The sequence below is a fragment of the Cupressus sempervirens genome, chromosome 5 (assembly GCF_028749045.1).
Source record: "Cupressus sempervirens isolate cs-2001-9-10 chromosome 5, ASM2874904v1, whole genome shotgun sequence".
NCBI classification, from domain to species: Eukaryota; Viridiplantae; Streptophyta; class Pinopsida; order Cupressales; family Cupressaceae; genus Cupressus; species Cupressus sempervirens.
Window position 1 is genome coordinate 559,783,598 of NC_143122.1, and position 72,089 is coordinate 559,855,686.

The window sequence follows — 72,089 nt, forward strand, 5'->3', positions numbered from 1 at the left end:
CCTACTGTGTAAGGGGGAAAGTGTCATCGCACGAATCATGCTAGAGTTACCTTGGTAGTCTCTCAATAGACCCCGGCCCCCTAGTGATCCCTATGTGGCCACTAGTATCCTCTTGTACTAACAAGGCATACTACGAAATGCAAGGTCACAACCAAGCGTTCTCTCTACTCTCATCCTAGTCTGTACTAACACTTGAGGCATGGGTGAGAACATACAATTATCTTATTAGGTTCATTTTAATCCCCATTTAGTGTAAATGTTTTCACTTATTAATATAACTTACAATGAGTTACCCTGGCAACCACTTAGGGCCCAAGCCACTTCCCAACACTACATGTAGATAACCTACCCTAGGCTCAATAAAAGCACAAATCCATAATAACATAAAATCACCTCAGTCCTAAACAAGTGATTGGAAAGCATTGAAAGATAATCCACAATAAGAACATCAAATCTCCATGAGCAACTAAAAAGCATCCATTGATAATCATGACCACAACAGTTCTCTATTGGCATTTGAAGATATCAATGATAACCACAATATCCATCGATCCTCATCAAACAACCATATAGGTTTCCAAAATAAATCTCAATATCCATATCAATGATAAATCACAACATCCATCAGTTCTCAACTAGCAACCATAAGAAATCTAAAAATAAATCATAATATCCATTGGTTCTAAACAAGTAACCATAAAGGCATCTCAAAGAAAATAATATTGATTGAAGACTCCAAAATGGTCAAGTCAAACATGCCACAAAATGACATCATCAAGATCAAAACAAACACTTTAGTCCTATCAGGGCGACTAGAAAGTAATCCAAGTATAACTGATCGAGATCAACATCACCATGACATTGCAAACACATAACTCTCGAGCCTCTGGTAACAACCTAAGATTGGTCAACAGTCTAGTCAAACCCCAAACCCTAGAACATAAACAATATACATACCACCATGTAAGTTTCATGTTGGGTTTAGCTTTGAACACACAATGTCAATATACAGTAAAGTTCCAATTTTCACTTCAATGTCAGCTTTCAAATTTAAAGAGCTACATCTTACTCGATATGGTTTAACTCATTTGATTGCTCAAATAGAATACACAATTTCCCCATTCAATTTCCAAAGATAATCAAGATGAAAATACATGGTTAAGAGGTTTCAATTTTCATTTCAAAGTATATTCTAGGTAAAAGTACCCCTCGTTCACCCCAATAATTAAACCCATCTAGATATCCAAACAACCAGCATCACTACTATTCGAATTTTACTAATTTTTCTCCAAAGTCACTTAAGGATGATCATTCATTAAATCATTGATATTTCTATAAAACTACTACTTTAATAAGATAATACTATATCTTTGTTAAGCAATGTTAATCATTAATTAAATGCAATTAATCTAGTTAAATTAATTAATGATTATACAAGACTAATTTACTACCATTCATTAATAATCTACAAAATTACAATCACTCGACAAGCTTAATACAACGCCTTCCATTATTAATCAATCTTAATTAAATCTCATTTAATTAAATTAATTAATAATTGTATGAAGTATTCATATTAATCCACAATTCATGGCTCTGAATTACTTTAATAATAACTCAATTGATGATAATAAATACATATTATTATTATTATGTCTCCCGATCATAATAAAAATAATTTATATTAGATTATCGTTAATCTAAAAATATTATTATTATTTCATATAGTAAACAATATATTAACGTTCAACATATATTAATTAGCATTTTATTAATACTAAAATAAAATTATTATTAAAACATTTAATAACAATAAAGCTAACTTTTTAAAAAAAACTTTATTAAACTTTAATAAATGTTTTAAGCCCTTGCGGCTGTAATGGGAAGCCATGCGGCTTCTTCCTTGTTGTTTTAGAGTGAGCATTCATAGTAAATTGGCTCTAAGCATATACATGGAATATAGCTATTAATTAGGCTTGATATATTGTTCCTGAAAAACATACGCCTTTCTTTCATGAAGTCAAATTGGCAAGGTCAAATTTTGAAGTAATTTAATGTTTCATTATTTCAGGTCCATGAAATACGTGACCTATTTTGGGATGGAATTCATTCTTCAGGTGCCTCGTGATTGCGAGAATAGACTCTAGAACAAAAATGGAAACTTGTGAATGGTTGTATATGGGTTAATTAGTAAATAATATTGTCATTTATAAGAATATATCCAACAAGAATATGTTCCTATTGTGGCACTCTTAATATTGGTGACTGTTATGAAATTGAATATTCAGATGGCTCTATCGAGATAGTAAGATTCTAATTGCAGTTGCTTTTGCTATAAAAGCCCAAAACCAATCTACGTATAACATTTATACACAACATACATTTATTTAAAAAGTTTGACATATCTCCAAATATCATATATTTAAAATATAACTCTTTGATATACTATAGAATAGATATATATAGATCACTGCCAAAAATATTCATTTAATCTTAATTAGGACTGAAACAATGATGGGTCAAGATTGAAGCTTGAGATGGCTCAGGTCTATAATGTATACGAAGGTAGAAAAATTGTAATAAAGATGATACTCTAAAATGTTGAGCGGCAAGTTTCACATTCATCATGTCATTGATACAAACTTTTGAGAAGCAATAGCAAAGAGATTTAGAGAAACCAAGTCAAATCAATAAATTGCATTTCCATTTGACACTGTACCTGAACAAAGCTCTGTGTCACCAAGAATTATATATCCAATGTAGAGAACAAAGATTAATTGAGTTTCTAGAATGTTGCTCTTCCAAAATATGATGATACTAGTCAAATAGTCTTCTAAAAATGACTGCAATGCTTATTCTTGCCCCATTGGAACCACATCTTTCAGTGATGACTGTGCTCACCCTACTGGCCACATCTTTCAGTGATAACTGTGCTCACCCCACTGGAATTGAATCTACTAAGGATCATGTATTCAATATAAAGAATTCTTTGCTTCTCATCTCTTAACCTGTTAAAGAAAACTACCACTACCATTTTCTTAGTGTTGTATCTTAGTTGGAAGGACTCTTTCCCTGCCATTGTGGATCAGATTTCAATTTTCAGAGAATTGAAAGGCTTCTCTCACAAAAGGATAGGAATATACTAAACCAAGGCACTTAGATAAAGATTATCTCATGTTTTATATCCAAAGTATGGACAGTAATTTTAAAGATAATTTCTTAAGCATTGGAATTGTTTTAATCAAGACTCGTTCAAGCCTGAGATTTAGTCAATTTTGATGGGTGAAGTCTATCAGTTATGATTCTTGAGTTAACACTCATCAACCTACACAACATTCATTGCCAACCAAATGCGTCTCTATAAAAATGATTAGTACAGCCAATAAATGTCTCCTTATGACAAAGATCTTTTACTTGGAGTTAGATTCATAAGAACTATTAAATAAATACTATTCATTATAACTTCCCACCTATAAATATAGCATCGTTGATGAATTTTGATGTGCCCTCTATTAATGGGCTACTTTAGGGTTCAAATTTATATGTCAAATTGAAATAGGACCGATTTACGTTTTAGATCTATGTGTCGATTTATATGCGTGGTTTTGGATTACGTTTCTATAATTGGATGGTCAAACATGGAAGAATTTTTTTGTGGTCCCTAAAGCTTATCAAAGTCAGAGAATAACCTTGAGAGAACTGTTATACCATATAATAATAGTATAATTATTCTTAGCTAAGGAAGAATCTCTTTCTCACCAAATGTACATTACCAAGTTTTTACCTATTACACTCTACTGCTACCTGATGTGTCAAGTTGCAATACTGAGAAGCTTTCGAGCTTTTTGTCAGGTATATTAATGTTTTACAAACCATCTGAAGTTTCAAGATGATTGCATTAAATTATGTGCTAGAAAAAAACTAAATTCAATAGACTCGTTTCTAGTGACAATTGTTAAAGTGAAGCCAACAATGCAAATCTTCTACAGTTCAAAGCTTTTAGCATTGTTCTATGTCATGCTCTTATCATGTATTCTTTGCATGAGCTCGGTCCAAATTAATTGTGAGAGCACTAATTCTACAAGAATTGTGTTCTAGAGTAAGATGAACATAGTCCTGAATGATCTCGTAGACTACACATCATTATCAAAAGTGTTTCAATACATTTGTGTACGACTAAAGCCCATTCACTATTTTGAAATAGTTTGTTTCAATCTTTGTGTATAAGAGTATGATGTCATATCCAAGCTCGCTATATAAAATCCCTTAGATTCCTTTGCACACAGAAAGAATCAACATGCATACCAAAATTCCACCACATAAAACATTCATCAGAAGGATTATCCAAATAGTCATTTAGTAGACATGATTAAGACAAGAAAAGAGAAAGCGTCATAGAATATATGAAATAATTGCGAGTGCCTACCTAGACACGGATGGTAATTCGCTATGCCTCAAAAAATTATAGATAAGCTCCTCCTCTCTGAACCTTTTGCTTTCAGAAAATTCCTTCCTTCTCCAACATTTGCAATTCCTCCAAGAACCAAATCCCCCCAAGTGACTAGGAGTGCTTGTAAAAACATATGAGGATGTCCATACACACCAAGAGAGCCTGTATATAAAGGCCTCAAAGATGCATCTAGAATGTGTCTAGAAAGAACTAGGAGGTAAGCATGACAACTAAGCACATAACTTTCATGATAAGAAGATAAACATGATGAGGTGTCTAGAAGGTTGTAGACACCATGTGCTCAAATAATGTGCTAACTCGTAAGTGTAGACAACACATGCATAATTCAAGTGCAAACTCTAGTGTTGCCAACATGACAACTCACAAGAGTTCACATACTCCTATGTAAATAAATATTAAAATAATGCACATTAATTAATTTAATATTCACTTTACTCTTTTCAATTTAATTTATTAATTTTAAATCTCATGCACTTATCATGAAATTATTAATAAATTAATTTCTTTTCCACTTTTAAATTTATTTTTTGAAACTTAATTGATAAAATATTTATTAACTTAAATAATAATATTATTTAGCATTTATTTAAAAATGAACTCTAAATTATATTGGGTATGTGCAGGATCATGGTGCACCAAATTATGGCCTTAAGTGGCAGTGAAAAATCAGCAAATCAGGTTTATGTCAACTTGACACATAATTTTGAAGTGGTTATGGACTTTAAATCAAAAATTTGTAAGAAAATAATCTATAAGAAATTGAATTTAGTTTCTAAACTACTAGGCCTTATCAGGAGAAAAAAATAATTAATTGGTCAAAAGTTTGAATTTTAATGTAGTACTAAGAAAATTTTAGGGCGAAAATAAAAAGTAGGTGTATGTCTGACCACCTTAATCAAAATCAAATCATAATTTTTTTTAATATAATTATAGATATGAAAAGTAGACTCATGCTTGGATGTGACGCATATTTTTTGGTATTTTTATTCCAAATAAATAATTAAATATGAATTTTTTACCAAAAAAAATTTGAAAAAAAAAAATCCCGTGTCTGTCCACCTTAACTAATAGAAAATTTTACCAAATTTAAATTTATTTTTTTCTTATACTAGGTAAAGTATAGAATGTGATGCAACTTTTAGATTTAAAAAATGTTATACCATTTGAAAGTTATAGCTATTTTTCAATCAGTATATCAATCAACACTTTACAATAATCTTCATTGATAATTAACTAATAAATATTTATCAAACTTAGAATTTGACAAAAATTATATTGATGGAATCTAGAGAGCGATATTAAAAAACTCTTTTCGTTTCATTCAATTTCGATCAAAATAAAATTGTCAGATGGTTACCCGAAGTCTGAGTATCATTAAAACTCTCTTCAAACATGTCTTTTGGGTTGACTGAGTAGGCTTGGTAAATACCAAGCCTAATCGGATATCCAATCTCTAATAGGATATCCGATTTTCAAGCAGATATCCGATATGCTACAGGTGAGAAATTTCAAATCCCAATCCATTTTGAAGGAAAAATTGGATTTAAACATTATAACTTATGATTTATAAATTATTTCACTTATATTACTATGTAAAGACATATTTTAAAATATTATATATATATATATATTATGTTAATCTTATTACAATCTATAAATAAAATTTATATTATTATTATTTTTTACTAAATATAATAACATAATTTATATATATATATATAATACTTATTATATATTATTATATTAATATGTATGTTATTAATATATATATATGTGTATGTATATATATATATAACGTAATATTTTTATTAAATATAATATGTATTATATATTATTATATTAATATGTATGTTATTAATATATATGTATACTATTAATATATATGAGTCAAAGGGGGTCATAGGTCAACCATTGACTCTTTTTGACACATTAAATGACAACATATGTCCTTAGGGGTCCTAGGACCCCTAGGGACATATTATAATGGTTAATATGGGTCAAAGGGGGTCATAGTATGACCCCTTTTGACCCATTAAATGAGAACATATATCCCTACATGTCATAGGACCCCAACAGACATATTTGAATCGTTCATATAGGTCAAAGAGGGTCATAGGGTGACCTATGACCTCTTTTGACCAATTAAACGATGAAATATGTCTCTAGGGGTCCTAAGACCCCTAGGGACATATTCAAATAGGTAATATGGGTCAAAGGGGGTCATAAGTCCCTTAGACCCATTAAATGATGACATATGTCCCTAGGGGTCCTAGGACCTCTACAGATATATTCGAATGGGTAATATGGGTCAAAGGGGGTCATAAGCTGACCTATCACCCTCTTTGACCCATTAAACGATGGCATATGTCTCTAGGGGTCCTAGAACCCCTAGGGACATATTCGAATGGGTAATATGGGTCAAAGGGGGTCATAGGGTGACTTATGACCCCCTTTGACCTATTAAACGATGACATATGTCATTAGGAGACCTAGGATGCCTAAAGACATATTTGAATCATTGATATGGGTCAAAGTGGGCCACAGGGTGACCTATGACCCCCTTTGACCCATATTACCCATTCGAATATGTTCCTAGGACCCCTAGAGACATATGTCATCATTCAATGGGTCAAAGGAGGTCATAAGTCACTTTTTGACCTCCTTTGACCCATATTACCCATTTGAATACGTCCCTAGGGGTTCGAGGACCCCTAAAGACATTTGTCATCGTTTAATGGGTCAAAGAGGGTCATAGGGTGACCTATGACCCCCTTTGACCTATATGAATGATTTGAATATGTCCCTAAGGGTCCTACGACCCCTAGCGACATATGTCATCGTTTAATGGGTCAAAAGGCCCCTTTGACCCATATGACCCATTCGAATATGTCCCTAGGGGTCCTAGGACCCTTAGGGACATATGTCATCATTTAATGGGTCAAAAGAGGTCATAAGGTGACCTATGACTATCTTTGACCTATTAAACGATGGCATATGTCTCTAGGGGTCTTCGAACCTCTAGGGACATATTCAAATAGGTAATATGGGTTAAAGGGGATCAAAGGGTGACCTATGACACCCTTTGACCCACTAAATGATGACATATGTCTCTAGGGGTCCTAGGACCCCTAAGGACATATTCAAATGGGTAATATGGGTCAAAAGGAGTCACAAGCTGACCTATGACCCCTTTTGACCCATTAAGCGATGACATATGCCTCTAGGGGTCCTAGAACCCTTAGGGACATACTCGAATCGTTCATATGGATCAAAGGGGGTCATAGGGTGACCTATGACTCCCTTTCACCCATTAAATGGTGACATATATCGCTAGGGGTCTTAGGACCCGTAAGGGCATATTCAAATCATTCATATGGGTCAAAGGGGGTCATAGGGTGACCTATGACTCTCTTTGACCTATTAAATGATGAGATATGTCTCTACGGGTCTTCCGACCATTAGGAACATATTCGAATGGGTATTATGGGTCAAAGGGGGTCATAGGGTGACCTATGACCCCCTTTGACCCATTAAATGATGACATATGTCCCTAGAGGTCCTAGGACCCCTGCAGACATATTCGAATGGGTAATATGGGTCAAAGGAGGTCACAAGGTGACCTATGACCCTTTTTGACCAATTAAATGATGACAAATGTCCCTACGAGTCCTACGACCCCTAAGAACGTATTTGAATAGTTCATATGGGTCAAAAGAGGTCATAGGGTGAGTTATGACCCCCTTTGACCTATTAAACGATGACATATGTCCTTTGGAGTCTCTAGGGGTCTTAGGTCTCCTAGGGACATATTCAAATTGTTCATATGGGTCAAAGAAGGTCATAGGGTGACCTATGACAATCTTTGACCCATTAAACGATGACATATGTCTCTAGGGGTCCTCGGACCCTTAGGGACATATTCGAATTGGTAATATGGGTCAAAGGGGGTCATAGGGTGAGCTATGACCCCTTTTGACCCATTAAATGATGACATATGTCCCTAGGGGTCCTAGGACCCCTAGTGAGATATTTGAATGGGTAATATGGGTCAAAAGAGGTCACAGGGTGACTTATGACCCCCTTTGATCTATTAAACGATGACATATATCTCTAGGGGTCCTAGAACCCCTAAGGATATATTCGAATCATTCATATGAGTCAAAGGGGGTCAGCGGGTGACCTGTGATTCCCTTTCACTCATTAAAGGATGACATATGTCTCTAGGGGTCATTGAACTCCTAGGGACATATTCGAATGGGTAATATGGGTCAAAAGGGGTAAAAGGGTGACCTATGACCCCATTTGACCCATTAAACAATGACATATGTCTCTAGGGGTCCTAGGACCCCTAGGGACATATTTGAATAGGTAATATGGGTCAAAAGAGGTCACAAGGTGACCTATGACCCCCTTTGACCATTAAATGATGACATATGTCTCTAAGGGTCCTAGAACTCGAAAGGACATATTCGAATCATTTATATGAGTCAAAGGGGGTTATAGGGTGACCTATGACCCTCTTTGACCCATTAAAGCACGACATATGTCTCTAGGGGTCTTAGGACCCGTAGAGACATATGTCATCCTTTAATGGGTCAAAGGGGGTCATAGGTCACCTATCACCCTCTTTGACCTATTAAATGATGACATATGTCTCTAGGGGTCCTCAGACCCCTAGGGACATATTAGAATGGGTAATATGGGTCAAAGGGATCCTATGACCCTATTTGACCCATTAAACAATGACATATGTCCGTAGGGGTCCTAGGAGACCTAGGGACATATTCGAGTGGGTAATATGGGTCAAAAGGGGTCATAGGATGACCTATGACCCCCTTTGACCCATTAAACAATGACATATGTCTCTATGGGTCCTATAACCCCTAGGGACATTCAAATTGTTCATATGAGTCAAAAGGGGTCATAAGGTGACCTATGACCCCCTTTGACCCATTAAACGATGACATATGTCTTTAAGGGTCCTAGGATCCCTAGAGACATTCAAATCATTCATATGAGTCAAAGGGGGTCATAGGGTGACCTATGACTCTCTTTGACTCATTAAACGATGACATATGTCTCTAGCAGTCCTTGGACCCCTAGGGACATATTCAAATGGGTAATATGGGTCAAAGTGGGTCATAGGGTGACCTATGACCCCCTTTGACCCATTAAACGATGACATATATCCCTAGGGGTCATAGGACCTCTAGAGATATATTCGAATGGGTAATATGGGTCAAAGGGGGTCACAGGGTAACCTATGACCCCCTTTGACTCATTAAACAATGACATATGTCCCTAGGGGTCCTTGGAGTCTTAGGGACATATTTGAATCTTTCATATGGGTCAAAAAGGGTCATAAGGTGACCTATGACCCCGTTTGACCCATTAAAGGATTACATATATCCCTAGGGGTCCTAGGACCCTTGGGTACATATAAGAATCGTTCATATGGGTCAAAGGGGGTCATAGGGTGACCTATGACCCCTTTTGACACATTAAATGATGACATATGTCGTTAAGGGTCCTAAGACCCCTAGGGACATATTCAAATCATTTGTATGGGTCAAAGTGGGTCGTAGGTGACCCATTAAATGATGAATATGTCTCTAAGGGTCGTGGAATCCCTAGGGACATTCGAATGGGTAATATGGGTCAAAAGGGGTCAAAGGATGACCTCTGACCCATTAAATGATGACATATGTCGCTACGAGTCCTAGGGATGTATTTGAATCATTCATATGGGTTAAAAAGGGTCATAAGGTGACTTATGACCCCTTTTGACCTATTAAACAATGACATATGTCCCTTGGGGTCCTAGGACCTATAGGGATATATTCGAATCGTTCATATAGTCAAAAGGGGTCATAGGGTAACCCATGACCCTCTTTGACTCATTAAATGACGACATATGTTCTTAGGGGCCCTAGAACCCCTAAGAACATATTCAAATTGTTCATATGGGTCAAAAGGGGTCATAGGGTGACCTATGACACTCTTTGACCCATTAAATGATGACATAGGTCTCTAGGAGTCCTCAGACCTCTAGGGACATATTCGAATAGAAAATATGAGTCAAAAGAGGTCATAGGGTGACCTATGACCTTCTTTAACCCATTAAATGATGACATATGTCCTTACGGGTCTTAAGACCCCTAGGGACATATTCAAATGGGTAATATAGGTCAAAGGGGGTCATAGGTCACCCTATGACCCCCTTTGACCCATTAAACGATGACATATGACTTTACAGATCCTAGGACCCCTAAGGACATATTCGAATGGGTAATATAACTCAAAGGGGGTCATAGGGTGACCTATGACCCCCTTTGACCCATTAAAAGATGACATATGTCTTTAAGGGTCTTAGGACCCCTATGGACATATTCAAATTATTCATATGAGTCAAACGGAGTCATAGGGTGACCTATGACACTCTTTGACCCATTAAAGGACGACATATGTCTCTAAGGGTCCTAAGACCCCTAGGGACATATTTGAATCATTCATATGGGTCAAAGGGGGTCATTGGGTGACCTATGACCCTCTTTGACCCATTAAATGATGACATGTGTTTTTAGGAGTCCTCAGACCCCTAGGGACATATTTGAATGGGTAATATGGATCAAAGGGGGTCATAGGGTGACCTATGACCCCATTTGACTCAGTAAACGATGACATATGTCCCTAGGAGTTCTAGGACTCCTAGGGACATATTTGAATGGGTAATATGGGTCAAAGGGGGTCACAGGGTGACCTCTGGCCCCCTTTGACTCATTAAACGATGACATATGTTTCTAAGAGTCCTAGAACCCTTAGAGAAATATTCAAATCATTCATATGAGTCAATTTTGACCTATTAAAAGATGAAATATGTCTTTATGGGTCTTCGGACCCCTAAGGACATATTCGAATAGATAATATAGGTCAAAGGGGGTTATAGAGTGACCTATGACCGTCTTTGACCCATTAAACAATAACATATGTCCCTAGGGGTCCTAAGACCCCTAGGGACATATTTGAATAGGTAATATGAGTCAAAGGGGGTCACAAGGTGACCTATGACCCCCTTTAACCCATTAAATGATGACATATGTCTATAGGGGTCTTAGAATCCCTAAAGACATATTTGAATCATTCATATGAGTCAAAGGGGGTCATAAGGTGACTTATGACTCATTAAATGACAACATATGTCTCTAAAGGTCCTAAAACCCCCAGGGACATATTCAAATTGCTGATATGGGTCAAAGGAGGTCATAGGGTGTATGACCCTCTTTGACCTATTAAACAATGACATATGTCTCTAAGGGTCCTCGAACCCCTAGCGACATATTCGAATGGGTAATATGGGTCAAAGGGGGTCATAGGCTTATCTATGATCCCCTTTGACCCATTAAATGATGATATATGTCCCTAGGAACATATTCAAATAGGTAATATGGGTCAAAGAGGGTCACATGGTGACCTATGACCCCCTTTGACCCATTAAATGATGACATATGTCCTTAGAGGTCCTAGAACTCCTAAGGACATATTCAAATCATTCATATGAGTCAAAGAGGGTCATAACGTGACCTATGACCCCCTTTGACCCATTAAGTGATGACATATGTCTCAAGAGGTCAAGGGACCCCTAGGGACATATTCAAATCATTAATATAGGTCAAAGGGGGTCATAGGGTGACCTATGACGCTTTTTGACCCATTAAACGATGACATATGTCTCTAGGGGTCTTCGAACCCTCAGATACATATTCAAATAGATAATATGGGTCCAAGTGGGCCATAGGGTGACCTAAGACCCCCTTTGACCCATTAAATGATGACATTTGTCTCTAGCCATCCTAAGACCCCTAGGGACATATTTGAATGGGTAATATGGGTTAGAGGGGGTCACAGGGTGACCTATGACCCCCTTTGAACCATTAAAGGACGACATATGTCCCTAGGGGTCCTAGGACCCCTAGGGACATATTCAAATCATTCATATGGGTCAAAGGGGGTCATAAGGTGACCTATGACCCCCTTTGACCCATTAAAGGATGACATATGTCCCTAGGGGTCGTAAGACCCTTAGGGACATATTCAAATCGTTCATATGGGTCAAAGGGCGTCATAGGGTTACCTATGACCCCCTTTGACTCATTAAATGATGACATATGTTGCTAGGGGTTCTAGGTCCCCTAGGGACATATTCAAATTGTTCATATGGGTCAAAGGGGGTCATAGGGTGACCTATGACCCTATTTGACCCATTAAACAATGACATGTCTCTAGGGGTCCTCGAACCCCTAAGGACATATTCGAATGGGTAATATGGGTCAAAGGGGGTGATAGGGTGACCTATGACCCCCTTTGACCCATTAAACGATGACATATATCCCTAGGGGTCCTAGGACCCTTAATGACATATTCGAATGAGTAATATGGGCCAAAGGAGGTTACAAGGTGACCTATGACCTCCTTTAACCCATTAAACGATGACATATGTCCCTACGGATCCTAACACCCCTAGGGATGTATTCGAATCGTTCATATGGGTCAAAGGGGGTCATAGGCCCCTTTGACCCATTGCATGATGGCATATGTCCCTTGGGGTCCTAGGGCCCCTAGGGAAATATTCAAATCATTACACAATGACATATGTCCTTAGGGGTTCTAAGACCTATAGGGACATATTTGAATCGTTCACATGGGTCAAAGGGGGTTATAGGTTGACCTATGACCCCATTCGACCCATTACACGACTACATATGTTTGTAGGGGTCCTAGGGCCCCTAGGGATGTATTCGAATCTTTCATATGGGTCAAAGGGGGTCATAGGTTGACCTATGACTCCCTTTGACCCATTTAAAGATGACATATGTCCCTAAGAGTCCTAGGGCCCCTAGGGACATATTGAAATCATTATTATCGGTCAAAAGGGGCCATAGGTTAACGTGTGTCCCCTTTCGACCCATTTAAGAATGACATATGTCCCTAGGGGTCCTAGGGCCCATAGGGACATATTTGAATCATTCATATGGGTCAAAGGGGGTCAAAGGTTGACTTATGACCCTCTTTAACAAATTACATGACGACATATGTCCCTAGGGATTCTGGGACCCCTAGGGACGTATTTGAATCGTTCATATGAGTTGAAGGGGGTCATAGGTTTACCTATGACCCCCTTCGACCCATTTAATGGTGACATATGTCCCTAGGGGTCTTAGGGACATATCACAATCATTCTTATGGGTCAAAGAGGGTCATAGGTTGGCCTATGACCCCCTTCGACCCATTTAATGATGACATATGTCCCTAGGGGTCCTAGGGCCCCTAGGGACATATCATAATCGTTCTTATAGGTCAAAGGGTGTCATAGGTTGATCTATGACCTCCTTTGACCCATTTAAGGATGACATATGTCTCTAGGGGTCCTAGGGCCCCTAGTGACATATCAAAATTGTTCTTATGGGTCAAAGAGGGTCATAGGTTGACCTATGACCCCTTTTGACCCATTTATAGATTATAATACTAATAAGATAATATATTATTATATATTATTAACATAGCTCATAATAATAATATATTATAGATTATAATAATAATATATATTAATAACATACATACACACACATACAAATATGTGTGTGTGTGTATTACGTTATTATATTTAAGATTATATATTAATAACATATATTAATAATAGAGCTCATAATAATAATAATATATATTACGTTATTACATTTAATAAAAATTCAGAAAAAATAATAATAATATAAATTATATTTATATATTATAATAAGAATAACATAATTTATTATTATATATTAATAGATAATATGTTATATCTTTACCTTTAAACGTCATTATATATATATATATATATATATATATATATATATATATATATATGTTATATCCTATTATATATCACTATATACTAAGGAATATATTATTAACATAGTATATATATATAATATGTTATGTATATATATAATATATACTATGTATATAAAGCAATTATATACTATATAAATATAAGAACAAATATATTACCCACACACACACACACACATATATATATATATATATATATATATATATATATATATATATATATATATATATGATGCACAAAAACATTCTATAATATACTACTATATACTAAAGCAAAAAGAGCATATAAAAATTATAAACAATGTCAAAAGTGTGCACATATATATATATATATATATATATATATATATATATATATATATATATATATACCCACAAATATATAAATATAAAAATTAAATATATTTATATATAAATATATATTGATATATTTCTTAATATAAATATAAATTTAAAAATAAATACATATATGTATTTATATAAAGCAAATATAAATACATAAACATATGTATTTATATTAATAAATACATAAACATATGTATTTATATTAATAAATACATACATAAAAATATTTAATTACTATCACAAACTGTTTTTTCCTACAAAATTTCATGGGGGACATATCGGATATCCGATTTTACTGGCATCAAATTCCAACTTATTCGCTGTCCTTGCAGACCCGACATCACTTTTTGACTTTTTTTTCATGGATTTTATAAAAAGTCGCATTTTGGGGCCCAACCAATCGAAAAAAATTCAAAAATACAACCTTAGGTGCCCGATATTGTCATCCAAATGGGGAGTAGCAGTCATCAAAAGGCTAAACGCAAAAAGAAGTTATCCAATGAAGACATTGTGGCATATAGGGAAAGGGACAAAATGAGACACCGAAAAAAAACACAAGGTATGATAAATATTAGTCAATTTGATGATGAATTAGTCGAAGGTGAAATCATAGAGTCAGATAATGAATATGTATAGTTGGAGAATGAAAATGTACCTATTGAAAATAATAATGCCAAATTTGACAATTTAGAGAATAAAAATTTCGAGGACGAAATGCTACCAAGTCATAATCCAAATTGCATAATTGACCATATCAAACATGACAATGCATAGGAATCTAATGCACAAGAACCTTACATATCTCCTAATTATAATCAAAATGAAGGTTCTAGAACACCAAAATGGATAATTGAAATTAATGAAACAATTATTACCAGTTTGGAAGGGAACAAATAAGAAAGAGCCATTCGGTTATGGGCTACAAGACTATATAACATGTTCTTCGGCAACAAGACAGTGGTGGAGCAATGTCATCTTTTCATGCACTTATTAAAGATGCAAAAGATGATACCTATGCTTTCCAAATTGAAGATTTGTGTCAATAAAAAGTTGGAAAGAAATGTCATTATTATGAAGAATCTTTTTAGTGCTCTCAATAGCATTGAGAAAAATAGCAAGAAGAAGGATAACAGAGCTGCTCAAAGGGTTATTACAATCTCTTTGGTAAGTCATCATTTGAGAAAGGGTAGATATATGAGACAAAATTGTATTGATTTTAATCTAAATCGTGCTACTTTGAGAAGAGCACTTAGTCGACGAGAGAAAATTGATGATCCTCTTCAAAATGAAACATGAGCATTTGGTGGGAGACTTCCATGTATTGATAAGAAGCTATCCGATGATGTGAAGAAAGAAATTACACAGTTTTGGCACTCTAACTCACAGGTATCACCCAATGCTAAAGATGTGTTAAAGTTGAGAATTGGCATCAGAGACCGCACACCACATTCTAAACAGTATTTGGAGGTAAGTCAAACTATGTTGTTCAAACAATTTAGAGAGAGTCATCCAAGTCTTCATATATCACAAAAGGCTTTTGAATCTTTGAAGCCATTTTATTGTTTGCCACTCAAAATTTGAAATACATGTTTTGTAAATATCATGTTGAGTTTTCTATGCACCATGAACTATGACGCTCCATCCATTATACTTTGCATACTAAAGAAATGTTGGAGGATTGTGGGGCTAGTGGGCTTCCAAAATCATCAAGAGACTTGCTAGATCAATTTTTATGTCATAGAGTTGATGGTTGTTTCTTTTATAGAAATACTTTCTTAAATGAGAAGTGTTCAGAATGTGGTGGCTTATCCAAGTTTGACACATGTTTCCATGAGGGGTGCGAACAAGATCTTGGAAAGACAATAGTGAAAAAGAAGATATATGAAATGGTGAAATACACATTGAAGAGTGGGGGTGAGAGCTCTAGATGTGAATTGGTTTGAAAAGATATCAGTGTGGCTAGTTTTATTTCATATTTCAGAAAAAATCTTTTCTACAAGTATGCAAGACATAGTCATAGGTCTTAGTGGTTGGATCAACAATTTAGAATGTGTAAGGATACTTTTCCCATTGGCACTATTGTATCAAATTTTGCTATGAACTACACATTGCAACCTCAAAATGAGACACAATCTCAGTATTACAACTCCATTCAGATTGCTATTTTCATTCACATAACATATAAACATGCCCCTAATAGTGCAGAAGATAATCAGAAGATTATTAGAGAGTATCATTTTTATATGAGTGATGATAGATCTCACTCTCACGAGTTTGTACAACACTGTTTCGAGAATTATTTTGATTTCTTACATGAGCATGCAATTTCTATGGATAAACATACCATTTAGTCAGATAACTGTACAAGTCAATTCAAGAATGGTCGCATGTTTTATTGGTTGTGTAGGATGCACGTAGAGAGAGGGGTGCCTCATATTTGGAGTTTTTTTGAGTCCGGCCATGGAAAAGGGGAACATGATGGAGTAGGGGCATCTGTGAAGAGAGCTCTAGTTAAGGAGCAACTGAAGGTTTCAACAACAGAGCTTCTTGATGCTCGTAGCATTGTTGATTGGTGTAGTTTAGCATTATCATAGGGGGGGACTCTTGATTCAGTGGTATGCAAGTTCTTTTGGTTGGTTGAGGAAGGGTCCATAGCTAATAGATCAGATTGTGCTACAGTGAGAGACTCATCAAAAATGCATTCATTTCGGAGCTCTGATTCTAGTACATAGACCATTTGGACATGATAGCTAGCTTGCTTTTGTCCTAGTTATTTTCAGTGTGATTGGGATTGTGAGTCAAATGAGTGGGTGGACACATGGGCTCCACATTATCTTACTCCATTGTCTATCATACCCTCTATCAGAAATGATGAAATGGAAAGTTCACTTGAGCATAACTATCTATCGGATCTACTTCAGCCAGGACATGTCTTTGCATTAGTTGCACCACAAGAGAATGATGAAAAATCTGATTATTGGTTAGCACGTTGTGTAAGAGGTAAAAAAAAACTTGCACAACCGATCATAGATGATGATGGATTCACATATCCTACTGGTTTAGTGGTTGTCGCTGGAACATGGCTATGGACATACATGCTTAGAAAGAATGAAATTCCTACATTCGAAGACTATCGTAAGCACAAAATAATTCTCATATATTCGCATCTTATTATAGCAACAAATATAAAGTTTTTGAAGCATCAAGAAAGACCAAAAGTAAAAGAACTTTTTAATATTGCTAATGCTGATCATGAAGCCTTGTTGGAGACCCTAAAATAGAGAGAGGACCCTACTGGAACACTCAACTAGGTATATTTACTTCTTATGTTATTTTCTTCATAATGATTCAATGAACTAATGATTATCTTGTTTAATACAATAAGTTACTAATTTTTTTTATGATATTGGAATGTAGGTACATCATGAAGAGTTGGGGGGTGGCGGAGGGGGTGGATGTTTGGGAGAATTCATAAGATTTATGATGTATTATGATGTAAAATGTGAACTTTTTTTGTATATGATTTCTGTAATAACAAAAAAGACAGGTTAAATTAGTTGCACATTGTAATTTTTATTTTGGTAGGTTCTTTGTAAGGAATTATAAGAGGAAGATATTGAACAAGTTCTTGCAAATCATGTTTGCATGTGATACAAGTCTATAAGGACAATTTTAAGAGCATTTATAACTATATGAAAGATAATTGCTTGCAGATATCTTATTACAAGTTTGGCTTTTTTCTTATTTGACATAGAGGTGACATTATGATTATTAAAACTATTTTTATCAAACTAATCAAATAAGAAAAATCTATGAAATGGATGAACAATTAGAATACTTGATTTCTTAAAAAATAATTTGGAGAATGTGTCAATAAGTTTGAATACTCATTCGCAATGAGGCATTGAAAGAAAAAGTGATTTTATGATTACAATTACATGTAAGCCTTTTACTACAAGTCTAATCAATGCATTTCATTATTTTTTATGGTGTGAGGTTTCCATTGTATATTTTACTTATTATTTTTACTTTTATAATGGATACAAGACCCCATGGTGCAACTATAAGCCTTGGGCATCAATTGGTCTAATAAAGTGGATTTTTCATTATCTCTATGTTTTTTAGGTAGTCTAGGTGTTTATAACAATAGTAGGGTCCCTAGGCATTTTTGAAATCCATTTACAAGAAAATTTGCAATAAAAATTGTAACTCCTAACAAAAAAATCCTCATTATGCCCATTTTGAGGGAGGTTGTCATATTTGCATTGAATTGGGTGCATGTGGTTTTGGGTCTTACTTGTGGAAGGTAAGTCTAGAAACCTTTTGTAGTGTTTTGGGTCTTATGAGAATGTAATTTGAGCTTTGACTCTACCTTAAATTGGAAATTATGTTATGACAGGTGTTATATACTCATCTTATAGGTAAATTATGTGGAATTTATTTTTTGAAAATGAACTATGGGTCATGTGTTGATAAAACATGAAAGTTTGTGAAGGTATTTAATCCAAATGTTTATGCTAAAATGTTATTAGACATTGATACTCAATAGTCACTTACATGTACATGTAAGTTGAGGTGGGAGTTCCTTAGAAAGGTGTTAATTTATTCTATTGGGTGAGTTATGAATTGATAAAATAGAGGTGGTGAGAAAATGCTAAGATCTGCTAGTTGATGTTTGCCATCATATATATACATGCTATATGCATATGGTTTCTAGGACATGAAAGAAGCATTAATAAAATAGTACATGCAAATTGTATTAGGTCAAGAAGTGGTTCCATGGTTGAAATTATGTATGATTTTTAATTTTTCAAGTGAACCATTATGCTAGCCGTGATATGATAAAATTAGTTGTTGATTGTTAAATTACAATGTTTTACTATTTTATGAATTCGACTATCTTGACAGAGATGCATAGCAAAGGATATGAGGATTTTACTGGATAATTGACTTTTACAAGTTTATGTTCACCTTACTTTGTATCCAACCTAAATAGTTACTGGATACAAAAATCAATTGGGCTCATGATTAGCACCGAAAAAGAGGCATATCATATTCTATACTAAAATTCAAAGGAATAAACAATCTTGAAATCATAAAGTAGGGTATCTAGATGGAGAAAAAGAAAAGGAGAGAAAACCTAGATGAAAGAGTGACCAGAATTTTCACTCCTACTAGAAAAGACTTATAAAAATTCTCACCCAAAAACCATATTCATGTCCTTCATAAATAGGGAAACCTTGAAATTGTATACATGCTACACACACTCCCTAAATCCTCTCCTTGAGTTCTTAAAATTGTCATCTATTTATTCACATGACTCTCCCATTTTGGTATGAGCAAGGTCACTTTGCTCAGACATGTGAACAATTCTCATGACATCACCAGTGAAAAAGGAGAATCTCATGTACAATTCCTTGTCCTATTGGAAAAATGTGCACCTAAAATGCTATAATTCATCTTGAGAAAGTACTAAAGAGTTTATATAGAACTTCTTGGACTACTGATACTTGAGTTGAGTTGTGCAGGGAAATCCATGGAATTAAATTTGGAGAATTAGAACCAAACTTAAGTGAAAAAGTTAGCCAAGGTTGTGTATATTGAGAGACAAGACCTCATTTTTAATAGTGTCTTATTCTTACATGTATTATTGAATTAGTGTAGTTGTTAATTATTATTTGTAAATGTGTAACTCCTAGGTGGACAATGCCATGTGTGTTGTGATGTGTAATTGTGGTGCCACTTGACATATGTGATGTGTATGTATGACATGTCCACCAAAAAAACATGTGAACCCTACCTTGACCATATTATCCTATTAGACTTCCCATATGATCTCCACTTGGTTAGAGAGCCTTAGGATGGGTCAAATATCTAGAAATTTGTATGTAAACTTTAGCTGGGTTTTTGAAGGGTCATATGAGCACCTAGGGCTAAGTTAGGCCTATTTTACCAAGCCCACTTGGTATACCTATGGTAAGGGTCAATTTTAACAAGACAACCCTTAGTTGACTTGAGAGGTCTCCCTAAAGTTGGTTTTCCAAGATGGACGAAAATCAACTTTTGGAAGCATGACCTTGGTTAGACAACCTTTCATTATTGTGCAAAGACTTTTTTCCTTTATAAAACCATTTTTCTAGTTTCTAGACTTAGAAGTTGTAAGGGTTTGGCAAGAGTGACCAATGAGATCTCACACTTTCACCAAGAGGATTATAGGAAATGTGTGGATCTCTTTTAGGGGTTTTCTCCATGGTTGGAAAAATCATTGCCCACTCTCCAACTTTGGGAGACAAGCTTAGGAGTTAAAGAATTTTGGAGAATTGGAAGGGAGCTCTTCATCAACCATCTTTCCATAACTTGGACCAAGGTTGGTTCTCTTCACATGTTGTGTAACTGATGTTCTTACTGCAAAATTGGTATTGTAAATGTTGTTGCTTTCCTATAATGGGTAGTTTGGATGACATTTGTTTCTCATTATTTTTCCTTATGTGTTGTTGTGGTTTTTTTTTTTTCTTGTCGATTGTTATGGGTGTTGTTTTCTTCTTTGTGTGTTTTTATGGGTGTTCAAGGCATCACTCACCCTTGGGAGGGAAGTAGTGGCCTTATGAGTGAAGGGGCTAGTTGGGCCATCCCATAAGTGTAGAGTCTCTTCCCTTGGAGGGAAGAGGGAAAAAGAACAAAGTATGGTCTCCATGTGCCACAACTTATTTTACATTTGGGGTGATAAGGGGAGAATTTGTGAAAATAATTATATGTGCATCTTGAAACCTTGTGAAGGCATGGCATTATTTTTTGGAATTTGAAGCCTTGTAAAGGCATGATACTTGGTGATTTGTTGGCTTCTCCACTTTGGTTTGGCACACCTTCACTCTATTTATTGGGCCCTTAGAGTGGTCTATTGTGCAAGCTTGATAAAATGGTATTTATTGTTGTTTTGTTGAAGCAATCCATTATTGAAAATTGTAGGTCATTGTGAGGCTTGGGAATGAAAATGGAATTTCTTGGTTTGTGTATATTCTTGTGTGTATCTTATTTTGTTTTGTGTGTGGCGTGTGTGTACCCTAGTTTGGTATCTAGTTCTCCTATCTCCTTGAAGGTTGTGTAGGAGTTGGCTTGATCCTTTCTTCCATTGTGCTATCTTTGCATCATCCATGGTCAAGGAGTCTGATGCAAAGCCAAGCATGTAACAACAATAACTTCACAAAGTTGAATGATTTCACAAGGTTTTCTAGGCTTCTTCAAGGCACCTAATGGCTTCACATGCACACTTTTGGAATATACCTTCAACTAACTATTCCAACCCCATAAAGCATTTTCCTAGACTAAAAATGACATGTTTAAATAGGTTTTACAATCCCCAAACCAATTTCATGCATAAACCCAAGTTAGCCTCCTTGATTAGGCTATTCTCTTTTTTGGATCAGCAGACCCTATTTTCTTGATTTTTCTCCCAAACTTTCCAAAAAACAAAGAAAATAAATAGGCTTTTCAAATACCCTTTTCAGAGTTTTATAAAATATACAAAAATAAGATATCACTCCTTTCGAAAGATTGTACGGAACAGGGCAGTTCATCTCATAATTAGGCCTGAATAGGCCACTTTTACAAAGCAACTATGCACAATACCTCTCCAAACTCCACCAAATTCATGGAATCATCATATTTCATGCCCAATTAGACAAATCACTCACCAATTTCACTCTATAAGGTCTTTTGATACAAAACCCCCAATTTCATGCCTTGAAACCCTCAAATCCTAGGGTATCATCAATCTAGGTCAATCACTCTTTTTGAAGACCTAAAATTCAGGATTCACCATTCATTCAACTTATCTTCAAAGGTTATCAAATAAAAAGTATACCTCATTTAGCCAAACGTACGACTGTGTAATAGTTAGCACCCATTTGGGTACCCAAATCAATCCTTTCACCACTCAAACTTGCATATTCTTCTCTTTAACCTATAGATCTTCAGTCCTCTTGCATATTAAGGGTTAGCCAGATATGTTAGCACTATAGGTTCCATCCCATGGATTAGTTGTACATGAATTAAATGCATCTAAATAAGAAACTATCTCTAATCTACCCCTATGGCTCATTTGTGTTGGTACGACCTATACCTTATCATTGTAAAGAATGTCTCTAACATGGATAAATATTTCTACCCATGAATTCATCATCTAACTGCAATAAGAGGTAGCCACCAAGCCCTAACATAGTGAAAACAGGAGGGAAATTGAGGGGACAGTCATAGTGGGAATGATTTTCCTTAATGAGGGCAGAATTTGAGAGTTGAATCTTGTTTATGGTGTTAAAACATAGAGGTCTATAACTTGAATTGGTCAAGTAAGGCATTATACATGGGAGATTGAGCATACCCTAGAAACAAGGGTTTTGAATGCATGATTTGGGGCTTTTGGGGCTAATGAAGCCATAGACTGAAATTGATTGTGTAATCGTCTAATTGAAGGCATTTGATGAGCCTATACAAAGTTTGAAGTCCATACATTAAGTATTGCTATATGTTGCTTTGTAAACGCACTAGTTGTTCCATTATTAAAGATAGGGTCATTGTGAAGAAACTTTGATTTTTTCCAAAGGAAGCCATCCAATATTGACATATGTTTTGTATAAGGATAAAGGGTACTTGAAAAGGTCATTGGTTTAGAGAGTCACTTGGGAAAATCAAAAGATATCTGCCAATTTACCTTGATGTTGTTACAGAAATTGAAAATTGTCATTGACAACATTTTGGCTACCTATGCATTTTTGCTCTATACATGTTGAAACTTGAAGATGATGTTTGGAACATGTTAGATAGGCTAGCACAAACCTATTAAATCCTAAAAACATCCTAAAGTTGAATATTTGTGGGATTTCCCTATCAGGACCTAGAAGGGTCACTAGGAACACAACCATAATCTTGCTCATTTTGGGTGGTTACTTGGGTCCATTACCCTATCCTTTACACCAAAAATCTTGTTAATTGATCACATACCAACCACATCTCATCAAAAAAAAAAAAATCAAGTAACACATACATGAGGTATGCACAATCACTAACCATTCTATGCACTTTTTTATCACATCAATACAACGAACACTAGTGCAAAACACCTAATCATTTTTCTTGTCTTGATGTAATAAGGTCTAGGGATATATCTAATGATATCCCTATGACCATCCACATTTGTAATGGACTCAAGACCCCATTGTGCAACTATAAGCCTTGGCCATCAATTTGTCCAATAAAGTGGATTTTTGACAAATTCCATATTTTTGAGGTAAGTCTGGATTTTTAGAACATTATTAGGGTCCTTAGGAGTTTTTAGAGTCAATTTGCAAAAAAAATTGTAATAAAACTTGTCTTAGTGCAAAAATTGCAAAAAGTTGCTTAGCAACTTTTGCAATTTTCTTAACAACTTTTTAAAATCTAACTTCCAATGGCTAGAACCATTCAAATTGTCAATGCCATTAGATTTGGGGGGGTGAGTGAACCCTAGTGACACCCTTGTTCCAGCCATAGAGACCATCCATCGTCTGTGGGCACCCCATACCAAGGAGTCTCCAAGGTGCTCTAAGTGTGTTTCGAGGTTGATCTTCTAAGGGTCATAACTCGGAGCTCGTGAGGGCTATCGATGAACTATTGAATGATACAAGACGGTGATGCTGAGGCCTAAAATAACCTATCTCATTTTTGAGAGATCGCATTCCATTTGGATTTGGCACAGCGATCTCGCTCAATGCCAAAACTCGTAGTGTGCCTCAGTTCATAGGTGCACCAGAGTGTAACTTTGAAACTGCTGATCTTGGCATCGAATCATTAGTGCTATTATCTTCAAGTGGGTGGGTGAACCCTATTGACACCCTTGTTCTAGCCATGGCGACCATCCATCGTCCACGGGCACCCTGTACTGAGGAGTCTCTAAGGTGCTTTAAGTGCATTTCGAGGTCGATCTTCCAAGGGTCATAACTCAGAGCTCATGAGGGCTATCAATGAACTATTGAATGCTACATGACGATGATGCTGAGGCCTAAAATAACCTATCTCATTTTCAAGAGATCACATTCTATTTGGATTTGGCACAGTGATCTCGCTCGATGCCAAAACTCGCAGTGTGCCTTAGTTCATAGGTGCACCAGAGCGTAACTTTAAAACCGTTGATCTTGGCATCGAATCATTAGTGCCATTAGCTCTAGGTGGGTGGGTGAATGCTAGTGACACCCTTGTTCTAGCCACAGAGACCATCTATCATCCACGAGCACCTCGTACCAAGGAGTCTCCAAGGTGCTCTAAGTGCATTTTGAGGTCAATCTTCCGAGGGTCATAACTCGGATCTTGTGAGGGCTATCGATGAACTGTCAAATGCTATAGGACGGTGATGCTGAGGCCTAAAATAACCTATCTCATTTTTGAGAGATCACATTCGATTTTAGATCTATTATGGGTAATGTGGAAATGGTTATATTCTTTCTTACCAAGTTTCCTTACAAGGGCTATTGATGAACCATCCAATCAAGTCTCTTAAGTTGATATATTTTGAGGTTTTGTTGAAATTGAAAAGTTGTAGTATGAGGATAGTAACAAAGTGAAGTGCTAGTTATCAAAGATTATGAATCTATGAATGAATTGGTGGTTGAGAATAGAATCCATGGTTGAGGAGTGGAGTCGTTAACTATGTTGAGATTAGATTTGAAGCCAAGAGTTAGTTTCAAGTTTGAAGGTGGAGTTTAAAATCAGATTTGGGGTTATTTGAACCTTGTCTAGGATGTTAACAAGTGTGTTTATGTTATGATAGCACTTCAAATTATACATTGCATTAAATGTGATAATAAAGGTTGTTAAAATTTTATTCAAAAATTATTGCATTTGAATCGAATATAACAAACATAATCAAAATTAATGATATTCCATAAACATGAACAATACACATGATCCACGATAAATTGAACATTACTAGATACTAAATTAATATGTATATCATTGTGCACATAAATGACAAAAATATATATCAAAATACATGTATCCATAGACAAAATTTTACACAAATATATATCAAAGATCATGTATCCATAGACAAAGTACTCAAATATATATCAAAATACATAGATCCATATACAAAATGTGGATGATCATGTCATTAGAATGTGTATAATATCAATGTTTCTGTATACAATGTGGCATATGCCATCTCAAAATGTCTCATTATGCATCCTACAACAACTCTACTATCCTAGGGTGCTGGTGGATGATCAAAATGCAGCCTCTTCGCTGGACTAGGTGGATCAGATGCCTCATACATAAACAAAAAAGGAAAACCAAAAGTTAGACTACTAAATTTATATGATTCTTTATATCTAACATTAAATTACTCAAATGCTTAATGATCATTTTTGTAATGAAGATTTATACAATCAAAATTTCATAATAAATACCTCTCTCATCAACCTCCTGTGCCAGTCAAGAGTCCTCTCGTATGCCATCGGCAATGATGGTACCTCACTGATTGTGGGTTGTATATGTTCAAATACGTTTGTCAGATCAATCTACAATTTAAACTATAACATTATAACTCATCAATGCTAAATTTATAACATATTTAATCATGAATTCAAACTACAACTCACTATTGTAGCCTCTTCCTAAGAAGAGAGTGGCCGCATCATTAAATCTGCATAACTCTCCCGTCAGACCTCATGTGCACTAGGAGTCTCCTATGAGATACAAAATAGTAGTTGTTAATATCACAGAAATTAGTTTTGAATTTATTTATGAAGATAAGTGATGCAGGAACATCCCATGCTCATCAAGGGAACATGGAAGATCCAAGGAATTATAGAGGTCATGGAGCATCTCTTGAAGTCAATTGGGCAATCCTTGCACCAGTTATGGCTCATGGAAGCATAAAAAGTTATAATGTTGGACTCATATGTGGAAAAAAGTTGTAATTGGACATGAGATAGGATTTTAGGATTTCATATGGTAGATGAGTCATTTGATAGGTTCATGTAGTTTTTCATGATCATATCTTGTCATTAGACAAGTCAAAATGTTCAATAAGCCCATTAAAAGCATAGTTTAATAGTTAGAAATTTGAATAGTAATGGTTATGTGTTTTTTGGAGGGAAACTCCATAATTTAAATTTTATGAATATTTAACAAATGAAGCTGATAGGAGGTGGTTGAGGGGGTTACTAACCATCCCTTGAAACTTATAAATTGTGATTGTACGGCCTAGGGGGTCAGATTTGTACTAAATGAAAGTGCTTGGTTTTCAAGAGCAACTTGAAGAATCCTTTGTTTTGTAAGTGCTTTTTGATATTAGAATGAGTGTTAATATCATATTAGATATGTAAATGCATGGTGAATTCTGAAGGAGAAGTTCTAGAATTTAGTTTTGGGGTTTGAACAAGTAGGCCCTAGTTTTTAAGCCATTTTAAGGAGGGTTTTGAAGTTTGGGTGTTTAGGAGTGTGACCAAGACCTATAATGTTGAAAATAATTTTTTTTAGATAATTAATAGAGACTATAAAAAGGGATTAAGTCAGATTTCAAGTTTGAAGGGTACTTGCTTTGTAAAAGTGGTCTAATTAGGCTTAATTCTGAGACAAACTGCCCTGTTCCATACAATCTTTCCAAAGGAGTGATATCTGATTTTTGGATATGTTATAAAACTCAAAAAAGGGTATCTAAAAAGCTATTTTATTTTCTTGGTGTTTTGGAAATTTTGGGAGAAAAATCAAGAAAATAGGGTTTGCTAATCCAAAGAAGAGAATAGCCTAGTAAAGGGCAAAACTGGTCTCTTTTGTATCTACTGAAGATTTGTGAGTTTGGAAACCTTAGAAACATGTTGGTTGAAGTTTTTTAAGGTGTGTAGAGGTGGAGGGAACACTTGTTGAATGTAAATCCAAGTTTGGAGTCTTTGGTGGCATTGTGTACATTTGGGAACACCATTAAAACATAGGGGTTGGGTCCATATTGTGCTTGAATTTGCAAGTTTGTGGTTAGATCCTCCATCCTCTACATCAAATGGTATCAGAGCATCAACAAGGTCTTTTGGGAGTAGATAAGTTGTAGGTTTCATCATCATAGGAGTCTTTGTCATCCTTAGTGTGTTGGTCCCTTTGTTGAAGCCTTGGAGTGTCTAGTTCCTCCTTGTGTGTCCTAGAGTTGAAAGGTACATAAGTGGTGTCCAAATATTTCTTGGTGAGGAAAGAAAAAGAATTAGTGAGTTGGCCTTTGGGAAGGAAGAAAACTTGTTGTGAAAATTCCTCCTAAAAATCAAATGGCTAGAGAACTTGAAGAATTGAGAGAAGAGTTGGCAAGAGAGAAAAGAGAGAGGAGGGAACTTGAAGCATCTAGAGTGAGGGAAGAAAGATATATGAGAAGAGAGAGGTTGCAGCTTATTGCAAGGATAGAATCCTTAGAAAAGGAAAGGCAAGAACCTAGAGGAGAAGAGGTTAGAGGAAGAAATCATGGAGAGAACCATGAAGAAGAAGAGGTTGGTAATGCAAGGCAAGAGCATGAGACAACAGATGATCCTGAAGAAAGGAGATTTATGAGAATCATTAAGGTAGTACAAGGTAATGGTGGGAAGAACCATATTGATTTGCCAATATACTAGGGTAAAATGGATAGTGAAGAAGTGTTAGGGTGGATAGAGGCCCTTGAGAACTACTTTGATCTTGAAGACATAGAGGAAGATAAGAAGGTAAAAGTAGAAAAAGCAAGACTAAGAGGAACATCACTCACTTGGTGGACTAGTGTTCAAAATGAGAGAGAGGAAAGGTGGTGCAGGGAACCTAACCTATGTGGCAGGGGGGAATAAGTATCTATGTTGCCGGACACCTTGCCACTACATGAAAGTGAGGATTCAAGTACATTAGGAAGTTGGAATAAAGGTTTGGTCCATATTTTACAAGTTGGTCTATGTTTTGTAATAAAGGCACATGTAAGGTCCACAAGCATTTTGGTGTGGTTATAAACCAAGTGGCTCCATGGTACCAAAAGGCCTTGGAATAGGGTATTTAGAGTCTAAACAGTATTAGCAAAAAGTGGTTGCTTGTTTGTTTTATGGTTGGGAATGCCTATATGGTTGTTCCAAAAGTCATGTAGACCTTTATATATGTCATATGTGATCTCATTTGAAAGACGAAGATCAAAGTGTATGGTGGTTTGGAGAAAAAATAATAAAAACTTCAATTTTTGGAAATTTACTAGTAATCACTCGGCTGTTACACTGGTATGGATCCATACGGAACTTTTATGATTGTTAAGTGTATGAAATAGTTGCATGGGTGAGTTAGGACACTTTTGGTTTTGGTTTGACTCAAAAAGAAGTTGGGGTTTAAAAGTTATCTGCATTTTAGTAGAAGGTGGTCTGAAAAGACCTGTTTCCTAGACCCTTCCACAAATGCATGCCTAACTTGCATTCCCACAAGTGGCACCCTCTAAAAACTGAGGGATATGCAAGTTAGGAGACTAGGCAATATAATGCCAGAGGTTGGAGACCTGGAGAGAAGGGCGACTATTTTTCCAAGCTGGCCCTAGGTCAAGCAAGCCCATGTGCTCGACTGGTTTTTGCAAGGTAATTGGTGACAATCATGGTTGCAAGCACTTCTGATTAGTTTGAGTACTAGAGTTGGATGCATTCAGTGTGTTGGAGATCACCTTAAGTTTTTTGGATCTTGGGAACCCACCTTGCCCATTCTTCCTTGAAGCCCTAGCGTAACTTGATCAACTAGGCCTAGGCACCAAGAAGCAGTTTGGAGGGTGCTGGAGCAAGATCAGCCCAAAAGATTTTGGATGCTTAGTAGGTGCCAAGAAGGGTGTTTGTACCTATGGAGAAGTCCCTATGCTGTTAAGGGATACTAGGAGAAAAGTGCAAAGAAGCTAATTGGAAGGCTACAAGGTTTGTAGGCCTAGAAGTGCAAAGGTGTGTTGAGAGTTTGGTGGAAACAAACAAATTGATGCTTTTGGGTTGGAACAGTATGTCCATGATTGTCTCTATTTCTCATGATAGTTGGTGAGGCTTTTGAAGTGGGATTTCCTTGTTTGGCTTGGAGGTTGAGTATACTCGGAGTGGGTAAGAGGACTTGTGAGAAGTCCTAGAATCCTAAGTTGGATTTTGACAACCATTTATTGGCTTGTGGAAGGTAGTTGCTGCAAACTCTGCATCAAAAGGGGATTGAATAAGATTTTAGACTGGGAGAGAATGAAGACCATGGTGAGAAATCAATTCTTGCCATCTGATTTAGCAATCCAAATAAAGATAAGAAGGAAAAATTTGAAATAGAGGGATATGGATGTCATGTCCTATACTGAGCAATTCCATACCTTGAGTATTAGGGGAGGACTGGAAGATGAAGATGAGAAGGTGGCTAGATACATTAATGGCCTCAAGTACAATATTCAAGATGAAATAGGATTGAATGTACCAAGGACACTTGGAGAATGTTTTCTACTGGCAATCCGGGCAGAGGAGAAGTTGAAAAGAAAGAATGAGAGGCAAGCAAATTAGAGAGGAGGTGGAACAATGAGAGGAAGAGGTGTCATAAGTTAGTTTGACACTTCAAACAATCAAGACAAAGATAAAGGAAAAGAGATTACATCTGAGACAAGAGGAAGTTTCAGGGGAGGAAGATTTGGAAGTGGAAGAGGTAATAGTGTTTTCACAAGTAAATGTTTCACATGTGGAGGACTAGGAAATCAATCCTACAAGTGCCTTGAGAAAGGTGTAGATTTCAGGAAGGAGGAGAGGAGAGTCACCTTGACCCAAGGAGAAGAGGAAGAAATGAAGTATGATAATGCAGACCTTGAACTTGAAGGAGAATCTTTGATGGTGAGAAGAGGACCACAAATGCAGCAGCAAAAGGAGACCAAACCATCCATTTTTAGGACAAATTGTATGAGCCATGGTAAGATTTGTAAGATGAGAATAGACTCTGGTTCCTTTGATAATTTAGTGTCTTATGAAATGGTAAATAAACTAGGATTGAAGAAGTATCCTATTGATAGACCATATAGGGCATCTTGGGTCAATGACGCACAAAATATTGTTCTAAGGGAGCAAGCAATAGTGGATTTCTCTATAGGAGAATATAAAGATCAAGTTATATGTGATGTCATTCTAATGACATGATACCATGTAATCCTTGGAAGGCCTTGGCAAGCCTCAAGCAACACTATTCATTTTGGCTAATCAAATGTTTATATAGTACACAAAGATGGTGTGAAGTTTAAGCTAAATCCTTTGCTTGGTCATGATGAGGGAAGAGTTATTTGTTTTGGCAAGAAAGAGTTTGTGGACTCGCAGGAGCAGAGGGAGAGTAAACATGATATGATAGATCTACCACTGAAGCCATCTCTTTTGGTTATGAAGGATGAGATTGTTCAAGGCAAAACTCAGAATTCTGCTTACAAGCAGACAGTGACAGCAAAAGGAGTGATGATAGGAATAGTATGGTGTCCTTTGGTAACAAGAGTGAACAAAGAAGTGAACATATCCATGGAGGATAAGAGACAGGGTCAGCATGACCTCAGACAACAAGTTATTCAACCTTTGTCAAGGATAAAACATGACTATTCACAATTAGCAGGTAGTAAGGTTACCATGACTGGTAACAAGGATCCAATGCTTTTTGTTTCTAATGATTTGTATGCAGGTGTGCAAGGTAATACATTGCAGGTGCAAAGTTGCAAACATTACTCTAGAAGGATGGGAGGAAAGAAGATAGTACCCCTTAACTCTTGGGACAAGAGTTTCTTTGAAGGTGGAGTGTTTGGTGTAGGGGCACCTATTAAATCATCTAAGAGAGCCTTGGTACCAGATGAAGATAGAGGATCAAAGACATCATTGATTGTTAATTGGGATATATTAAAACCAATAATGGAATTATGTAATAAAAAATGTACTTTGAAAAACAAAAGTCATAAAAGTCCTAGTAAGGACCTAAGGGCAACATGGTGTAAAATGGCCAAAAGAGCCATATGGGGTAGTCTTAGGATAGTTTCATACTTAGTTGCATTTAATAAATCCATATGACCAATTTTGAGTCAATGGAATAGTTTAGAAAGTTAGGGAATGCATAAAAACTATAGTCTGAAATTTGAATTTCAAATTCAAACACTCATATTAGTTTTGGAGGAAAAGTAGTAATTTGGTATTTGTTTGATTAAATAAACCTTTGTAACCAACTTGGTCGGTTGGACAGGTGCATATAAGCCTATTTAAGTTGTAATGAGCATATGCAAGACATGAATCATTATTGGTACGGAAAAATGATAGAAATTGTACGAAACAACAATCATACTTTCCTCTGCATCAATAAGAAAAATAAAAAATAAATGATACTTATACATACAATGGAGCTCTCTGTGTGAATGGTAATCCCTGATGATCTAGGATGTTGAATCTATACAGGTCATCTCCAGTAGCCACACCCTATATACAATAAAGAATGTAATTAAATGGGATTACCACAAACATTTTACAAGAATGCATCGATATTTAATCAAATAGAAAACATCTAATTACCTTTCCTTTGTTAGTGCATGCTGGCTCACCCCCCGCACTTTGTGCCCCTGGGGCAAGTGGTATCTGCAAGATAAAAGAAAGATTAGCAACCATATATACTACAATATCAAATAGAAAAAAAAAATGCGAGCACAACATAATGTATCGTAGATGTCTCAAGGCCAAATGAAATGCCCGAGAGTGTAGCATCATCTATCTGTCTGAGCTCCTCCTCGGTCATCAACTAGACATGAATGAAGATCACATACATGTAAAAGTCAGTATGGCTTAAAAATTAAAATTATTCTATTATAAAAATTAACTTTAAATCACATATGTCATAACAAAAAAAAATATACACGTACTGACACCAAAGGAGTCCATGCCTCTACATTCCCCTCCTCTCTCGCATCAAGGTCTGTAGCCTCTACACATGCGCCCGGTGTATCCTCGTAATATAAAATGATACTAAGGAAGATCACCTATGGGACCCAAGAAAATATTCTTGCATGTAATGAAAGTGTAAGGCACACAAACGTGTGATGAGCTAGCCGATGATGAACTGGCACCAACATCATCAACACGAGGAGGCAGGACTGACCTAGCATGAGATATCATTAGGCTACTCAACCTATGAATGGTTTTGATGGTTTGAGAGCTAGCCTCTACCATAATATATGGATGCTACACTTGAGGAGGGGGGGAGATATTAGTGGGGGGGACAAAAGTGCCAAGTTTCTTCCACTAGGAAGAGGGTCTATCCTGAGGAGCTCCTAGTCCTAAGCCCATGTTGGGCTTCATGCTCCAATAGTTCACTTTAAGTTTCGACACAAATTCTGCATATAATTTTCCAAGGAAATAAAATGGTATGTCTAAATTACCATGTGAAGGGATATCAAAGACCATCCACTAATGATCCCAAAAATTTGCACGTATGGCGTCATTTGTGCACCATTTAATCCATAGTTTGGATTTTTTTGGGTCAACTAGTATACCCATTTTCGAGTAAGAAAAAAGGCTAGCCAAATCATCTTTGGTTATGTTGAGGGCTACGACCTCATCATAATCCAAACCATCATCAAACATCTGGTGCATTTCATCATGCCAACGAAGAGCGGCATTTTGTTGGTTCGTAAGGGTTTCAATGTTATCCACTATGGTGTTTAACATGGATAACATAGGAGCTAGTGCAGGTACATTATTATATGTTCTATGCAAACCTCTCAACTTGGTGAGATTTTCATTTATCAAATCCTCGATTCAAGGAGGGTTTTGAGGAGGTAGAGGATCATTTGGTGGATGGTTTTGTGGGGGTACTGGATTGTTTGGTGGTGGGTTACGAGGAATATTATTCCTTGCCTCAGTGTCATCATTCTAATCAGCCATCCCTATTGAATTTCAAAATGTAATATATATTAAAAAAATCTAAATTTTAACCATTTTCGTCAAAAAAACCCTAGATTCAACTAAAACAAACAAAATCATCCTAAAATTTATTGAATTTAGGTTAAAAATGAGTTGAGAAAAAAAAAACATACCTAAATATCTGATATCCGATCTTGTATCTAATATTCGATAGATAATGGTAATACTAGCCCCAAATTAACGTGAAATGAGGGCCTGCGAGTTTGTGATTTTATTTTATCCTATGCACAGGTATCGAATATCGGATATTATATCGAATATCCGATATAACATCGGATATCCGATATGGCTGCAATAACATATAATGATGTATAATATATATTACATTATATTACATTTTATATATTTTTATATTATATTTTATATATATTATATTAATTTACTATATATTATAATATAAAATATTATACTTTTTTATTATATATTATATTATAATATATTACTTTTTATTATTATATTATATCTTATATATATTATATTACATTACTATATATTATAATATATTAAATATTATATTATATTATTATAATATAATACATTAAATAACAATAATAATAATATTGCTATAATATTATTACTCTAATTATCGAATATCTGATCACATATCGGATATCTGATAAGGCTCGGCCTTACCTTCCAGGTTTGGTTCCTGGATAGGTGAAAAAAAGTCAGTGCAAATTTTGAAGCGCTTTTAGGCATCTTCAAACTCTATTTTTTTCAGATTGCCACTTTTTGGCACACCATGATCCTGCACATACCCTATTATTAAATTAAATAATTATTGTCACGTCCCAACTTTGAACTTGTAACTTTTATCTCCAAATTTAATTCTTTTTATTTAATTAATTTTCCAATCAATTAAATAAAATTAAATATTAAAATATTATAATAATTTTCCATTTAATTAAATCTTTTAATTAGACTTAATTAATATAAAATTCACCGAGAAAGAGTTCAGCAACAATAGCAAAATGCAAACTAGGTCGGGCACTACATCCACCCTCCCTAGAATTAGGCTTACTCCTAGAAGCCTACAAGAATGAAAAAACTAAGATACTCACTGCGCGGGTCCCATTGAACCCTTCCCCTTGTAGGAGGATATGATTTCACTAAGGACACCATAACACACTTAGAGCAATATGATTCTGGTTTACTGATAACTGAAAATCATATTGATCCAACATTTTTTCCTTTAACAAATAATGAAATAGATCTCCTAAACACTCTAAACAAGAGAAACATAATGCTCACAAAGATAATCAAAGGCATAATACCTTAAAGATACATGTTTTGCAACTAGAATAAGTTTCAATTTTTAGTTTTGTATATGTTTAAGTTTCAATATAATTTCAGGTTTGAAACCTAAGTGTTGAAGTATGAAAAATATGCAAGTTTCAGTTCAACTAGTTTTCAAGTTTCAATTTGAAAGAGATACACATGATAGTTCAAAGTTTTCATTTTTGTTCAACTAGTTAACAACTAGTGGTATTCCAATATACCCAGAGCACACAATGTAGAAACTTAGGCTCTGATACCAGATGTAACGCCCCGCCAAGGGATCCAAAAGAATTAACCTAAATTTTTACTAAGTTTGCCAAGCAAATTTTTTTTTAATCATGAAAGATAAACCATTCACATCAAACACATAGTAGCGGAAGCAATAACATATAAACAACTAAAAACATACACAAGCATACATAACAAGTAACATTCCTTAAGGATCCCAAGATGTTGAGTCACATTTAAACTAATTAACACTAAGTCTAACAACTACCACATCCACATTAAAGAATAATTAAAGAGTCCAATGTCTATAGAATACATTTGTTTCGAATGCCTCTTGGAAATTAAATGTAGGATGCTCAATCATCCACTGTACATGTCATAGAGTATGAAAAGCTTAAAAGATTAAACATATGTAAAAATAAAGATACATCATCCTCATTGAATCTATGATACAAAGTACAATAAAGTAAATAAAACTATTAACATCCATGATACATCCATCCATCAATAAAGATATAACAACCATTGTAAAAGATAACCATCAATCATAAAACACAACTAACTAAGTGTACGGTTCCTCCCAACCATCAATATCATCATTAGACCATTGTAGGCCATAGCCATCCCTCCATGCATAACATCCCAAGTCACCGAAGAGATCATTGACATTATCATAGTAGGGATGTCACTCCTAAAACATACTACATCATATACAAAAGGAAATATAACATGCTAAAACATATACATAAGAAATATAATCATGCAAAATAAAGCATAAGATGATTCTATAAGTAAATAACATCATTTATCATATGCTAATTATCAATAAAAAGAAACATGTTAGTAATTACATCCTTCATAAGATATAACATCCATCATAATGATCTAAAAAGAATGAAGATAAATGCCAACAAAGAATGTTCCAGTCAAGGTGTCTCAGATGGATCTCAAATGGTAAAAATGAAAGAGTACTGGCACCCGACCATGTGGAACCTAAATGGCCCACTCCCACCATGCTGAGGAGATAGTCTCAAGTCCCAAACAAGATATCAAATCACATATTGTAAGATAACAAATCACATAACATAAGTACTCTCTAAGTCTAGAAATCCTAAAATTATACTAACTCAAAGGTTCTAATAAGAATGACATCTAATCCTAGAGGCACAACAATGACATGTAGGAAACCTACTATGTAAGCGAGAAATTGTCATCACATGAATCATGCTAGAGTTACCCTGGTAGTCTCTCAATAGACCCCAACCCCTTAGTCATCCCTATGCAGCCACTAGTATCCTCTCATACTGATTAGGCATACTACAAAATGCAAGGTCGCAACCAAGCATTATCTCTACTCCCATCCTAGTCTGTACTAGCACTTGAGGCATGGGCAAGAACATAAAATTATCTTATTAGGTTCATTTTAATCCCCATTTAGTGTAAATGTTTTCACTTATTAATATAACTTACAATGAGTTACCCTGGCAACCACTTAGGGCCTTGACCCCCATTCCAAGCCACTTCCCGACACTACATGTAGATAACGTACCCTAGGCTCAATAAAAGCACAAATCCATAATCACATAAAATCACTTCAGTCCTGAAAAAGTGACTGGAAAGCATCAAAAGATAATCCACAATAAGAATATCAAATCTCCATGAGCAATTGAAAAGCATCCATTGATAATCATGACCATAATAGTTCTCTATTGGCAACTAAAGGTATCAATGATAATCACAATATCCATTGGTCCTCATCGAGCAATTGTATAGTATTCCAAAATAAATTTCAATATCCATATCAATGATAAATCACAACATCCATCAGCTCTCAACTACGAAATGTAACAAATCTCAAAACAAATCACAATATCTATTGGTTCTCAACAAGTAACCAAAAATGCATCTCAAAGAAAATAATATTGATCAAAGACTCCAAAATGGTCAAGTCAAACATGCCACAACATGACATCATCAAGATCAAAGAAAACACTTCAGTCCCATCAAGGCAACTAGAAAGTAATCCAAGTATAATTGATTGAAATCAACATCACTTGACATTGCAAACACATAACCCCCAAGCCTCTTGTAACAACCTAAGATTGGTCAACAATCTAGTCAACCCCAAAACCCCAGAACATAAACAATATGCATACCACCATGTAAGTTTCATGTTGGCTTTAGCTTTGAAAACACAATGTCAATATATAGTAAAGTTCCAATTTTCACTTCAATGTGAGCTTTCAAATTTAAAGAGGTACATCTTACTCGATATGGTTTAACTCATTCTATTGCTTAAATAGAATACAAAATTTCCCCATTCAATTTGTAAAGATAATCAAGATGCAAATACATGGTTAAGAGGTTTCAATTTTCATTTCAAAGTATATTCTAGGTAAAAGTATTCCTCGTTCACCCCAATAATTAAACCCATCCAGATATCCAAATAACCAACATCACTACTATTCGACTTTTAGTAATTTTTCTCCAAAGTCACTTAAGGATGATCATTCATTAAATCATTGATATTTCTATAAAACTACTACTTTAATAAGATAATACTATATCTTCGTTAAGCAATGTTAATCATTAATTAAATGCAATTAATCTAGTTAAATTAATTAATGATTATACCAGACTAATTTACTAACATTCATTAATAATCTACAAAATTGCAATCACTCGACAAGCTTAATGCAATGCCTTCCATTGTTAATCAATCTTAATTAAATCTCATTTAATTAGATTAATTAATAATTGTATGAAGTATTCATATTAATCCACAATTTATGGCTCTGAATTACTTTAGTAGTAACTCAATTGATGATAATAAATACATATTATTATTATATCTCCCAATCATAATAAAAATAATTTATATTAGATTATCATTAATCTAAAAATATTATTATTATTTCACATAGTAAACAATATATTAACATTCAATATATATTAATTAGCATTTATTAATATTAAAACAAAATTAATATTAAAACATTTAATAACAATAAATCTAACTTTACAAAACAAACTTGATTAAACTTTAATAAATGTTTTAAGCCCTTGCGGGTGTAATGGGAAGTCGTGCAGCTTCTTCCTTGTTGTTTTAGAGTGAGCATTCATAGTAAATTTACTCTAAGCATATACATGCAATATAGCTATTAATTAGGCTTGATATAGTATTCCCGAAAACATATGCCTTTCTTTCATGAACTCAACTATCAGTATGAACTGAGAAACTTAAATTAAATTTCCAAGCTCCTTATTGCTTTTGAATCTGTAGATAGAAAGGTCTCATAATCAATTGTAAATTATCCAGCATTGTCTTATGCTAAGATTTATCGAATTTTGAAGTAATTTTATGTTTCATTATTTCAGGTCCATGAAATACGTGACCTATTTTGGGATGGAATTCCTTCTTTAGGTGACTCATGGTTGCAAGAACAGACTTTAGAAAAAAAAGTGGAAACTTGTGAATGGTTGTATATGGGTTAATTAGTAAATAATATTGTCATTTCTGAGAATATATCCAGGAGGAATATGTTCCTATTGTGGCGCTCTTAATATTGGTGACTCTTATGAAATTGAATATTCAGATGGCTCTATCGAGATAGTAAGATTCTAACTACATTTTCTTTTGTTATAAAAGCCCGAAACTGATCTACATATAACATTTATACACAACATACATCTAATTAAAAAGTTTGACATATCTCAATATATCATATATTTAAAATAAACTCTTGGATATAGTGCAGAATAGATAGATATAGATCACTGCAAAAAATATTCATTTAATCCTAATTAGGACTAAAACAATGATGGGTCGAGATTGAAGCTTGAGATGGCTCAGGTCTGTAATGTATATGAAGGTAGGATGATTGTAATAAAGATGATACTCTAAAATGTTGAGTGGCAGGTTTCACATGCTCATCATGTCATTGATTCAAAATTTTGAGAAGCAATAGCAAAGAGATTTAGAGAAACCAAGTCAAATCAATAAATCACATTTCCATTTGACACTATACCTGAACAAAGCTTCGTGTCACCAAGAATTATATATCCAATGTAGAGAACAAAGATTAATTGAGTTTCTAGAATGTTTCTCTTCTAAAATCTGATGATACTAGTGAAATAGTCTTCTAAAAATGACTACTATACTTATTCTTGCCCCATTGGAACCACATCTTTAGGTGATGACTATGCTCACCCTACTGGCCACATCTTTTAGTGATAACTGTGCTCATCCCACTGGAATTGAATCTACTAAGGATCATGTATTCAATATAAAGAAGTCTTTGCTTCTCATCTCTTAGCCTGTTAAAGATGACTACCACTACCATTTTCTTAGTGCTGTATCTTAGTTGGAAGGACTCTTTCCCTGTGATTGTGGATCAGAAATTAGTTTTCAGAGAACTGAAAGGCTTCTCTCACAAAAGGATAGGAAATAATAAACCAAGGCACTCAGATAAAGATTATCTCATGTTTTATATCCATAGTATGGACAATAATTTTGAAGATAATTTCTTAAGCATTGGAGTTGCTTTAATCAAGACTTGTTCAAGCTTGAGATTTAGTCAATTTTGATGGGCGAAGTCTATCAATTATGATTCTTGAGTTAACACTCATCAACCTACACAACATTCATTGCCAACCAAACATGTCTCTATAAAAATGATTAGCATAGCCAATAAATATCTCCTTATGACAAAGATCTTTTACTTGGAGTTAGATTCATAAGAACTATTAAATAAATAGTATTCATTATAACTTCCCAACTACAAATATACCATCGTTGATGAATTTTGATGTGCCCTCTATTAATGGGCTACTTTAGGGTTCAAATTTATATGTCAAATCGAACTAGGACAGATTTACATTTTAGATCCATGTGTCGATTTATATGTGTGGTTTCAGATTACATTTCTAGAATTGGATGGTCAGACATGGCAGAATTTTTTTGTGGTCCTTAAAGCTTATAATAGTCTAAGAATAACCTTGAGAGAACTGTTATACCATATAATAATAGTATAATTATTCTTAGCTAAGGAAGAATCTCTTTGCTCACCAAATGTACATTACCAATCTGTTACCTATTACACTCTACTGCTTCTTGATGCGTCAAGTTGCAATACTGAGAAGCTTCTGAGCTTTTTGTCAGATATATTAATGTTTTACAAAGCATCTAAGCTAAGGAAGAATCTCTTTGCTCACCAAATGTACATTACCAATCTGTTACCTATTACACTCTACTGCTTTTTGATGCGTCAAGCTGCAATACTGAGAAGCTTCTGAGCTTTTTGTCAGATATATGTACTGGCCCTAGCTATAAAGGTCACTAAATCCCGATATTGTACCGTGGCAATTCGTCAAATAATTTGCAATCAAGCTCTTACTATAAAAGTCACTAAGGACCAATGCTAAACTGAGACAATTTGTAAAAACACCTGTCTCATACTATGAAGACAACTAGTAAAGATTAAGAGTGTAATGTCTCAAATAATTCACCAAGTGAGCTGACTGCAATGTGACAATGGTAGTGCCAACAGTATTCAAGAGAATCTGTTTCAAGAACGGATCTATTACAAATTTGCATATAATAATCCAATTGAAATGAATAACATCAAGAACCTGGTATTGCTGCTGCCATGAGACTCCCGTAATGGTGATTTGGATTTTTGTGTTCCTTGATCTGCCCACCACACTCTGAATGTATATAGTTGATGCCGCATATATTAGTGAGTTTGCCCACCTACCATTACTCGCTAGCCTAGTGTGGTTTGTAATATAATTGTCCCCTTTTCAAATAATGTCCAACCCGGATATAATATCAACTGGGATAATTTTTGAAGCTACAGAAGTTTCCCTATGGATCATCAGAGTCACGTGAGCACTCCTTCAAATATGACTGCAGCCCGTTGATGAAATCATTGACGGATTTAGATCCATCCCCGACAGAAATCGTGTCGTCTCAAATCCAGATATAGGGGCGAACTGGTCGGCTGAGTCGCAATGGTATCTGAGGATTGTTTCCCACTATCCGTAAATCACCCAAAGTCTGATTATTAAATTCGTCTCCCGAGATGCCGATCTTGGATGCAATGTTTCCCTGCGGTGTGAAATGAATCAACGCCTATGCACCTTCTTGTCCTGTTAATCCGTTTCAAAGCCTGCGGTGAAGATGAGTAGATCCAAACTATCTCTCAATTATCTCTGAAGTTTTAACCTGACGCCCCTACAAACGGTTGATGCCCAATCACTTTCAAATGTATTCTTCTAGGCTTGCGATATCTTTCAGTTACAAATAATCTGCAATCCTCGCTCAACAGTGTTGATGAATCCGTCTGGTGTACTTGAGTCGCATGCAACGATTTAGGAAAGATTATCACGAATTTACTGCCCTTCCCGATGACGGTTCTAAAAGCGGAATTCTATCAATCGGCCCATGGTTTATTTTTCCAAAAAAAAAAGATAAACAACCTCAATCGATTCTAAATTCTTCTCTCCTACGGCTTGACTTTTTTTTCAAGGATATAGTGTCACAATTCATATGCTGATATGAGTTCCTGCAAACATTATGAGCATCTTTGCTGCTCTGCTTTAGGTATGGAGAATTTCTGATTACAATGTGCTTGCGTTTTCCCTTCGAACTCCTCCAATTCTACAATAGTTAATTCCTGCTAACTGATCCTCCCATGGTCCATGAATCACAAAATTGGCCTTAGGCCACAGATCTCTGTCCAAGTGAAGTGACAGTAGTATCACCTCTGATTTCTACAATAATTCAGATGATATTTCACACCCTCAAAATTGCGTACCTATTGAGAGTTATCGTTCTCAATGGCCAACTGTGACAATTGCGAAAACCCTAGGTTCCACAATGCACCTGTGATTGAATCACAATCTGAAAACAAGAGAGATTAAACAACTGCCTGATTCGAATGGAGCCCTGGGGTGCCTATTTATTCCTTTCCCTCCATCCTCTCCAGATACTTCTAGAACCTTTTTGATCTTATCCCTCAAGTGACTTTATTAAATATTTTCCAAGTCACTTTATTAAATACAAGGTTATCTTTTAATATTTATTTATTTAATTAAAATAATTAATTAGTCATCCTTGGACAACCAGTATTAATTAAATTAATTAAATCGAATTGTCACCAAAAATTGGGGACATGACAGTCCGCCCTTCCTGAAATTGCTTGTCCCCAAGAAATGGCTGAACCATGACCTAATCAGTCTGCCTGGATCCCAAATGCAAATCTGTGTATCATCCCAATCCGCATCATACTCCCGTGGAGAAATCATTAATACCAGTAACTGAGAAACTGTACTCAACATCCAAACAACTGACACTTCTGATGAAATCATCTGAAAACCAACTGTAGATGCCGGTAGAAGAAAACATTCTGCGAAACTCAAGCCAACTGAATCAACTCTATCAAAACTCAAGCCCCCGTCAGAATGACACTTGCACCCAACTACACTGTAGATATGATAACAGCCATAGGTACCTGAAACACTGCCATCAAATCCAATCTCTGAAAAATTGCTCCGGGCGTGTCGATGTTGCAGGCCGAGTAACTTGCTACTACCAGTTTTATTTTCAAAGGATGGTGCCAATCTATCCCCTAATGGATGATAAGAAACTGGAGCCAATCTACATCTGCGTGAAATAAAATCTTCTATCTCTGTGTCAAAAGAACAATGATGAGCGTACCCTACCGTATAATGCTGGTAAGATCCTCCAAATTCTGCTACTAGCTCTTCATCACTGAGCTGGGAATCAACAGATGGCTCCATTTTCTGACTCCGAGTGACTGTAGGCTGGATAGGATCCCATGCATTCTGCTCAACAAATCCTTCCTCGAGATCCCTGTGAGGTAGCATAGTAGAAAGGACCCCTATAATCTTCTCAACCAATCTGCGAATAACACTAGTATCTTGGATGAGAACACCTTCTGTCACCTCATGCGAGTCCAAATGAACACATGCACTGTCCAGCAAATACTCCATAAACAATTCAATGCAGTAAAAATTATATGAGGAAACATTTACATACTCCCCTTTACACCACATCGGGTCCTCTTGTAAGGGTGGCTTACTCAACTGTACCACACTATCAACTGTCTGAGAAGAATCAATCTGGAGACTTGACTCTACTAGTATCCCAAACTCATTAGGACCAGCTACTACCAAATCCTGAATATGTGTGTCAGCCTCAACAATATGCTCCTTAGTAGTAACTGCGGAAGTGTACTTACCATCATCCACCTCAGTAGTCAAATGAACTGGGTCTGGAGCTGGTTTTGACCGCAAATGCTCCAACTCCACGGTCACCTCCTTCAACTGAAACTGCGACTTCTGTAGATCTCGCTGTGTGTCCTCTAATGCCTCAGTAGTTGCTATGAGCTCTTGGGAAAGCTCACTCACCTCCTCTTCACAATCCAAGAGGGCCTCATATGTTGTACTCCGCCACTCAACCAAGTGATCACGGTCGGCTACCAATCATAAATAATCCTGCTTCAAAATTTGAATAGCTTCACGCAGGGCATGAATCTCTGTCAAGGAAAAGTAATCACCGCTGGACTCATCTATCATAGAAGTACCCCAACTAGTAACAACCAACAACTGACGAGCAGTATCAAAATGCTCACAAGCGATAGCAATGTCTCGCTCACTAACTTTCAACTAGCTAACCACATGATGGCTCTGGCTAGATTGTCTTCTATAAACTCCCTCTGACACATTGTCTGGAGGAATGTCTTCAAAGATACTGGTCTCTGGATTATTACCATCTATATTTTTCGAATCAACTTCAAAACTCATATCCAGAGTGTCAAAATCTGTAGTTCTGCTGTCAAGCTCTTCTGTACCTAAAGAATTTGTTAACAAAGCTAAATCTTCAAAACTGTCCACTTCATCCTCCTGGGTATCATCAAGGCGAAAACGATCCTAGGACTCATCTGTACACATTGTCAAATATGAAAAATCTTCAACACCTTTTAGCAAGAATGGTCGTCTACATATATGAACCAAACCCAACAACGGTGTATAAAAACCAATAGCAACATCGGTCAGGCTGCTGGCACAAAGAAAGACAACACCGGGTGTTCTGCTAATCCATTCCATGATAGAATTTAAACAATCATCGCTACCATTAAGTGTTCTCCAGTCAATTGAATCCCAGACGTTGCTAAAACATTCTTGAGTCCATATCCGTAAACAAGGAACAGCTGGTAACTCAAGCAAACTATTTACCTGAGTAATGTGACCAATACCAATTAACTTCACATACCTGTCTGCCATTGTCCTTGTATCCTGGATGTGAATGCAAGATGAACTCGTAACATTATCAGCTACCATATATGATCCGTCAAATGTAGAAAGCTGAGTGTTAGACGTACCAGATGAAATTAAACTTAGCTCCATGCCATGCTCATTCTCATGTCTCTCCCAGTCCTATAATGCCAAAGTTGCTCGAGTGTCCTCAAGCTCGCAAGAAAGCTTGACAACTTCCTCCTCCTTCCTCCTCAAGGCATCTGAATAATCTTTGGTAAGGCTTAGAAGATGGTCACGATCTGATAGAAGATGCAAATAGCTCAACTTCGTCGTTCCCATTTCTTCACCAATTGCATGTAAGTCACAGCAAGAAGAATTCGCCTGAACTCCCTTATGTCTTCCTTGTAACTGAATCATCTGGATGTGTTCTTCTAACATCTCCCACATCCTGTCATGATGAGATAAGGAAGCCACAATACTATCTTTGCTCACCTTCAGCTGGCTGGACAAATCATGTGAAGTACTGCCATTCTCATCCTCATGTGACGAAGCATCTAACTGAGCCTGGTACTCTCTCTTAGCAAAATCATGAATACTCAGTGTTTTCTCATTCCTACCTGGTATCTCATCATCAACATCCTTATCATCATCTGAACTCACTTCACTGTAATCATTGACTATCGGAACCAAACCACTTTGAGTATCTAAGACATCACCCTTGGGAAACCTGTATACAACTGTCTCAATTGAAGTATCAAGTTGACAGTTACTATCCATCAGCATAATGTCCTTCACCACTTCTTCCTGTGACCGAACTGAAGCCTCTGACTGGTTGCACACTTGTTTCTCGAACTCCTCATTAAGGTTCCTAGTAGCATCTCTCATTGTATCAGTCAATGCTTTGTGAGAAGATTTGTCAAAACAAAATCCAGTTGATTTATTCACCTTAGCTGGGACGGACAGCCTGTCAAGCATACGGTGGTGTTTAACCAACAGTTCAGACATGTTATGTTTGATTTTTCTGAGCTCATCCTGAATGCCTGAATAGTCCTCCTTTCCACACTTTCGACTCTGAATACTACGTCTATTGCTTGTCTGAGATTGTGTCCTTGGAGACTTTGTGCTGTACCTGTCCATCTTGGTTGAAGTAGAGTGCTGATCACTCATGTAAGTCGGTTCTCACCCCACAGGATGGCAAGAAAACCGCTCTGATACCACTGTACTAGCCCTAGCTATAAAGGTCACTAAATCTCGATATTGTACCGTGGCAATTCGTCAAATAATTTGCAATCAAGCTCTTACTATAAAAGTCACTAAGGACCAATGCTAAACTGAGACAATTTGTAAAAACACATGTCTCATACTATGAAGACAACTAGTAAAGATTAAGAGTGTAATGTCTCAAATAATTCACCAAGTGAGCTGACTGCAATGTGACAATGGTAGTGCCAACAGTATTCAAGAGAATCTATTTCAAGAACGGATCTATTACAAATTTGCATATAATAATCCAATTGAAATGAATAACATCAAGAACCTGGTATTGCTGCTGCCATGAGACTCCCGTAATGGTGATTTGGATTTTTGTGTTCCTTGATCTGCCCACCACACTCTGAATGTATATAGTTGATGCCGCATATATTAGTGAGTTTGCCCACCTACCATTACTCGCTAGACTGGTGTGGTTTGTAATATAATTGTCCCCTTTTCAAATAATGTCCAACCCGGATATAATATCAACTGGGATAACTTTTGAAGCTACTGAAGTTTCCCTATGGATCATCAGAGTCACGTGAGCACTCCTTCAAATATGACTGCAGCCCGCTGATGAAATCATTGACGGATTTAGATCCATCCCCGACAGAAATCGTGTCGTGTCAAATCCAGATATAGGGGCGAACTGGTCGGCTGAGTCGCAATGGTATCTGAGGATTGTTTCCCACTATCCGTAAATCACCCAAAGTCTGATTATTAAATTCGTCTCCCGAGATGCCGATCTTGGATGCAATGTTTCCCTGCGGTGTGAAATGAATCAACGCCTATGCACCTTCTTGTCCTGTTAATCCATTTCAAAGCCTGCGGTGAAGATGAGTAGATCTGAACTATCTCTCAATTATCTCTGAAGTTTTAACCCGACGCCCCTACAAACGGTTGATGCCCAATCACTTTCAAACGTATTCTTCTAGGCTTGCGATATCTTTCAGTTACAAATAATCTGCAATCCTCGCTCAACAGTGTTGATGAATCCATCTGGTGTACTTGAGTTGCATGCAACGATTTAGGAAAGATTATCACAAATTTACTGCCCTTCCCGATGACGGTTCTAAAAGTGGAATTCTATCAATCGGCCCATGGTTTATTTTTGCAAAAAAAAGAGATAAACAACCTCAATCGATTCTAAATTCTTGTCTCCTACGGCTTGACTTTTTTTTCAAGGATATAGTGTCACAATTCATATGCTGATATGAGTTCCTGCAAACATTATGAGCGTCTCTGTTGCTCTGCTTTAGGTATGGAGAATTTTTTATTACAATGTGCTTGCGTTTTCCCTTTGAACTCCTCCAATTCTGCAATAGTTAATTCCTGCTAACTGATCCTCCCATGGTCCATGAATCACAAAATTGGCCTTAGGCCACAGATCTCTGTCCAAGTGAAGTGACTGTAGTATCACCTCCGATTTTTGCAATAATTCAGATGATATTTCACACCCTCAAAATTGCGTACCTATTAAGAGTTATCATTCTCAATGGCCAACTGTGACAATTGCGAAAACCCTAGGTTCCACAATGCACCTGTGATTGAATCACAATCTGAAAACAAGAGAGATTAAACAACTGCCTGATTCGAATGGAGCCCTGGGGTGCCTATTTATTCCTTTCCCTCCATCCTCTCTAGATACTTCTAGAACCTTTTTGATCTTATCCCTCAAGTGACTTTATTAAATATTTTCCAAGTCACTTTATTAAATACAAGGTTATCTTTTAATATTTATTTATTTAATTAAAATAATTAATTAGTCGTCCTTGGACAACCAGTATTAATTAAATTAATTAAATCAAATTGTCACCAAAAATTGGGGACATGACAATATATTAATGTTTTACAAAGCATCTAAAATTTCAAGATGATTGCATTAAATTATGTGCTAGAAACAAAGTAAATTCAATAGACTCGTTTCTAGTGACAATTGTTAAAGTGAAGCCAACAATGCAAATCTTTTATAGTTCAAAGCTTTTAGTGTTGTTTTGTGTCATGCTCTTATCATGTATTCTTTGCATGAGCTCGGTCCAAATTAATTGTGAGAGCACTAATTCTACAAGCATTGTGTTCTAGCGTAAGATGAACATAGTCCTCAATGATCTCATAGACTACACATCATTAGCAAAAGGGTTTCAATACATTTGTGTACGACTAAAGCCCATTCACTGTTTTGAAATAGTTTGTTTCAATCTTTGTGTATAAGAGTATGATGTCATATCCAAGCTTGCTATATAAAATTTCTTAGATTCCTTTGCACACAGAAAGAATCAACATGCATACCAAAATTGCACCACATAAAACATTCATCAGAAGGATTATCCAAACAGTCATTTAGCAGACATGATTAAGAGAGGAAGAGAGAAACGTCATAGAATATGTGAAATAATCACGAGTGACTACTTGGACACTAATGGTAATTTGCTATGCCTCAAAATGTTTTAGAGAAGCTCCTCCTCTCTAAACCTTCTCCTTTTCGAAAATTCCTTCCTTCTCCAACATTCGCAATTCCTCCAAGAACTGAATCCCCCCAAGTGACTAGGAGTACTTGTAAAAACATATGAGGATGTCCATACACACTAGGAGAGCCTGTATATAAAGGCCTCTAAGATGCATCTAGAATGTGTCTAGAAAGAACTAGGAGATAAGCATGACAACTAGGCACATAACTTCCATGATAAGAAGATAAACATGATGAGGTGTCTAGAAGGTTGTAGACACCATGTGCTCAAATAATGTGCTAACTCGTAAGTGTAGACAACACATGCATATTTCAAGTGCAAACTCTTGTGTTGCCAACATGACAACTCACAATAGTTCACATACTCCTATGTGAATAAATATTAAAATAATGCACATTAATTAATTTAATATTCACTTTACTCTTTTCAATTTAATTTATTAATTTTAAATCTCATGCACTTATCATGAAATTATTAATAAATTAATTTCTTTTCCACTTTTAAATTTATTTTTGAAACTTAATTGATAAAATATTTATTAACTTAAATAATATTATTATTTAGCATTTATTTAAAAATGAACTCTAAAATATTATTATTAAATTAAATAATTATTGTCACGTCCCAATTTGAACTTGTAATTTTTATCTCCAAATTTAATTCTTTTTATTTAATTAATTTTCCAATTAATTAAATAAAATTAAATATTAAAATATCATAATAATTTTTCATTTAACTAAATCATTAATTAAATCTTTTAATTAGATTTAATTAATAAAAAATTCACTGAGAAAGAGTTCAACAACAATAGCAAAATGCAAACTAGGTTAGGCACTACATAAATTTTATTATTAAATATATATAAAAAGAAAATTTTGTATATACAAAAGAAATATTACTTTTCTATTTAACAAAATTATTGTATATACCTAAAATATATATGGCCTAATAGTGAAGAATAAAATGTATAGAAACAAGAGAGCCTAAAGAGCCTGAATGAATTTTGGTACATCTACAATAACCAAATGATTTTTCAAAAATGATTTTGGGAGGGTAAGTGAATCTACTATTTATAACTTGGAGAAACATTTTCAAATGAAAAAATTAACTTATGCATTCACTTGATAGACACCTTGTTTTGATCTCAAGCCATGACAAGGCTATCTTTCTATCCTAGTTATGCCCCCTTGTTCTCCAACTTTCATTGATGATTCCTATCATGTTAATAGAGCGATAAACATGAAAAAGTGCAAAAATATATCAAAGACTAATATAATTACCAAAAAATACAATTAATTAGAATGCATGACACCAACCAAAAGATTCAAGCATATTTAGTAAAATTAATAATGATAACAATACAATTGTAATGATATCAATTAAAGCTACAAGAGTTCCAATAAGTTCAGATTTTAGCACTTAAAACCTTTTAAACCATTTATTAGATGCATGTAATAAACTGTAATGAAATGTAAAGAAAATGCATTAAACATATAATCATACACACACTTGACACCTAATATGATTACCCAAAAACCCTCCAATGAGAAGGTAAAATTGGGGTGGGGATGACACCCACAATTCTTGACTACTATAGCAACAAAGTGTCACCTGTTAAGGTTACAAAGTGTTGACCATTCTCATGATTTGCCTTGTTAAAGGTCTACCCTATTAAAGGCTTACAAAGGATTGTTAGATCCTACCATGTTAAAGGATTTTGAACACCCTGTTAGAAGTGTGCCTAGTTAAAGGACTTTTAGAATATTCAATTGGAATGTCACCCTATTAAAGGATTTTACAATGATTGTCAAGTCAACCTTATTCCAAAGGATTTCATCCTACTGATACAGTTGTTAGAAAGTAATAGTAGAATTTTTGATCTAATGACTTACAACTTTGCCTTGGTGATTTTAGATCTCAATTCTATCCACCTTGATCCTCTTGATTTGTTATAACAATGCTATATCATTGCTCCTCTATTCTGAAAATTGATTTTGCAATTCTATCACTCTTCTAAGTCACCTTGAATGCTTTCAAATCAATTCATCCCTTTCCTTCCTTCTATTCTTCATTGACATTACACTTGAATTATGGGGCTTCATGTTCCTTATAAAAGACTTTGGTGGCTTAGGGTTAGGTATGAATCTACAGCTCAGATTCATCCATTTTTTCATTTAACCTTTCCAATTTTCTAATTGGTTGCATGTTGATTACATAGGAAAACCAAATAGATTTGATCTTATCTTTAAAGCTTCAATACATATCCATAAGCTGGCATAAATATGGTTTACATAGTTGTTTGTGTCATTACAAACAAGTAAGTCCATTCTGTGTTACTTGACACTTGATAATATTGATGCTTGGCACTTACTATAATTCTGTCTAGCTCGACATCAACTATATGCTCAACACTTGAATCACTCGACACATGAGTGACTTGACACTCATTGCAACTTAGCATCTATAAATATTACACTCGACATGTATTACTAGCTTGGCATGAACTTAGTAAATATCTTAAGTGTGTTGACACTCAATTGTGAAAATCAAACTAAGATCAACAATATTCCCCTTTGACATGAGTGTCAAAAACACTTAACTATATATAACAAATCTAATCTCCTTGAGTATAATATATACATAGTTTGGCATATATACAAAACTTCAAAAAATTTCAAATTTCTATAATAGACTTTTATACCTCAAAATTTTGTAACTCCCCTAAGTTAATGTGCCTATTTTGTATCCAAAATCTCTTCTCTTCTTTGGGTAGATCTACTTCTTGCTAATACTCTTTGTCTACAAAAATATTGATAGTCTTTATCTATCTGATATACTTTGTTTCTACTCGTTTGTTATTTGCTCCCCCTTTGTTTTTTCTCTCCCTTTTGGGTTATCTCACTTTTACTCTTTATCTCCCCTTTTTATATTTCTCTTCCCTTTTACTTTTATCTCCCCCTTTTTGACACTTATGTCAAAGGGTCTATACACTAAGGGTATATTTATCCAAAAAGCTCTTGTGGATTTCTGTTATAATTTTGAAAGCAACATCCCAGTTTGGTATGTGTAGGATCTTGGTGTGCCAAAAAGTGGCAATGTGAAAAAAATGGAGTTTGAAAATATCTAAAAGCACTTCAAAATCAACTTTGACTTTTTTCACCTATCCAGGTACCAAACTTAGAAAGTAAGGCTCGAGCCTTATTGGATATCTGATTTGATATTAGATATCTGATATAATATTGGATACCCGATAACACTTAAAAAATATGAAATATATATAAAGTAATATGAAATAATAAATTAGTTATTACATTATATAATTATAAACTAATAAATATATATTGTATTATTTATGAAGATTAATATTTTTATATTTCAAAAATCATTCACAAATATTAATATGAGTAAAATATAATATAATAGTATAATATAATATAATAATATAATAGTATAGTATAGTATAATATAATACTATAGTATAATATTATATTATATTATATTATATTATAATATAATATAATAGTATAGTATAGTATAATAAAGTAGTATAATATATTATATAATATTATATTATATAATAGTATAATATATTATACTATAATATAATATTATTATTATATAATATAATATAATAGTATTATAATATAGAAATAATATATCGTATTATAATATAATATAATAAAATACTTGACCCGTGGGGTGTTTCAAAAAAGACAACCCGCAAGTTGACATGGTAGATATCAGATACCCAATATCTGTCAGTGTTTATAAAAAAAACACAACCTGCAAGTTGTTTCATAGGGTTATATTGTGTTCAACAGCTCAGATATTGGGTTTAAGATTGGATATATGATATAAGGTAATTTTTTTTGTTTTTTTTTTATCAATTTTAATATAAATTTAATAGATTTTATCATGAATTTGTTAGTTTTAGTTGAATTTAGGGTTTTTTGATAGAAATTGTTAAAATTAAGATTTTTTTTAATATATATTATGTTTTACAAATTAATAAGAATGGATAATCAAAATGATGACACTGAGGGAAAGAATAATATTCCTCATAATCCCCCACCAAATGATCCAATGCCCTTGCAAAATTGTCCACCAAATGATCCTTTACTCCCTCAAAACCCTCCTCAAATCAAGGATTTGATAAGTGAAAATCTCACCCAATTAAGGACTTTGCAATGAACATATAATAATGTACCCACATTGGCTCCTATGTTATCCATGTTAAACACCATAGTGGATAACATTCAAACCCTTACCAACCATCAAAATGTTGCTCTTCATTAAAGTGATGAAATGCATGAGATGTTTGATGATGGCTTTGACTATGATGAGGTTGTAGCCCTCAATATAACCAAAGAGGATTTGGCTAGCCTTTTTGTGAACCCAAAAATGGGTATACTAGTCGACAAAAAAAAGTGCAAACTATCGATTAAATGGTGCACAAATGATGCCATACATGCAAACTTTTGGGATCATTGGTGGATAGTTTTTGATATCCCTCCACATAGAAATTTAGAGGTGCCATTTTATTTCCTTAGCAAATTATATGTAGAATTTTTATTGGAACTCAAAGTGAACTATCAGAGCATGAAGCCCAACATGGGTGTAGGACTAGGAGCTCTTTAGGACAGACCCTCTTCCTAGCAGAAGAAAGCTAACACTTTTGTCCCCGCTACTGATATCTCCCCCCTCCTCAAGTGCAACATCTTGATATTATGGCAAAGGTTAGCTCTTAGACCATCAGAGCCATTCATAGGCTAAGTAGCTTGTTGATAGCTTAGGCTAGGTCAGTCCTACCTCCCTGTGCTCATGATGCTAGTGCTAGTTCATCATTGACTAGCTCATCATACGTTTGTGTGCCTCACACTTGCATTATATGCAAGAATATTTTCCTAGGTCCCACAGGTGATCTTCCTAAGTATCATTTTGTATTAGAAAAGGATACACTAGACACATGTGCAGAGGCTATAGACCTTGATGCAAGAGAGGAGGGGAATGCAAAGGCATGGACTCCTTCAGTGTTAGTACATGCATACATATTTTGTTATGACATATGTGATTTAAAGTTAATTTTTATAATAGATTAATTTTAATTTTTAAGCCATACTGACTTATACGTGTATGTGATCTTCATTCATGTTTAGTTGATGACCAAGGAGGAGCTTAGACAAAATGATGATGCCACACTCTCGACCATTTAATTTGGCCTTGAGACATCTACACTACATTATTTTGTGTTCTCATTATTTTTCCATTTGATATTGTAGCATATATGGTTGCTAATCTTTCTTTTATCTTGCAAGTACCATCTGTCCTGGGGGGACAAAGTGCAGGGGATGAGCCAACACCTATTAACAAAGGAAAGGTAATTAGGTGCTTTCTATTTGATTAAATATTGATGCATTCTTGTAAAATGTTTTTGGTAATAAAATCTAATTACATTCTTTATTGTATATAGGGTGTGGCTACTAGTGATGAGCCTGTATAAATTCTGCATCATAGACGCTCATTCATTTCCATTCACATCGAGAGCCCCATTGTATGTATAAGTATCATTTATTTTTTATTTTCCTTATCTTCATAAATAAATTAAAAACTAATTTGCATGATATTAACAACTACTATTTTTTATCTCATAGGAGACTCCTAGTGCACATGAGGTTCGATGGGAGAGTTATGTAGATTTGATGATGTAACCACTATATCCTGAGGAGGAGCCTACACTAGTAAGTCATAGTTTGAATTCATGATTAAATATGTTATAAATTTAGAATGCTATGAATTATAATGTTATAGTTTAAGTTGTAGATTCATCTAGCGAACATATTTGAACATATGTAGCCCACTATTAGCAAGGTATGAGCATTGCCCAAGGCATACAAGTGGACTCCTAACTAGTGTAGGAGGTCGATGAGAGAGGTACTTATTATGAAAGTTTAATAGTATAAATCTTCATTAAAAAAAGATCATTGTGTATTTTATTAACTTAATGTTAGATACAAAGAATCATATAAATTTAGTAGTCTAACTTTGGGTTTTCCTTTTTTGTCTATGTAGGAGGTATCTGATCCACCTAGTGCAGTGAAGAGGCTACATTTTGATGATCCGCCAGCACCCTAGGATAGTATAGTTGTCATTGGATGTGTCATGAGACATTTTGAGATGGCATATGCCACATTATTTATAGAAACATTGATTTTATACACATTCCAATAGCATGATCAGCCACATTTTATATATGGATCTATGTATTTTGATATATATTTGTGTACTTTGTCTATGGATGCATGATCTTTGATATATATTTGTCTAATTTGTCTATGGATACATGTATTTTGATATATATTTTTGTCATTTATGTGCACAATGATATACATATTAATTTAGTATCTAGTATTGTTTAATTTATTGTGGATCATGTGTATCATTCATGTTTATGGAATATCACTAATTTTAATCATGTTTGTTATATTCAATTCAAATGCAATAATTTATGAATAACATTTTAACAACTTTTATCATCAAATTTGGATGCAATGTTTAATTTGAAGTGCTATCATGACATAAAGATACTTGTTAACCTCGTACACAAGGTTCACATAACCCATACTAATCCTGTGATGCGCAAAACTCGAGGGCAAAAATGCACAAATTTTTTAAATTTTTTTTAAAGTTAATGATTAAAGATACTCTAAGTTTGATAGAGACATTTGTTTCACTATTTCATTTCTGACTTATAAAAATAATTTGCAACAATAATTTAATCAATGTTTATAAAACATTTAAATTTAGAATACACTTTTAAAAACAATAACATTAAAATTGCTATCAAAATAAAACTTAATTAAATTTAAAACTTCAACTAAATTAATAACCAAATCTAACTAATAATAATTCATGATTAAAATATACACATATTAAAATTCTAACATCTTTGAAACTAAGTAACTAATCTCTACAATTAACTTTAATACAATCTGAGATTCAACTTATCAATTACTAATTACTAACACAATGATACTATATTACTTCCTTTAATGAATTGAATCAACCAACATTACTTAAACAACATATTATACTAATAATGGAAATTAGCTTTTCTAGCAATAGTCCAACATTAAATTATTCTAACAAACATCTACTATAATAACTAATATATAAAACCATAATAATTAAATTTCTTAAAGCTAACACTAACTAAAACTAAAATATAAAATGACAAACCAACTATAACCTTGATATGCTAACTTCAATTAAAAGCAATAAATTACTAACATTTAAAAATACCAAAACCTAAACATATTAATTAAGTTACCAATAAATTAAAACTAATTCATAATTAAAACTACAACTAAAACTTAACACATATATTAACAAACTAAACAAGATAATAAATAAACATAAACACTAATATCTAACATATAAAAATATTTTTAAAAAGACATAATAATTTAATTATAAACAGTAATTTTAAAACTAACTAATAATTAAATTAATCTATACTAAAAAACTTTAATTTAAAAAAACATTTATTAAACTAAGCTTTCCTAACAACACTACTAACTACAACATGCTACTACTACTACTAAAAGATAAAACTTAAAATAACTTTCTAACTAATCTATAATCTAAAAAACTTTAATATAAACTACCTACTAATCTAAACTTATTAACATTACTAACTAAAATAATACTAAACTAACCCATCAAATACTATCCTATCCTCCACCTCCACACGTCACATCACCCCTTAAAACTCCTATGCATTTTCCAAGCACTTTCCATGGATATTGCGCTCAGTCCAAACATGCTAATGCATAGACCAACCTCAAGCAAAGGGCCAAGTAAAGTGGCGACCAATGGAAAAAGGGTGGAAGAATACTTAAACAAATAACATTTCAACTTGCTCCCCACAAACTACCTACTTCCCCAATCCCAAATCTAATTCAATCCCAAGTACAAGTCGATGGGACAATGGGATGGTTTGCATTAATCCAAATGCAGTCTCAAATATATAATAAAACTCTAGTGCATCTTCCGAACGAATTGACAACTGCAACAAAGGATTGGGTACCAGGGTGATGTCACCCTGAGTATAATTATATTGACTTTGTTTCAAGCCTTCCCCAAAAAGTTGCACCAAGGTAAGGAGGATATAAAAGTGGTTTTCTTTTTAAAAATTTTATAGGTAAAACAAAAGTAGAGATAGTTATGACATAAAGTTAAGTTGATCGGGTCTAGGATATTTTGAATATTTATGTAAAATTTCTTTTTGTTAAAATCTAATATTAATAACTTCAAACAAGAATATTTAGAAAATCTTTTTAGATGCTCTGTTGCAATTGAAGGGATTAATTCATCCCCATACAAAAAGTAGAACCATTTTTCTCAAGGATGAGCAAAGTTTCTCAAGCTCAAATTTCTTCTAAGTGTGGATTTTTTTTTTGAGTAAAGTTTATATTTTCAAGTTTTAAGGGGATGATCATGCTTCTCTTCTAGCTGTTGAAATTTTGCAAAACATCTATTTGACCCAAGGGGAAAATTATTTTTCTCTCTAACATTGATAATCATCGAGTTTAGATATTTTTTTAGCCATACTGTAAGATTATCATATCTCCTAATAATCACAAAGCCAAATTAGTTTCCCCACATAGAAAACTTTTGTCTTAACATTTTTGATAAGTGAATTTTTTTTTGCATAATTGAACATCATCATTTATCTCATTTTGATATTTATTCCTATAACTGAAAAGAAAAATACGAAGATATCATGATAAGAAATATTACTGAATCACCAATTTATTGACAACCTAATTCAAAGGCTCAGTCGAGAAAGAACCAAGAAGAAAACTCGACGTTGTTGCCATTACAACTTAGTTATTAAATACAAATTTTCATCGGATTTCAATCCCAAAATTTCAACAATCAAATAAATTTCTTTCATGTCCCTTATCAAGGGATCCATACCATTTTTTGCAATACATTACCAAGATCATGGAGGGAACATAATTTGACCAGATGACAAACAATCATAACAAGGAACCAAAATCAACATTCGTATCCATACTAGGTTTTCACAATAGAATTCAACATTGAATCAAAACTAGGGAAAGGTGGATTTTTCCAATAGGAGATGTTAGACACAACACCAAACCAGGTGCCCAATCAGGGCTATAACTCAAGAACTTCCATTCTTACATGTCAAATTTATACATGGTTTGTGTTGACAGGTAGGGCCCATAACACCCTACCCTCTCTCTCTCTTCTCGTCCTGAGAAGAGAATCTACCCTGTTGGAGTCCAACTAAAAAACCTTTCTTGAAATTGGCCACTTCTGCCCTATCCAAGGGTGAGTAATGCCAAAACACCCATACAAGAAAACTTTGAAATTCAAACAAAAACATGAAAGAAAAGCATTCAAGAAAACATAGTTTCAATCCTTCCCAAGCATACCCAACATACATGCAAGCATACCAAAAAGAAAAATGGAATAACATAAGCATGAACCAATCATGAAACATCATGAGCAACATGAACAAAAAGAACAAGGAGATGAAGAACTCCTACCTTCACAAAGAAGTTATGGTAAAATGAACATTGTTGAGAAGAGCTTTTCCTTCCTTGCCTTCAATCTTCCAAGACTCCTCTCTAAAAGTAGAGCTTGGGTAACAACTAAAACTACTCCACAAAGGGCCTCTAAATAAGATCCAAAATCAACCACCAAAAAGGGAAATAACTTCCCCCACTCACCTAAAAATATAGAAGTTTCTAAGTCAACCAAGCCTAAGGTTAACCACTAAGTGGAGTTGAGGTTATGCAACTCATGGTAACCACTTTCAATTTTCGCACAAAGGAAAAAATAGGCTTTTTGAGTGACCTCAAAATTCAAAAAAGGGGCTTAGGGGGTGGAAAATTCCCCCAACCCATACCCATACCCATACCCCTTGAGTATAAAGATTTCATGTTTTAAGGCCTTAGGAATTGATTTGGGACCCAACAAAAGCTAGGAATAATTAAGACCATCTAACAACTCCAAAATGCAGATTAAGCACTAATCCAAATTAGGGGTAACTAAACTTGATTAAGGAACAAATTAGTAAAAAGGTCACTAACTTAATCCAACTTAAGCCCAAGGGTTATATAGTTAACCCTAGCTAGTACACTGAAAAGCATAAATAATTTACGAGTGTCAAGTGACACTATAAGAACACAATTACAAACATTAACATTTACTGATCACAGAAAGATACATTCATGCATCTCACAATACAATTAAGTTATGAACAACAAGGTTTTCACAAATGGCACATAGGGATCAGTTTCATTCCTCCATCGAGTTTCTCGACTAAAATATCCTGCACACTCATTGCACACATCAATAGTCCCATAAAATCACATGCACATATGTATATACGTATCAGGGAATCACATAAATTAAAACATACATCTATAAATCAATCAGGGTTTCTCTCATCCTACTCATATTCTTAATCATTAAAATCTCTTAATCAAAGTGTTAATCCTGTATTTACTTATTTCGTCAACATACATGTTCATAAAACATTAAATGAAAAACTCAAATATCTAAAAGTAAAAATCACACAATATGAAATAATATAATATGTTCAAAGTATCCGATAGTGTCTTGACATCTCGAGTTGTGAGTATCAAAATAATAAGATATCACTATACTTTGATGGGGCGAGGCAAGGCCTCACAAATCTACTTAACAAAATTGCCTTCATTAATGCATGCTATAATTTCACACCTTATATACATCTTTCCAACCTTGTATGGTCATTCTCAAACCCCTAATTGACTCTTTGTACTCATTTTCGCTTTGCAAGAAAAAGGTTCAAAAGTTGCAAAATTGCAATTTTGAACATTTTTTTATAGAACTTTAAATTCCTAATTAGATAAGTTCATCAAACTTGGTAAGGGGTTATTGATAGCCCTCATGAGCTCTGAGTTATGACCCTCAGAAGATTGACCTCGAAATGCACTTAGAGCACCTTGGAGACTCCTTGGTATGGGGTGGCCTCAGATGATGGAGGGTCTCTATGACTAGAACAAGGGTGTCATTAGGGTTCACCCATCCATCAAGAGCTAATGGTGATAATGATTTGATGCCAAGATCAGCGGTTTCAAAGTTATGCTATGGTGCACCTATGAACTAAGGTACACTACAAGTTTTGGCATCGAGCAAGATCACTATGTTGAATCCAAAGAGCAAGATCACTATGTTGAATCCAAATAGAATATGATATCTCAAAAATAAGATAGGTTATTATAGGCCTCAACATCACCATATTATAAAATTCAAAATTTCATCAATAGCCCTCATGCGCTCTGAGTTACAACCCTCAAAAGATCAACCTCAAAATGCACTTAGAGCACCTTGGAAACTACTTGGTACAGGCTATCTGCGGATGATGGTCTCCATGGTTGGAACAAGGGTGTCACTAGGGTTCATCTACCCATTTAGAGCTAATGGTGTTGATGATTTGATGACAAGATCAATGATTTCAAAGTTATGCTGTGGTGCACCTATGAACTGAGGCACACTACGAGTTTTGGCATCGAGTGAGATCGATGTGCTGAATCCAAATGGAATGTGATCTCTCAAAAATGAGATAGGTTATTTTAGGCCTCAGCATCACCATCTTGTAGAATTCAATGTTTCATCAATAGCCCTCACAAGCTTTGAATTACAACCCTTGGAAGATTGACCTTGAAATGCACTTAGAGCACCTTGGAGACTACTCGGTACGAGCTGCTTGCAGATGATGGACGGTCTCTAAGGCTAGAACAAGGGTGTCACTAGGGTTCACGTGCCCATCTAGAGCTAATGGCACTGATGATTTAATGCCAAGATCAACAATTTTAAAGTTACATTGTGGTGCACCTATGAACTGAGCCACACTATGAGTTTTGGCATCAAGTGAGATCACTGTGCTAAATCCAAATGGAATGTGATATCTCAAAAGTGAGATATGTTATTTTAGGCCTTGGCATCATTATCTTGTATAATTTGACATTTCATCGATAGCCCTCATGAGCTCTGAGTTACAACCCTCAGAAGATCGACCTCGAAATGCACTTAGAGAACCTTGGAGACTACTCAATACGGGCTACCCATAGATGATGGAGGGTTTCCATGGCTAGAACAAAGGTGTCACTAGGGTTCACTCACCCATCTAGAGCTAATGGAACTAATGATTTGATGCCAATATTAGCGATTTCAAAGTTATGGTGCACTTATGAACTAAGGCACACTGTGATTTTTGGCATCGAGTGAGATTACTGTCCCAAATCCAAATGGAATGGAATCTCTCAAAAATGAGATAGGTTATTTTAGGCCTTGGCATCACTGTCTTTTAGAATTTGACATTTCATCGATAACCCTCATGAGCTTTGAGTTATGACTTGCAGAAGATCAACCTCAAAATGCACTTAGAGCACCTTGGAGACTGCTCAGTACAAGGTGGCCGTGGACGATGGAGGCTCTTTGTGGTTGGAACAAGGGTGTCACTAGGGTTTGCCTGCCCATTTAGAGCTAATGGCACTAACGATTTTATGCCAAGATTAAATATATGAATGAGATGGTAGCTAACCAAAGCTTAGAAGATTATTTTTATAGTATTGCAAAATTCTTTGTGAGAACCTTGCTACTAAAAATTTAGAGTATATGCATTTTTCCTAATGATTGTAAGCATGAGTGCAAGATGGATCCATTTCTCAAGAGCATTCAATAGGTTGATACTTGTTATGAACTTTGAGCTACCTTAAGAAAATAAGGGGACTCCTTAACCATGGAGGAAGAGTTGGCATGGTTGTAATAATGCATGGTAACCATGATGAACAAAAAAAAGGAGAAACACTATAAAAACCAGCAAATCAAGCTAAAATTTTGTGCTTTCAAGAAGCTGTGCAATCAAGTATTTTTCCCAACTCAAGTCAAGGTAGGAGTCACCATTCAAACTAGTACTTGAACATGGAGATGATTATTGAGAGGATCAAATGCAACATGTTGATTCGGTCCCCAACGTTGATACTTCCAATCAACAATGTGAATTAAGTCACACCATTTTCGTTCCTCAATAGATGTTGCATCAAATGATTCAATATTGTTCAATTATCCATATTTTGGTATTTTCCTTTAAGCATGTTAATCATGGCACTTTTAAGAAAAAAGTCAACTATTTAAGCCAACCAATGAATGAATTTATTTAGCATTTGTCTTGTTACTGGTTAGGGTAGAGTAGGTCAGTTTTAAAACTTGCTACAAGTGTTACCTTTGGATAATACTTGTCAATTGTGGAGTGTACATTAAGCCTAAATTTGGTTCATTAATATCTTTCCTTTCTTTTACATGGATTGAATAGGAATTTTGAATTCTAGCTCAACATTTTTGTGTAAGTATGATCATGTGTCACTACCATGTCTCTCTTTTAATAAACCAACATGGAAAAAGGTTGAAAGTTGAAACACTTATTTTAATTTGACATATCTTTAGAGATGTTAATTCACCCCCCTTAGGATCATACAACCAATAGGCTTTACTAGAGTCATAATAACCAATAAGGATTAATTTTTCAATGTTATTATCATAATTCATTGTCTTCTCTTTTTGGGATATGTTAACCTAGGTTGACTGAGTCTAGAATAGGTTAACCTAGGTCCAACTATTCCAAAATAGGATGATCTAAGTTGACCTATTCCCTAGGGACTTTGGGTCCCAATGCAATTTTTTTCTTAGAGTTGTAAATTTTGAATTTGGGTGACTTGTAGTGATGCAGAGTAAGTACAAGGAAGCACCAAACAATCAACCTTCTACCCCCAAACCTCCAAACTCCACAAGGGCTAGGCATGGGCTATGACTCACTTTCAAATGGATACTACTCTAATATTACAACTTTCCAACAAGGTCACAAACCCAACTCTCCAAAGAAGACAAGAATCCAACTTCTTCCTACTTGAATCAACAATGGACTACTACCCCCCAACTTGGCAAAAGTGGGTTTATGGTGTTCCAAACCTTTCTAACACCAATGATGGCTTGAGGAAACCTTAACTTGACCAAAAAAAGACAAATCACTAATCAAACCTGCTACTGATAACCCACAAAATAGAATGCAACATTTGACCTACTAGGCAATTTGGCCTCCTGGTTAAGTTTTTCAACAATAACTCAAAACTCTTCCAATGGACTTGGCCAAGAAAGTATAGTTTTAGATACCATTTTCCAAGGATTAAAATACTCCAAAGTTTGAAAACTTCACTCCACTCTAGCATGCCCTAACTCTAACCATGCACTCAGGCCTAATTAACAACTTTAGGCATGGTCTACAAGGTAATGGCTAAGAATGGGTTCATGGAATCAATATTCCAACTCCAAAGTGTTCTCCTAACCTAGACAAAAGTGTCTTTCTAATTCACTGAGTCCTCAACTTCTTTTCTTCACCTTACTCAATCAATTTGCACAAACAAGGTCTAAAACATGGGTAATATTAGACCTAGGGCTTGCTCCCATAAATCTCTGCTGCAACCTCCTATCTCAAGACCTTTAAAATATGATAATGCATTGCCCTAAATTGATCCATACAAAATTGGAACAATTTCCAAAGGTGGAGTTTCAAGTTAGTTCCATTTCTTTGTCCAAACCCTTCTTTTGGGGGTTTCATAGGGTAGTGACCAAGAAAAATCAATAACTTGATTATCCTGACTGATGAACACTTGAAATCAAAACCAAAAATTCATAAATAAGTAGGGCTATCAAATCAATACAAAATTTTTCACTTCCTAATCGCTACATGTCGTACTATATGGAAAAACCAATCAAAATAGTCTAGAAACTGCAAATTTTATAGATTCCAATGAGTAAGTACATATATTTCTTCATGTTCTCTCTCCCCTTGGGTTTCTAGAGCCTTTATAGGCCATTAAAAATGGGTAGAACCACCCCATGGAAGTTTAAGCTATTGGGAGTGGTTTTTTTGAAAAAGTTGTCAAATTATTGCAAAAGTTGGTAATGCAACTTTTGCAATTTTTTCTATTTTGATAAACCTTCTTCCTTATTGAATTCTAACCATTCCTAAATGTTATTCTAAGACTCAAAACACCTAAACTTTCCTAAGAACATAAAATAAACCAAAATTCCACATTTTGGACCAAATAATGCCCAAGTTCATATTAACACCTTGGGTTCTTGTATCCATTACATGGGTGGATGACCTTAAGGAGATTTCTTAATCAATCCTAAGGTCTTATTACATTGAACAAAATGAAAATTTTGATTAGGTGCTCTGCACCATGTAGGCTTGCTTTGTTTTTTGCCATTGTAGAATTTGAGCAATATAAATTCATGAAACCCTAAAGAACACATGTATGCAAGAAATTGTCAAAGATAGGTAAAGAGAAAAAAATATAAGGGTTTAACTTTGACAATATACAATATCACATTATTAGAATAAAATAATGAGTAAAATATACAATGGATATATATGGACAACAATACTTTGAGTTTATACAAATAGATTAGATAAATGTAGCAAAGCACACAAGTGTTTCAATAAGTTTATGTGATTGTTGTCACACAATTAGAGCCTATATAATATATAGAACCAAAAATTTGACTTGAACTATAAAAATCAACTTTAATAAAGTGTAACAAAACCACCCTAGCATTCCCAAGATATAGAAAAACATTATCCAGATCAATTATTTCTTCCACCCATCACTCTTCTTGCACCACGAGTCTTTGTTTATAATAACCTAGAGATGAAACCTCACACCATAAAAAAAAATGAAATGCATTGATAAGACTTGTAGTAAAAGGCTTACACAATATTAGCATCATAAAATCACTTCTTGTTTAAATGCTCTTAAAATTGTCCTTATAACTTTGTATCACATGAAAATATGATTAGCAAGAACTTGTCCATTATCTTCCTCTTATAATTCCTTACAAATAACCTACCAAAATACAAATTAGAATGTGCAACTAATTTAACCTATCTTTTTCATTATTACAAAAACCATATACAAAAAAATTTCACATTTTACATCATAATACATCATAAATCTTAGAAATTCTTCCCAACACCCCCCCACTCTTCATGATGTACCCACATTCCAATATCATAAAAAATATTAATAACTTATTGTATTAAACAAGATAATCATTGGTTCACTAAATCATTATGAAGAAAATAATATAAGAAGTAAATATACCTAGTTGAGTGTTCAAGTAGGGTCCTCTCTCTATTTTAGGATCTCCAATAGGGCTTCATGATTAGCATTAGTAATAGTAAAAAGATCTTTTACTTTTGGTCTTCCTTGATGCTTTAACAACTTTATATTTGTTACTATAATAAGATGCGAATATATGAGAATTATTTTTTCCTTTTGATAGTTTTCAAATGCACGAATTCCATTCATTCTAAGCATGTATGTCTATAGCCATGTTCCAATGACAACTATAGAACTAGTAGGATATGTGAATTCATCATCATCTGTGATCGATTGTGCAAGCTTTTTTTACCTCTTACATAATGTGCTAACCAATAATCATATTTCTCATCATTCCCCTATGGTGTATCCAATGCAAAGACACATCTTGGCTAAAGAAGATATGATAGATGGTTATGCTTAAGTGAACTTTCTATGTCATCATTTCTAATAGAAGGTATGATACAAAATTGAGTAAGATTATGTGGAGCACATGTGTCCACCCACTCACTTGACTCATAGTGATCCCAATCACACTGAAAACAACTAGGACAAAAGCAATCTATTTGTTGTGTCCAAATGGTCCATGTACTAGAATCAGAGCTCCATAATGAATACATTTTATATGATTCTCTCACTATAGCACAATCTGATCGATCACCTATGGACCCTTCCTCAACCAACCAAAAGAAATTTCATACCACTGAATCAAGAGTCCCCCCCTATGATAATTCTAAACTACACCAATCAACAATGCTACGAGCATCAAGAAGCTTTGTTGCTGAAATCTTCAATTACTCATTTACTAGAGCTCTCTTCACATATGCCCCTGCTCCATCATGTTCCCCTTTCCCATGAACAGACTCAAAAAAACTCCAAATATGAGGTACCCCCCTCTCTACGTGCATCCTATGAAACCAATAAAACATGCGAGCATTCTTGAATTGACCTGTACAGTTATCTGACCAAATTATATGTCTATTCATAGTAATTGCATGCTCCTGTAAGAAATCAAAATAATTCTCGAAACAATGTTGCACAAACTCATGAGAGTGAGATCTATCATCATTCATATAAAAATGATACTTTCTAATAATATTTCAATTATCTTTTGCACTATTAGGAGCATGTCTATATGTTATGTGGACAAAAATAGCAATCTAAATGGAGTTGTAATATTGAGATTGTGTCTTATTTTGAGGTTCTAATGTGTAGTTCTCAACAAAATCAACAACTGATATAATAGTACCAATGGGAAAAGTCTCCTTACACATTCTAAATTATTGATCCAACCACTGAGACCTGTGACTATGCCTTGTATACTTGTAGAAAATATTTGACTTGAAATCTGAAATAAAACTAGCCACACTGATTTCTTTTTCGACCAATTCACATCTAAAGCCCTCACCCCCACTCTTCAATGTGTATTTCACCATTTCATATACCTTTTTTTTTACTATTGTCTTTCAAAGATCTTGTTCCCACCCCTCATGGAAACATGTATCAAACTTGGATAAACCACCACATTTTGAACACTTCTCATTTAAGTAAACATTTCTATAAAAGAAACAACCATCAACTCTATAAAATAAAAATTAATCTAGCAAGTCCCTTGATGATTTTGGAAGCTCAATAACACCACAATTCTCTAACATTTCTTTACTATGCAAAGTAGAATAGATGGAGTGTAATAGTTCATGGTACATAGAAAACTCAACATGATATTTGCAACAATATGTATTTTGAATTTTAAGTGACACACAATAAAATGGCTTCAAAGATTCAAAAGCCCTTTGTGATATATGAAGACTTAGATGACTCTTTCTAAATTGTTTGAACAACATAGTTTGACTTACCTTCAAATAGTGTTTAGGATGTGGCATGCGGTCTTTGATGCCAATTCTCAACTTTAACATGTCTTTAGCATTGGGTGATACTCGTGAGCTAGAGTGCCACAATTGTGTAATTTCTTCCTTCACATCATCAGATAGCTTCTTATCAAAATGTAAAATTCTTCCACCAAATGCCCATGTTTCATTTTGAAGAGGATCATCAATTCTCTCTCATCGACTAAGTGCTCTTCTCAAAGTAGTATGATTTAGGTTCAAATCAATACAAGCTTGTCTCATATATCTACCCTTTCTCAAATGATGACTTACCAAAGAGGTTGTAATAACCCTTTAAGCAGCTATGTTATCCTTCGCCCTGCTATTTTTTCCAATGCTATTGCGAGCACTAAAAAGATTCTTCACAATAATGACATTTCTTTTCCAAAATTTTATTAACACAAATCTTCAATTTGGAAAGCACAGGTCTCATCTTTTGCATTTTTAACAAGTGCATAAAAAGTTGACATTGCTCCACCATTGTCTTGTTGCCAAAAAAAATCTTATATAGTCTTGAAGCCCATAACTGAATGGTTCTTTCTAATTTTTTCACTTCCAAATTGGTAATAATCATTTCATCAATTTCAATTATCCATTTTGGTGTTCTAGAACATTCATGTTGATTATAATTAGGAGATATGTAAGGTTCCCGTGCATTGTCATGTTCAACATGGTCAATTATGCAATTTACATTATGACCTGGTAGCAGTTCCTCCTCCAAATTTTCATTCTCTAAATTTTCAATTCTACCATTATCATTTTCAATTGGTACATTTTTATTCCCTAACTGCACATATTCATTATTTGACTCTATGATTTCACCTTCAACTAATTCATCATCAACTTGACTAACATTTAACATACCTTGTATTTTCCTTCAATGTTCTATTTTGTCCCTTTCCCTATATGTCGCAATGTCTTCATTGGATACCTTCCTTTTGTGTTTAGCCTTTTGATGACTGTTGCTCCCCATTCAGATGACAATATCAGACACCTAAGGATATAGTATCAAAAAAAATCGATTGTTTGGGCCCCAAAATGTGACTTTTCCTAAAACCCATGAAAAAGGCCCAAAAAAAGAGATGTTGTTGGGTCTATGGTGAAAATGAATATTTTAGAAAAATAATGCCAGTAAATATTTGGTATCTCATTTCAGATCGGATACTTGATTTAAAATCAGATATCCAATAATGATCGACACCAAAATATTAGAAAGAAAATGAATTTATGAGTTATGACTAATCTATAAATATATAACATATATTAATATATATATGAAATTATATTATATTATAATAATATTATTATTATATATTATTAATATTATTATTATTATGACCTAAGTTATTAATATATAATAAGATGTTATGTTATTATTATTATTATTATCTATAAATACAATATATGTATTAATATATATATATATATATATATATATATATATATATGATTACAATGCTATACTATTATTATTTTTACTCTATTATTATATTTTTACTATATTATTTGTATTTGTTACTATAACAACATATAAAAATTATTTATATGGGTCGAAAGGGGCCATAGGATGACCTATAACATCTTTTGACACATTTCATGATGACATATGCCTCTAGGGCTCCTAAGACCCCTAGGGACATATTATAATTGTTTATATGGGTCAAAATGTGCCATAGGATGACCTATGACCCCTTTCAACACATTCCATGACCACATATGTTGCTAGAGGTCCTAAGACCCCTAGGAACATATTAGAATCATTTATATAGGTCAAAAAGGGCCATAAGATGACCTATGGCCCCTTTCGACAAAATTTATTATAATATATGTCCCTAGGGGTCCCATGTCCCTAAGGCTACCAACACCCCTAAGGACATATTAAAATCATTTATATGGGTAGAAAGGGGCCATAGGATGACCTATGACCCCTTTTGACACATTTTATTACAACATATGTCGCTAGGGGTTCTAAGACCCCTAGGGACATATTACAATCTTTAATATTGGTCGAAAGGGGCCATAGGATGACCTATGGCCCCTTTCGACACATTTTATTATAACATATGTTGAAAGGGGTCATAGAACCCCTAAAGACATATTAGAATAATTTATATGGGTTAAAAGGGGCTATAGGATGACCTATGACCTCTTTTAATACATTTTATTACAACATATGTCCCTAGGGGTCTTAGAACCCCTAAGAACATATTAGAAATGTTTATATGGGTCGAAAGGGACCATAGGATGACCTATGACCCCTTTCAACATATTTTATTACAACATATGTCCCTAGGGGTCCTAAGACCCCTAGGGACATTATAATCATTTATATGGGTTGAAAGGAGGCATAGGATTACCTATGGCCCCTTTCGACACATTTTATTACAACATATGTTGCAAGGGGTGTTAGGACCCCTTGGGACATATTACAATCGGTTATATGGGTCAAAAGAGGCCATATGATGACCTATGACCCATTTCAACACATTTTATTACAACATATATCTCTAGGGATCCCCTAGAGACATATTAGAATCATTTATATTGGTCGAAAGGGGCCAAAGGATGACCTATGACTCCTCTAGAAATATTTTATTACAACATATGTCTCTAGGGGTCCTAGGACCTATAGGGACATATTATAATAATTTATATCATTCAAAAGGTGCCATAGGATGACCTATGACTTCTTTTGACACATTCTATGATGACATATGTTCTGAGGGGTCCTAGATATATTAGAATCATTTATATGAGTCAAAAAGGGCCATAGGATGACCTATTACCCCTTTTGACAAATTTTATTACAACATATGTCCTTAACATTCCTAGGACCCCTAGGGACATACTATAATCATTTATATAGGTCAAAGGGGCCATAGGATTACGTATGACTGCTTTCGACATATTTTATTACAATATATGTCGCTAGGGGTCCTAGGACCCCTAGGGACATATTGCAATAGGTTATATGGGTTGAAAGGGGCCATAGGATGACCTATGACCCATTTCGACATATTTTATTACAACATATGTCGCTAGGGGTCCTAGGGCCTCTAGGGATATATAATAATCATTTATATGGGTAGTAAGGGGCCATAGGATGACCTATAACCACGTTTGACATATATCCCTGAGTTCTTAGGACCCCTAGGGACATAATAGAATCATTTATATGGGTCAAAAGGGGCCATAAGATGACCTATGACCCCTTTTGACACATTTCATTAACATATGTTCTTAAGCATCTTAGAACCCTTAGAGAAATTTGAATAATTTATATGGGTCAAAAAGGGCCATAGGATTACCTATGATCCCTTTCAACACATTTTATTACAACATATGTCGCTAGGGTCCTAGGACCCCTAGGGACATATTACAATCGATTATATGGGTCGAAAGGGGCCATAGGATGACCTATGACTCCTGTCGACACATTTTATTACAACATTTGTCACTAGAGGTTTTAGGACCCTTAGGGACATATTAGAATCATTTATATGGGTCGAAATGGGCCATAGGATTCCCTATGAACCCTTTTGACACATTTTATTACAACATATGTTGCTAGAGGTCCTAGGACCTCTAGGGACACATTAGAATCATTAATATGGGTCAAAAGGGGCCATAGGATGACCTATGACCCCTTTTAACACATTTTATTACAACATATGTCTCTAGAGGTCCTAGTACCCCTAGCGAGATACTAAAATAATTTATATGAGTCAATAGTGGCCATAGGATGACTTATGACCCCTTTCAACACAATTTATTACAACATATGTCTCTAGGGGTCTTAAGACCCCTAGGGACATATTAAAATCATTTATATGAGTCAAAATGGGCTATAAAATTTTTTATGAACCTTTTTGACACATTTTATTACAACATATGTTGCTAGGGGTCTTAGGACCCCTAGGGACACATTAGAATCATTAATATGAGTCAAAAGGGGCCATAGGATGATGTATGACGTCTTTTTAACACATTTTATTACAACATATGTCCTTAGGGGTCCTAGTACCCTTAGCAACATACTACAATCATTTATATGGGTCAACAGTGGCCATAGGATGACCTATGACCCCTTTCAACACATTTTATTACAACATATGTCTCTAGGGGTCTTAGGACCCTTAACGACATATTACAATCATCTATATGGATCGAAAGGGGACATAAGATGACCTATGACCCCTTTCGACAGATTCTATGACAACATATGTCTCTAGGGGCCCTAGAACAACGAAAGACATTAGAATCCTTTATATGGGTCAAAAGGTGCCATAGGATAACCTATGACTCCTTTTGACACATTCCATGATGATATTTGTCTCTAAGGGTCCTAGGACCCCTATGGACATATTAAAATCATTTATATGGTTGGAAAGGGGTAAAAGGATGACCTATGATACCTTTTGACACATTTTATAACAACATATGTCTCTGGGGTCCTTAGGACCCTTAGGGACATATTAGAATAGTTTATATGGTTTGAAAGAGGTCATAGTCAACACATTCCATGATGACATATGTCTCTAGGGGTCTTAGGACATCTAGAGACATATTATAATCATTTACATGGGTGGAAAGGGGCTATAGGATGACCTATGACCCTGTTCAACACATTGCATGATGACATATGTCTCTACAGGTTGTAGGACCCCTAGGGAGATATTAAAATTACTTATATGGGTCGAAAGGGGTCATAGCATGACCTATTACCTCTTTCGACACATTTTATTACAACACATATCTCCAAGGGACCTAAGACCCCTAGGGATATATTAGAATCATTTATATGGGTTGAAAGGGGTCATATGTTTTTTGACACATTTTATCAAAACATAAATCTCTAGGAGTTCCAAGACCCCTAAGGACATACTAGAATTGTTTATATGGGTCAAAATGAGTCATAGGTCGACACATTCTATGATGACATCTGTCGCAAGGGGTCTTAGAACTCGTAGCAACTTATTAGAATTATTTATATGCGTCGAAAGGGTCCATAGAATGACTTATGACCCCTTTCAACACATTCCATGATGACATATGTCGCTAGGGGTTCGAACACCAATAAGGACATATTACAGTCGTTTATATGGGTTGAAACTCTATGACCTTTTTCGACACATTTTATTGCAACATATGTCTCTACAGGCACTAGGAGCCCTAGAGATATATTATAATCATTTATATGGGTCAAAAGGGACTATAGGATGACCTATGACATCTTTTGACACATTTTATTACAACATATGCCCTAATGCACCCTAAGACCCCTAAGGACATATTGGAATTGTTTATATGGGTCAAAAGGGGCCATACGATGACCTAAGACCCCTTTATACACATTCCATGACAACATAAGTCTTGAGGGGTCCTAAGACCCCTGGGGACATATTATAATCATTTATATAGGTTGAAAGTAGCCATAGGGTCACCTATGACCCCTTTCGACACATTTTATTACAATATATGTCCCTAGCGGTTTTAAGACCCCTAAGGACATATTATAATTATTTGTATGGGTCAAAAGGGGCCATAGGATGATCTATGAACCCTTTCAACATATTTTATTATAACATATGTCCTTAGGGGTCCTAGGACCCTTAGGAACATTAAAATCATTTATATGGTTCGAAAGAGGCCATAAGATTACCTATGACCCCTTTCGACACGTTTTATTACAATATATGTCTCTAGGGATCTTAGGACCTCTAGAGACATATTAAAATCATTTATATGGGTCAAAAGAAGCCATGGGATGACCTATGACCACTTTCAATATATTTTATTAAACATATGTCTCT